This window comes from Pteropus medius, unplaced genomic scaffold, assembly GCF_902729225.1.
Source record: "Pteropus medius unplaced genomic scaffold, Ma_sr-lr_union100, whole genome shotgun sequence".
NCBI lineage: Eukaryota > Metazoa > Chordata > Mammalia > Chiroptera > Pteropodidae > Pteropus > Pteropus medius.
The window spans coordinates 19,972,266-20,044,354 of NW_024356249.1; positions in this window are offsets into that span (position 1 = coordinate 19,972,266).

A 72,089-nucleotide genomic window follows, 5' to 3' on the forward strand; every position below is an offset into this window, starting at 1 on the left:
AGGAGCCTAACTTCGATAAGCACCAGTTAGCAAACACAGATGGTCTAATCACTTTGACAGCCTCCCTACTACCTTCCCCCACCGCTTTTCCACTAGCTCACTCTAGTGCTTAAAAATTTTCCCACCTTTTGTTTCAACTGAATTGAAGTTGAGTTCAATCTCTCTTCCTAATTTCAGTAGTACTGAATAAAGTCTTGTCATTTTAAATAATGTTTCAAAGCAATTTTTCTTTTAGAAGAAAAGCAAGAAGATACAAGCTAGACTTTACTTATAGGATTGGCCAGCAGAAGGAATGGTGTAAGAGAGAGAGGTACATTTTTAAGGCTTTTGGCCTCAGTGATTGAAAGGAAGGAATTTCTACTGGCTGCAATGAAGAAAGCTATGGGCAAATCATGTCAGAGTATTTGTTTGAATTCTCCATTTCTGAATTCACCATGAGTCTTTGTACGGTTAAGGAAAACCATTTAAATCTTATCTTCTAAAATGGCAATTTCTCTTTATAGTCACATATTCACACAAACTATTCTTAACATTTGTAAAGTAAGAAATGTATTGCTTTGAGTGACTCTAAATGATTAATTTTATTAGATTTAGTGCCACGAATTTTACTTAATTAAAAAAACATATAAAATATATTTCTCCATTTTAAAGAATAATAAACAATTGTTCTCTCTTCCTTCAGGTTAAGAAATGAAACCCTATCAAAAACTTTGAGAATCTCATCGTGCCCTTTCCAATAATATTTCTCCTCCTTCTCCACAAAGGTAAGCAATACTTTCAATTTTGTGTTGATCCTTCCTTTGCTTTACTTTCTAAGTAGTTTTGGCAAAGTGGTAGCTGCTGTGGTATGCCACCCAAATCAAATGTTTAGGACAAAAGCATTCACTCTGCTTGCTGCCAGGAGTGTCAACTAATGACAGCTCACACCTGCGTCCTTCTCTAAGAAGTGCTGGGCCTGCCAAGGTGGGGATGGGGGAGGGAGGAACTACATACCACAAGACAGTATGTACAAGGAGCCAAGAAAGTATGGAACTAGATCGTAAGGATACTAAATAATGACAAGTGGAATATAAAGAAGAATAAAGAAAAGTTTATCAATACGAGAGCATTTATTTGTGCTATGAGAAATAATATCTTGAAATATCCTGACCAGGAACTCAGGAGAATGTGGGACTCTTTTCAAAACTTAGAACAAGTGGTGAGCTACACTAAGTGCACTAGAAATGTCAGAGTGCTATGACAGGTGATAGAGAAAGAGATCAAAAGGCATATGGAAAAGGTCGTGCCAGAAGGAATAGACTTGTATGACTGAAAAACCCGCCAGCCAACTGTGTTCCAAAGGAGAGTTTAAAGAACAACTTATTTACCAAAATCAATAAAAATGTGCCTGTGACAGGGGTAAAATAATTATTAAAAGTTTTGGTGGATGATCTCTAGAGGCCGAGGCTGATGGTAGAGATGATGTGACAGAACTGGTTTTCTATAATAATGGAGATGGTGGTCATACAACCACCAGAACAAAGCTGGGGGCAATTATTATAATATGTAGCCAGGTTGGATAGAGACCAAAATAATGTGACCTGCAAAGAGCAGAATGTTTCTAGGGACAAAGTTAATAAACAGCTAACAAAAATGATGTTCAATTTATATAATAGAGATAAATCAAAAATAGCTGATCAGGGAGCTGAAAACCTGCCTTAATAAAAAGGTGCAATCTCTTGCCAGTTTCTAGACTTGAGCCAGATCTCAAACCTGAAATTCACTGATGGAAGAAACTGAGTCCCATGAGAAAGGAATCTGCAACCTCATGGCAAATGAATACGAAAATGATTTCTTCCATTTCTTCCACAAGGGACCGATTGCCATTTACTCAGGCCATTGTATGCTGGAGAAGTGAGAAAACAACATATTTTGAGGACTACTGGATCTAGGGTCTGAGGAGACATTAATTTTTAAGGATCTGAAACATTATAATCGCTCCTCTGCTGGTTTGGGGGCATATGTAGATTGGATAATAAACAAGACTCTGGCCTATGTCCGACTCACAATGGATTTACTAGGTGTATGAACCCACTCCATGTTCATTTCCTAATTCTCCAAATGTATAACTTGATAGCTGTCATAAGCCTCACATTGGGTCCTGGGCTTGTCTGTGGCATTAAAGCCATCAGAGTAGAAAAGACCAAGTGGAAGTTTCTATATCCCATTTCCACTCCCTAGTCCAAAATAGTAAATTAAAAACATATTGCATTCTTGGGAGACTGGCAAAGATTTACTCCACCTATTAAGACCAAGGGGATGGTATTCATCATCATATCTCATTTAATCCACCACTCTGACTCCTATAATAACCAGCTGAATCGTGGCAAGTAACAAAGACTACTATAAACTCAAATGCAGCTGCTGTGCTTTGCATGGTATTTTGTAGCACCGCTGTAGCCGCTGTGCTGCCATATGTGGTATTTTTGCTAGAGTAAATTAACAACCTCAGATACATGGTATGCAGTCATTAATATGGTAAATGTGTTCTTTTCCATTCCAGGAAAGAAAACAAGAAGCAGTTTAAATCTATGCGAGATAAACAGAAATATCTATATTTGTCCTCTTGGGTTGCCATAACAAAATACCATAGATTGTGGCTTAAACAACAGAAATTTATTTTTTCATAGTTTCAGAGGCTGGGAGTTCAAATTCAAGGTGCCAGCAGGATTGGTTACTGGTGAGACCTTTCTTCCTGACCTGTATAGGTCTGTCTCCTCAGTGTCCTCTCATGGCCTTTCTTCTGTGGGTGCACATTCCTAGTACTTCTTCCTCTTCTTATATGGACACTAGTTCTAGTGGGTTAGAGTTCCACCCTTATGACCTCTTTTAACCTTAGTTACCTCCTTAAAGGCCCAATCTCCAAATACAGTCATATTGGGGGTTATGGTTTCATATATATTTTGAGGGGACACAATTTAGTCCATAACAATGTCCATTTGTAGTCTTTCTCCAAGGCTATGTTAACACTTGCATCCTTTCTTTTAAATTGTCCGAAGGGTTCTGAATTGCCTCTACAATCTACAGAACTTCACAATGGTTCACTACATCAAGGACATCATACTAACTAGATCTGGTGATCAAAACTGGTGAGTACATTGGAGGCCTCTGTAAGACACATGTTCTCCAAAGAGTGGGAGATAAATCTTACAGAAGGATTCACCACATTGATGAGATCTTTAGGGATCTGTGATAAGGGCACGGCAGGATATCCTCTCTAAAACAACAAATTATTGCATTTTGCAATTTTCATTACTAAGAAAGAAGCTCAATGTTTGATAGGTTTCTTTAGGTTCTGAAGGATAAAATTGCACACTTGAGTATATTATTCCAACCCATGTACTAGTGAGACAGAAGGTTGTCTGCTTTAAGTAGAGCATAGAGTAGAAAAGTGTTCTACATTGTATCCAGTATGTGGTTCAAGCAGTTCTGTTACTTGGACCATATGACTTCTGTGTTATCGGAGGAATCTGGTGGGAAAAATTGCCATTTGGACTTTATGGTAAGTTCCACAGATGCACAGAATAGAACCGCTAGAATCTGAAGCAATGGCATGCCATCTGCATCAGAAAACTATAAACCCTTTGGAAAAAAAAATCTCTGGAATGCTAGTGGGACCTAATAGAGATAGAACATTTGGCCGCAAGGTATCAAGTGATTATGAGCTGGAGTGCTCTCAGGACCAGCAGTAATCCTTTTCAAGTTGGAAATGACATATTAGACATTGTACACAAGCAGAGCCAAAGCAACAAGTAAGCTGAATGAGCATATGGCCCAGACACTCATATTACCATCACCTTTGCTCTACTGCTTCTTTCTCAGTTCACACCTATGACAGCAAAAGGGAGGATGATTTCTTGTCACCAGCTGATGGATGCAGCAAATAGCCATATATGGTTCATAAATTGTGTACAAAATGAAAATGGATTGCTGCTCAACTTTATCCCTACGCATAGTGGACTAAAAGTGTGAAGAGAAATCACCACCTAGCAGAGCTTGGGTTAAAGAATGGTTAATCCATTTTGTGTAGAAAAAGAAGTGACCTGAAATAGAAATATTCATGGACTTATGAATAAAGAAAGGCAAGTGACTTAGCTGATTGGTTAATAGTCTAGAAGGTGAGAAAATGGAAAATTTTGGACATAGTAGACTAGGAAAGAAGCCTGTGGATGGATCTATGGGAATGTGCACAAAGTTTAAAGATTTTGGTATCATATGTTAGTACCCATCAGATACTATCCATACATAAGAGGACTAAACAACCAAATAGACAAAATTACTTGTCAGTTGAAATTAACCAACCTCTGTCATCATCAGTATTCCTCAATGCTGGCACAATGAGCTCAAGAATAGACTAGCCATGGAGGTAGGTATGGAGGATAAGCCTGGGATCAACAGTATAGGATCACACCAAGACTAATCTAGTTTCTCGTGTTTCTAAATGTCCAACCTGTTAACAAAAACAAATTCCAGTATTAAGAACTTGATACAGCACCTTCCCTCAAGGAAATCAACAGGCCATTTGTGGCAAATGATTGCAATGGAGCAATTCCATCCTAGAAAGGACGCAGTTATTTAGACTGGAATTGACATATTTTGTGCAAATGGATTTATCTTTCCTATAATGTCAACTCCTATTATATCAGTCCTGTAAGGGTGTTTGATCCATTGACATTGGGATTCCACATAATATCTCCCTGGACTAAGGGATCTACTTAACTTGAAAGAATATATAATAGTAAACATGTAACCCCAAGATCCAATGTAAATATTTCTAGTAAAACTAATTAACAATATTTTAAAAAGAAACCTAGAAAAAGAATAATAATTTATCCATTAACCAGTTATGAGTTTATGTAAATTTTAGCCTAATATTGCTTTTCAGTATGTAGCATACACTCCTAACCCTGGAATATAAAAGTTTTAAAATAAAATTAAAAACTACAGAAAGGTGTTGCCAGATGCCAACTGATGTCCGTTGTTAGAAAAAAAGAGAATGCTTTCCCAAAATTCCAGTGACTTTTATAATAAATATGCTTAATAGACACATAAATACAAGCAAATACGTGGAAGAAGTTGCATATCTGTTGCAATTTTATAAATGTCTACTCGTATCTCTTTCTTCTTGTATTAGCCACAGGCAAATTTCTCTGAGCTCAGACTAAAACATTTACCATTCTATTGGCATCCCAGAAGATATCTATTCTGAGATACAAATCAGATCTTAGGAAATTCCTCCTGATTTATTTTTCAAATGTCAATTACTTGTAGCAAGCCACTTTTATTTAATTCTCAGTGAAATAGAAACAAATAAAACACTACATTTAACCAAAGAAGTGTTGGCACATGTATTTATAACAGCAGAAGGAATATTGAATGGAGACTGTACTTACAAATTGCATGCCTCTGCTTTTTGCCAAGCCATTTAGAACCAGTTGATTTATCAGTTAACAAAACATAATACACTAAAACTGATGTTTTAAAAATATTTTTAAAAAATAAACACAAGTTTTTGATGCATGAGACTATAAATGTATTATAAAAGAAATTGTGTTAGTAGCTTACAAATAGCTATTCATAACTATTCATTTGCTTTCCCTTATATAAAAATAATATGTAATAAAGTTCTAAAAAAGACTAGACACGTTATATAGCATATTTCCTAGATTTCTAGAAGACAGCAAAGTCAATGCATATTGGGACTGGTTCTTATATTTTAAACTTATTTCTTAGAAGAAAATAATTTTGAAAAACTTTAATTGGGTAAGTTAGTGCTAATGCCTAGTAAATTCATAATATCAAAGGATTGACAAAATCTATATCTACACATACATAAGAGAGGTTAAACTTTCATAAGTTTTCATTAAAGCAATGATATGTATTTGCAGCTAAGTCAGTTTTTTTCCAGTGACTTTAGCCATATTTGTTTTAAAACTTTCATTTTGTATATTAATTTTGAAGCAGTAATTTCTAGCTCCTTATTTGCCACTAATAGTATATCAAAATCCAATTCTGTATTTATTCTTAGCATTCACCATTTTTAATAAGGAAATACTATGGAGGAGTAATTAGAGTGTGGGCAGTGGAAGTCTGGGTGAGAATAGAGACCATGTGTATTGAAGTGAATTAATAGTGGAAAGCCTCATTCATAAAAAAGCATCATTAAAAAGATTTTGTTCATTCATTTAACTTATTTATTTAATACCTACAAGAAGGCAGGTATTGTGTTAGGCTTGGAGATACAGTGATGAACTAAAGCAAGCATAGACTTGGTTGTCATGTAGCTCAAGGCCTAATGGATCATTATTTGAATGATCACAGAAACAAATGCAAAATTACAAAGATAAGTGCTCTAAAAGACATGAACAGGATATTATTAAAGTATATAACAAAGCAATCTGACCTTGACTGTGGGGTCAGGGAACATTTTCATAAGGATATTAAGCTTGAGTTAAGATATGAATGTTAAGTAGGAATCCACAAGGAGAAATTTATTGGTTGGAAGAGAGGACCTTCCAAGAATAGAAAAAAGCACATGGAAAGCCCCTGCGATGTTCAGGACACTGATAGAAGGTTTTTAAAAGCTAGAACAGGATGGACAATAAGAATGTCTCAAGATAAGATTTAAGAGACAAGCAGAAACCACACCACACAGGGCTGATAGACCATATGAAGAATTTGGTCTTCATCCTAAAACCAATGAAGACTGACTACATCTTCATGTGAGAAGTTAGTGGATTAGCCATGTTGCTATAACAGCAACTAACCTTAACACATTGGTTCAAATAACACTGAAGTTTTTCTTCTCTCATCTATAATAGTCTAGGGTATACAGGTAGCTCTGTTCCAGAGAGCCATCTATTGATGCAAGCTGATCATTCTCACCATATTGCTTCCTTGGTTCCTACAGATTTCTATTTCTAATGAGTAGAAAGGGAGAAGGGAAAGTTAAGGGTTAAGGGGAAAGGCCTTTGTCTTTAATGAGATGCACACAATGCTATCACAGTCTACTGGCCTGAACTAAGTCACATGGGTAAAATATTAATTTTCTATAAAGATTGTTTTCCTTTTTAAACTGTTTAGTGGCTATTATAAAGGCATTTAACTAAGTACAGCTAGGAGCAGGGAGGATATAACAAGAATTTTTAAGATGTTCTGAAACACGGCTTTAAAATAGGTGACATAAATGTGAGTTAAAAAGAAAACAGCACTAGTCAGATGTTGACAAGTCTCAATAATTTACGGTAACCTTTCTGAAGAAAATCTTCATTGTCAAGCATGATATGACTACAGTTCAGATATCATCTTTTAAATACAACTTAGAAAAAGTCTGCATCTAAAAACTTCATATTGATGAAGTCTTGACATACAGTTATCAACAAGACAGCTACCAAACAGAATTTGGGGTGGGACTAGAAGAAAGAGTTTATATTTCTTATTTGTTTGACTGAAAAAAAAAAAAAATCTTGGTTCCAGTTAAAGCAGATGTGGGGGAAAAGATAATGAGTTTTGGCTACTCGCTAAATTCAATAAACAATTCCTAAGTCCTAGTGCTGAGTTGCTGGAAATACAAAGATAAAGAAGATACAATCTCTTGAAAGATAGTAGTGGAACTAATTGTGATGATGAGTAGTTATAATAAGCTTTATTCATGATTTGGTGGCTATACAAAATAAACAATAATAAACTGTATTGAAGAGGGCAATTTATATTGCAAGAAAGAGAATATGGTTAATTTGAATCTAAAATGTGAATTCCAACTTGTCCAATAGATAAAGAGAAAGCATTTCATCTAAAGAGAATTACATGTGCTTTGTTGGAAATATTAGAGGCCTAAAATATTCATTCATTTGGAAAATATTTATTGCATATCCATTGTGGACAAGAAATTCTTAGTTCTATGGAGGTGCAATATGAGTAATATGGTAAAAATTTTTCTATCTTCATCAAGTTTATTACATAGTAGGGAAAAACAGAATAGGCAAATAATCTAATAAAGTAATATCAGATGAGGAGAAGTGCTATGTAACAAAAGAAAACAAAGGACAGAGAGTACTGTATGCTGCATATAGAAGAAAAAATTATAGCATTATTAAGTAAGGCATTTAGGTAAAGTAAATATAATTGATAAAGTAATGTTTGACTAGATACCTGAAGGAAGGAAAGAAATATGCCAGACAGTCATACAGTTATGATGTGTGTGTGTGTGTGTGTGTGTGTGTGTGTATATGTGTGGTTTGGTGGAGTTCCTAGGAAGAGGTAACAGAAAGTGCAAAGTCTCTAAGGCAGGACTGGTTTTTGTTACATTCGGGAGTAACAAAAACAGTGTCATTGAAGTGGAATGAACAAAGATGAGAATGGTAAAAAATGAGTACAGAAGTCCAGCAGGAGTAATATCATGTGGGGCCTTACAGGTTATTTTTCAAACTTTTTCTTTTTCTCTGAGTGAAATGGGAAGCTATTGTGCCATAGGACTGACATAGTTTAGTTTAGAATTGAAAAGGATATTCCTGGCTTCTATGATGAGACTATATAGCAGAAAGACAATGGTAGAAGAAAAGAATCTAGGAGGCTACTAGAACAATCTAATATGACCTGTTGAATAAACTGCACATTAAGATGTATAAAAAAAAGTGGTAAGAGGTGAGTTTAGAAAAATAGGTCAAGACCAAATAATGATGGCTCTTGCATGCAAGCAAAAGACTTGGGTTTGGTTTCACACAATAAGGTAGGTATTCATGGATTTAAAAAATATATATTTTGAACAGCTGGTGCCAGAAACAAATTCAAGTTCTGGACTATCATCTATGCTCTCAGTATCTCTGTTTCTTTGTGTGAGCCTCATTTTCACATATATACTTTCTTCATTTACCAAGAAACATAGCTGCCAATAGACACTGACCTTACATCTCACACTTTTAAAATTAAAGTAACTGACCTCCAGTCTTCCAAATTAAAAAGAAATAATTTAGTATGAATCTGATTTGTCTTCCACCAAGGGATCTTTTAATGGGAAGCTTCTACTAAAAGCATGTGTTCTCTTCACACCTACCTCCCCTCTGGCCATCACCCGATTGCCCTCTATATTTGTGGGTCTGTTTTTAATTAGTTTCCTCTTTTTGTTCTTTAGATTCTGCATATAGTGAAATCATATGGTATTTATCTTTCTCTGTCCAATTTATTTCACTTAGCATAATATCATCTAAGTCCATCCATGTCATTGCAAATGGTAGGATTCATTATTTTTAATGGCTAAGTAATATTCCATTGTACATATGAACCATAATTTTTTTTATCTAATCATCTGTTGATGGGCATTTATGTTGCTTCCATATTTTGCCTATTTTAAATCATGCTGCCATAAACATAGAGGTACGTAGATCTTTACAAATTATTGTTTTGGTTTTCTTTGGATAAATACCCAGAAGTGTGATCACTGAGTCAAAAGGTGTATCCATTTTTAATTTTTTGAGGAACCTCCAGACTGTTTTCCATAGTGACTGTACCAATTTGCAATCCCACTAACTGTGTGAGAGTTTCCTCTTTTCCACATCCTCACCACTTGTTCTTTGATTTATTGATGATAGCCATTCTGACAGGTATGAGGTGATATCTCATTGTGCTTTTAATTTGCATTTCTCTAATGATTAGTGACATGAAGCATATTTTCATATGTCTATTGACCATCTATGGGTCCTCTTTGGAGAAATGCCTATTCAGGTCTTTTGCCCATTTTTTAATTGAATTGTTTGTCTCGTTATTAAGTTGTATGAGTTCTTTACAGATTTTTTGGATATTAACCTCTTAATGGTAACCACATACAGAAGATTCAGAACTGAATTATATAACATAACAGGAAGGACCAGAAAGAAAACTCACAAAACCCAAATTAAGAAAAAAAAAAAAAAAAACAGACACAAGGACAAGGAAGCAATAGAAAAAGTGAGCTACCAGAAAGCAAAAGATAAAATGGTCATAGGAAAACCTCATATTTCAATTATCACCCTAAATGAAAGAGACTGACTCACCAATAAAAAGGAACAAGGTTGCAGATTGGATCAAAAAACAAAACCCAAACATATACTGCCTCCAGGAGACACATCTCAGCTCCAAAGACAAATATAGACTCAAAGTAAAAGGGTGGAAAATGACATTTCAAGCAAATGACATTCAAAGGAAAGCAGAAGTAACAGTACTAATAATGGACGAAATAGACTTCAAAATATAAAAGGTAAAGAAAGATACTGAGGGAGACTTCATAATGATAAAGGGAATCATGCAACAAGAAGACATAACACTTATTAATATCTATGTTCCCAATCAGGGAGCCCCCAAATATATAAAGCAATTACTAACAGAACTAAAAGGAGTAGTTCTGATAGCACAACACTGTCGTATTTAGGGGACCAATATAACCCACTGTCAGATATGGACAGATCATTCAAACAGAAAATCAATAAGGAAATAACATTCTTAAATGACACATTAGATCGACTGGACATAATTGACATTTACAGAGCCTTTCATCCCCAAACAGCTGCTCATACGTTCTTTAGTGCACATGGAACACTCTCAAAGACTGACTACATCCTGGGACACAGAGATAGCCTCAACAAACATAAGAGGGTTGAAATCATACCAACCATATTCTCTGATCATAATGCTTTGAAGCAGGAGATCAACTGTAAAAAGAAAGCAGGAAGAAACACAAATACATGGAGATTAAACAACATGCTATGAAGAATGACTGAGTCAGAGATGAAATAAAAAGAGAGATCAAGAGATACATACATATGAATGATAGTACAACATATCAAAACTTTTGGGACATGGCAAAAGGGGTCATAAGAGGAAAGTTCATATCATTACAGGCCTACCTCCAAAAGCAAGAATGAGCCCAAATAAACAATCTAATGCTTCATCTTAAAACGGTAGAATAGGAAGAACAAATGAAGCCTAAATCAGCAGAGAAAAATAAATAATCAAAATTAGAGCAGAATTAAATGAAATTGAAAACGAAACAAAACAAAACAAAAAAATCAATAGAAAAAAATAAATGCAGCAAAGAGCTTGTTTTTTGAGAAGGTTAATAAAATCGACAAATCCATGGCTAGACTCACTAAAGAAAAAAGAGAAAGAACACAAATAAACAAAATTAGGGATGAAAGGGGAAATTACGAGAGACACCACGGAAATACAAAGGATCATACAAGAATACTATGAAAAAGTACATAACACCAAATCCAATAACCTAGAATAAATGGACCAGTTCTTAAAAAAATACAACTTTTATAGATTGAATCAAGAAGAACTGAAAAATCTAAATAGACTGAACAGCAACATGCAAATTGAAACAATTATCAAAAACCTACCAAAAAGTAAAAGTCCAGTACCAGATGGCTTCACCAGTAAATTCTATCAAACATTCAAAGAAGATTTAATACATATTCTCCTCAAACTCTTCCAAAAATTCGAAGAGGAAGCAAGACTTCCCAACTGATTTTATCAGGCCAATATTACTCTGATACCAAAACCTGGTAAAGATAACACAAAAAAAAGAAAACTACAGACCGATATCTCTCATGAACACAGATGGAAAAATCCTAAATAAGATACTAGCGAACCAAATACAGCAACAAATTAAAAAGATTATACACCACAGTCAAGTGGGCTTCATTCCAGGGGCACAGGGATGGTTTCAACATATGCAAATCGATTAATGTGATACACCCACGTAAACAAATTAAAAAATAAGAATCATATGATCATATCAATAGATGCAGAAAAAGCCTTCGACAAGATACAACATCCATTTATGATCAAAACACTTAACAAAATCGGTATAGAAGGAAAGAAATTTAACATAATAAAGGTCATATGTGACAAGCAGTCAGCCAACATTATACTTAATAATGAAAAACTAAGAACCTTCCTTTTAAGATCAGGAACAAGGCAAGACTGTCCACTATCACCACTGCTATTCAATAGGAGATACTAGTGAGTGCAGTCAGGCAAGAGGAAGGTATAATAGGCATCCAAATAGAAAATGAAGAAGTCAAATTGTAACTATTTGAGGATGACATGATTCTCTATATAGAAAACCCTAAAGACTCACAAGAACATGACTAGGAAGAATAAGCAAATACAGTAAAATTTCTAGATACAAAATCAATGTTCAAAAATCCATAGTATTTCTTTACTTTAATAATAAAGTGTCAAAAAAAGTGGAAAAAAATATCTCTTTTACAATTGTGACAAAAAGAATAAAATACCTAGGAATAAATATAATGAAACATGTGAAGGACCTAAATAATGGAAAGTATCAAACCTTATAGAAAGAAATTGAAGAAGATACAAAGAAATGGGAAGATATTCCATGTTCTTGCATTGGAAGAATCAATATAGTTAAAATGACCATATTATCTAAAGCGTTATACAGATTATACAGATTTAATGCAATCCCCATCAAAATCGCATTGGCATTTAAAAAAAAAATAGAACAAAAAATCATTAGATTTGTATGGAAGCACAAAAGACCCCGAATTGCTGAAGCCATCCAGAGAAAAAAGAATGAGGCTGGAGGCCTCACTCTGTCCGACTTCAAATTATACTACAAAGCGACAATAATCAAAACGGCATGGTATTGGCAAAAAAAAAAAAAATAGACACATGGACCAGTGGAACAGAATCAAGAGTCCCATGTATATATGGGCAAATAATTTTCAACAAAAGAAGCCAAAAACAGTGGAGAAAGGAAAGCCTATTCAATAAATGGTCCTGCGAAAACTAAACGGCCACCTGCAAAAGTATGAAACTAAACTGTTGTCTATCACCAGACACTGAAATTAACTCAAAATGAATTAAGGACCTGATTATAAGACCTGAAATAATATAATAAATTGCTTAGAAGTAAATATAGGAACTAAACTCATGGAACTTGGACTTAAAGATGATTTTATGAATCTGAGCTCAAAGGCAAGGGAAGTAAAAGCAAAAATAAAAAACTGCACAGCAAAAGAAATCGTCAACAAGATAAAGAGACAACCATCAGAAGGAAAATATATTTGCAAGCAATTCCTCCAATAAGGGCTTAATATCCAAATTATACAAAGAATTTATACAACTCAATACCAAAAGAAAAACAAACAATCCAATCAAAAATTGGGCAGAGTACCTGAACACACTTCTCCCAAGATGACATACAAATGGTCAACAAACATATGGAAAGATGCTCACATTGCTAACTATTAAAGAAATGCAAATCAAAATCACAATGAGATACCATCTCACACCTGTTAGAATAGCTGTTATCAACAGGACGAGTAATAACAAGTGTTGGATAGGATGTGGAGAAATAGGAACCCTCATACGCTGCTGGTGGGACTGCAAATTGGTACAGCCACTATGGAATAGTATGGAGGTTCCTCAAAAAACTAAGAATTGATCTACCATATGAGCCAGCAATTCCTCTACTGGGTATTTACCCCAAAGACTTGAAAACCCATATCTAAAAAGATATTTGCACACCAATGTTCATAGCAGCATTGTTCACAATGGCCAGGACATGGAAGCAAGCGAAGTGTCTTACAATAGATGATTGGATAAAGAAGCTGTGGTATATGTTACTCAGCCATAAGAAGAGATGAAATATTGCCATTTGTGACAACATGGATGGACCTCAAGGTAATCACGCTAAGTGAAATAAGCCAGACAGAAAAAGTCAAAAACCACATGACATCACTTGTATGTGGAATATAAACCTAAAAGCAACAGACGAACAGGACAAACAGAGACTCATGGACGTGGACAATAGACTAGTGGTGACTAAAGCGTGAGGATCATGGGGGAGAAGGGAAATAGATGGATAAAAGGGTTCGAATATGTGGTGACAGAAAGAAATCTAACTATGGGAGGTGTACACACAATGATATATATATATACCTTACTGTTAAATTGTACACTTGAAACTTACTGAATTTCATTAATCAATGTCACAAAAAAATTAATTAATTAAAAAAAGAAAAAAAAGAAATACTTCTAGAGACAAAAATGAGTGTTTCTTATGATAAAAAGGTCAATTTGTCAAGAATACATAACAATCATAAATGTATACACACCTTATAAAAGAGCAATAAGATGCATAAAAAAACTTATGTAATTTCAGGGGCAAATAAACAATTTAATGATTATAGTTAGTGATTTTGATACTCATTTCTCAGTAACTAATAGCATCACTAAAGAGAAAATTAGGAAGAATATAGAATTAAACAACACTATCAGCAACTTTAAAGAGCATTTCACCTCATGGTCCATAAAAGAAAAACATATATATACACTTTAGATTTCTACAAAATTTAAAATCTTTGTTTTCAAAGATGGTTACTAATAAAAGGAACAGACAAGCCAACAACCGAGAGGAAATATTTGCAAATCATATATATTTGATAAGTACTTGTATTCAGAATGTATGAAGAATTTTGTGACTTAATAATTAAAAAATACAAACAACCCAATAAACTGATAAAAAATGTGAATAGACACCAAAGATGATACATGAATGGGAAATAGGTAAATAAAAAGGTACTCAATATCATTATTCAATAGGCAAATGCAAATTAAAACACAGTGAAGTAACATTATATATCAACTAGCATGGCTGTCATCAAAAAGACAGACAATATTAAGTGTCACTGAAGATACGGAAAAACTGGAAACCTCATACATAGTTAGTGGGAAGGTTAAAATGGTACAAACTCTGGAAAGCGTTCAACAATTTCTTACAAAGTTAAACATGCATTTAACATAGGATCTTACCATCCCAAGAGCAATGAAAGCATGTCCACATAAAGACTCATATATATATGTGTTCATAGCAGCTTTATTCTTATAAATCAGACAATCAAAGTAAACATCAACTGGTGAACAGCAAAACAAATTCTTATATATCAATGCAATGTCATACTACTCAGCAATGAAAGGAACCAACTACTGATAAATGCAACAACATAGATGATCTCACTAACAATATGCTAAATTTTGAAAAAAAGCCAAAATTAAGTGACTACATATTTGTATGATTAAATTTATACAAAATTTCTTTAAAAAGGCAAAGTTATAGAATCAGAATCCAGAGCAGTGGTTTACTGGAAATAGAGGTATTAGTGGGGATTGACTACAATTGGTCATGTGAGGAAATGTTTTGGACAATTGAAGTATTCTAAAACTAGATTGTGGTTATGGCTGATGACTATAAATTTGTTAACATTTATTGAACTGTACACTGAAGATGAATTTTATAGTACATTAATTATATCTCAAAAAAGCTATTAAAGAAAAAGAGAAAAAGAAAAGCCTTTTGGTGAAAAATTATCTAATTCTATCAAATGTCTTTTTTTTGCCTTCTCTTTTAGATGTATTTCTGTGTTGGAGGGCAATGTGAAAAGAGTCAACCATCTCTTTCTCTTTACACCTCTCTCTCTCTTTTTTTAATTAAAAGGGCAGATCACAATAAAATAAGCTAAAATACAGACTAACACAAGTATTATATTTGTGAAGTGCAGTTTGAGCAGTATACATTCAGCCACCTTTTTATAGCCTCTATATCCATATTTCTTAATACTGAACAAATAAGGATCTGAAGAAGGTGAATTATTGTCAACAATCAATGAGGAAGTCATATGAAATTAAAAATAACTGCTCTTAACAAAAATAAGAAAACATACTGAGTTTTAAACAATATATTCCCATATATACCTATACCATAGGTAGAAATCAAATAGAACTATGAGTACAAGTCACAGTTAGTGACAAATTAAATTAATTCTGTTTGTTCTTATCTCTATTTGTCCAGGTATTTAAGACTTAACAGTATGTGTATTCATAATGAGTCCAAGACTGGCTAAAATTTTCTCACTTAAAAAAAGTTTCTATAACATGCTTATCATATTTACCTTTATGCAAAACAAGTGAGCACAAGTGTGAAAATGTGAGCCGAAACTGATAATCAAAAGATAATTCAGTTAGAATAGCGAAGGGATTTATATAAAGGAATAACAGAAAAGTAGACTATAAAAGTTTTGGAGCCAAGTAATAGAAAGCTTTGAATTTTAGGATTTTATTTAGATATAGCTTATTTTTAATATGGGATTTATAAAATGAAAGCAATATTTTATGATAAATAGTGGTGTTGTGTAAGAGAACCAAAGTGGGTGAAAAATGGAAGAATGAAGCATTAGGACGTTCTTTTTGTTACAATAAACGAAGCATGGAATAGTAACTAGGAAAGTGGCATTGGTGATGAAAAAAGCATTAAACGCAATTGTCAGTTTTTGTGAATTTCTTATGTACCAGGCACTGTGTTAAAGTTTTAAATTTGTTATTCTATCTTATCTTCTTAGAGGTCCCATTAGAAAAATGATAAAACCAGTGTGTTGATTTGCAATCTGTGGCTCAGATAAGTGCAAAATTTTCTCTATGTTCATTAATTGGAAATGGTAGAATAAAGGTATACATCGAAGGCTTTATTCCTAATCCATGGAACAAGAGCAAGAAGCAATTAAGTGTGCTGGACAAAAAATCCGCTTTAGAATTATAGTAAGGGTCATTTGTTGGCTCTAGAATTTAGGTTGCTAATTAGGGAATCAGAAGAAACCACATTGACAACAGTAGATCTAAGTAGCAGAATAAGAATTCTCAGGTGCTCTTTGACCATATCAAGTACTGACACCAGTGATGTTTGGGAGGACTACAGAGTGTATTCAATGTAATCGTGAAACCCATCTCATATTAATTATATATTTCCATTTATTTTTGTATATAATGCACAAAATTATAAAAAGATGAATCAAATACCTAGAAATTATTTTCTAATATGGAGGCATAGGTCAGGTTTTAGTTTTCATCACGTCATAAGAAAGGTTTTAATGACTGAGGATATTATGTTGAGATAAACCTTGAAAACTGGGCTGAGTCCCAAAGCACTGAACCATTCACTTCCCTTTAAATCAAGTTAGAATTTTGAAGTGGCATTAGATAAGTTCTAAACCTTGAAGATATTTAAAATTTTGTCAACCTTCGGCATAACATTCGTTGAAGCAAAGCAAACCAACGATAATTCTTCATCAATAATTATCTCAATAAATCAAATAATAAAATATCTTCTTATAATTAAACTAATAGAAAGGTCTATGTGATAAAAATTACTTTAAAGTATAAATTAAAATTACACCCATAAATTTTACTTCTTAAAAATAATTATTCTATCAATAGTAAGTCTGTGGTCTTTAAGACACTTCTGATTAATTCCAATTTTGTGGATTTAGAGGCATGTAGAAAATGTACATCCCAGGAACTCATCATTTAGCTTAGTCACATGATCAGGAGACTCTCATTTAATTAATAACCTCACTCCATAGTCATATAGCATTTTATAAATCTGATATCTTTAAATTTGGCAGACATGCTTTATCTGCAACAAAGAAAATAATTAGAATCAAGAATAAGATTTAATGTGTGATGTTTAATATGAGATAAAAGACACCATCACTTTTTTTCAGCAAAAGGGAAATGTGATTACCAAGCTTAAGTATGCTGTATATTAAGTGAAAATTCTGATCATAAAGAAAGGTACTATCTACTCAAAAGTATAATTTCTGTACTTTGAAAATCATCTCAGCAAGAATTATCATCCCCTATCAAATTGTAGCACTTGTCAAAATCAACTGTAAAGCATCTCAAGTGCTCTTTTGAATCAACAAAACAGATGTATAGCAATGAGAGGTTGCTGGGAGAAGGAAATAACCGAACCAGATGCCCATCAGTGACCTTAATCTCTTGAACTCACACTTAACACAGTAGACATGGCAGGTCTTTGCGATGTTACTCATAAGGGGGGAAATATAAGGCTGATTCTTAATAATATGTAAAAATATGTAAAAATTATTTTCTTTCTCCTTTGCTGCTAGACTTTTATCATTTCTTTATATCCTTAAACAGACCAGAGACATGTAGCAAGGAATTATTCTTTTTGGTCTATTAATTATTATAAGAAATTTTCTTATAATGTAATTTGAGAAATTAGAGAGTCAGCCTGTAGAAGACAAAAGGGAGTAATTATTTTATCACAGGTAAAATGTTATCTTAATCGAATTCTTTCTCTATTTTACTGATCATCATTTCTTCATTTTTACTTGACCGTATATTGTAGCATATAAGGAGTCAAACTGCGAGGCTTAAATCCCAGCCCTATATTTTATTCTGTGAGCTTGGGCAAGTTAGTTAACCTCTCTATATCATATATGTAAAATGGAAATAGTAACAGTACCTATTTCATAACGTTGTTCTGAGGATTCCATGAGATGCTGCTTAGTAAAGCATTAAAAATCTGCGTGGTACTTAGCACTCAAATTGTTTTCTTCATCTTATTAGTATTCGGAGGTTGTGATTATCTCTGTCAATTGACAGTGACCAAATAATATTTAATAATGTACTCTAGTATAGTATAAGGAACCACTATAAGCTTGAGTTTTAGAGGTTATGTTTATAATTTATATACATAATTTAATAGTTAACAATAAAAATGATCTTATTAGGCTTGCTAATCTAGATATCCAAGTATAGGCCAAACATTGTTTATTGACATACATATAAGTCACATGGCTGATTTTATGATATTTATGTTCTCATCATATGCACACTTAGTTTCTTTGTGACTTTAGAAACTAACAACTATGTATTATCATGAGATCAATATCGAGTGGAATGAGAGTGAAAGAGTTTTCTTGTGGCCACTACAGTTAACTCCAACTTTGAAGATAACGGTAGCCAAATATCTTTTTCTTTCATTCCTTTTCTCTGAGGATTTTAGTAGGAAGAGGTGAGGACAGAATAGGACATACATCCATACCTCCAGTCTATAATGGCACTACTCATAAAATAGATTTTGAAAAATCTGTCACTCAGAAGTAAGGAAGCAAACACAAATTATCATCACCTAAGGAATTGCATCCTATTGTTGTTATATATGACTTTCTTCTCTCTGCATTACACAAACCTAGTCAACATTTAAGGCCTAAGTACATATTTACTTTTTTATAATTTCTTTCCCAACTCCCATAGATAGATCTAGTTGTTCTCTCTGTAGTTCTATTATAGAGTTCTATTATGGTTCTATTATATCATTTACATTGCATTGCAATTTATCATGTCTCTTGTTTATAAGATTATTAGCTTCTACTTGAAAACAACTGTTATTACTAATATTTAGCATAGGGCCTGGTACATATTAGATATTCAATAAATGTATACTGTGTAAATAGATGAGCATATTTTCTGATTTTCTTACCATCCCCAAGATGGAATATCACTAATAAACTATGTTATAGACTGAAAGTTTGTGTCCCCCCATAATTCATATGTTGAAGTCAAAACTCCAAGCATGATTGTATTTGGAGTAAGGGCGTAATCAAGGTGGAGCCCTGATCCAATACAATTAGTGTCTTTATGAAAAGAGACACAAGAACACACTCGTGGGCTCATGGCCTCTCTCTCTCTCTCTCTCTCTCTCTCTTGCTCTCTCTCTCTCTCTCTCTCTCTCTCTCTCTCTCTCTCTCTCTTTCTGGCCCCCTCCCTCAGCCTCCCTGAAGGCATAAACATGAAAGACAGGTCATGTGAGCACATAGTAATAAGGTGGCCATCTGCAACCCAGAGGGAGAGGCTTCACCAGACACCCTTGATCTTAGACTTGATTTTCATCTAACCTCTGATCTTAGACTTCTAGTCTCCAGAACTATGAAAAAATAAATTTCTGTTTTTTCAAGCAACCAAGTCTATGGCATTTTGTTATGGCATCCCAAGCGAATTAATATACACTACTACATGTAACCTCGTTTGTTTTTATAGTAATTATTAAAGTCTTTTATCTGATAAACATCTCGAGACTGGCTCCTTGTTTATTTCAGTACTAGGATTGGCCAATGACTTGCTGAATAAACATTTATTGAATAAATAAATGAATGGATGAAGCTTCTTTATTAATTGAACTTATGTGACTATTGCTGAAATAATTCACTGAAAAAATATAGAACTGAATTAACTACATTTAACACAAATCTTAAATACCATTAAGTTTATCACTAACAGTTAAAAAAACAAATAAAAAAACAAACAGATATTAAACTGAGCAAACGATGTAAACAGACAAATCACAAATGTAAATATAAAAATAATGAGAATAATAAACCATTTGATTTCATTAAAACAAATAAATCCAAATTATAAGATACTCGTTTTCAATAAGTTAGCAATTTTGAAAAGAACATTAATTTTCAACATTTGTTGAGACTATAATTTCCTATAAGTTTTAGACAATAATGTAGTGATATACATTTAGATGCTTAGCTATTTATAACACTTTGCCTAGTGTTTCCAATTCTAGATTCTGTCCTAAGAAAATAATCTTGAAAGCAGAAAAAGTTTCATGTGCAAACATTTGTTTTCCTGTTAATGTATATAATTTTAGAAAAGAGCATCACAAAGCCTGTGCTTAAAATGTGCATAACTATCACTCATTTAATTACAGAAATCAGGATGGCTTGAATTGATTACTTTTTTTGCAGTAGCTACTTGCTGCACAGGAAGCTAGAACATCTTTTCTGTACCACACCCATAGATTGTGGGATGACTTTTGCTGCCCTCTCTGTAGTTAAACCTGCGTCTTGAGAAGACTCCAGGACAGAAGTTCCAAAATTTCAAAATATACAAGTTGAAGCTCCTAAGACCTTTCTTAACATGCTCCATTCAGGTGGTAGCATGGGTAGGCCTGTGAACAAATGCAGCTCTGCAAGCATCCAGCCAGGGTTAGCAATGCCAGTTGACCCTTCTTGCTATCATGTTTAATTTCTAAGAATGCTGCTTTTTTGGAGCATAACAATCGCTTAAAGGAATGGCATCCCTTGCCTTTCTCTTAGATATGGGATGGGGTGGAAAATATCCTAGAATGCGAGACTTTCTGCCAACTTTCCTCTTTAACAAAATTATGCCTTCTCTTTCACAGTCTGGATGGAACAGTGGGGATGACAGCAGAAAGATCAATTTGTTACCTCTTAGAAAGCTCAAGAATGGGTAGTCTGACAGTTTTTTGGCTGTTTTGCTTAGAATATGGAAATACTTACTACTTGTTGTCCTCCATATGGGGCTTTAGCCAAAATTCCAAGACCCAGGAAAGGTCCCATTCAACATATTATGACACATTGTCTTTGAAAGATTCAGAGAAGCACAAAGAAGAAAATTAAAATCACCTGTCCTTTCCCCACAGCTAACATTTCTGTGTCAATGCCTATTATCCTTCTTAGCTACTCATAAATATAAATGTTAACTTATATGGTCAGAATAATATTTTATAGATCCTTTTAATCCTCACTTTTCTACTTAATTATATTCAAATATAATTCATTGTTTTCAGAAAAGATAATTTTCAGTGGTGCATAGTTTGTATTATTTTACAAAATTTTCAGTCACAAGAATACTTGGATTATTTCCAGTATTTCCTTCTATATGTAATGATTTGGTAAATATCTTTGCTCATCAATTAATTCATTGAATATATTTGGAGTGCCACTATGTTCCAGGTGTACATCGGGAATAAATTTAGTATGGCTTTCTTAGAACAAAAGGGGAAAAGGAAACTTTCAAGGTGATGTATATGTTCACTATTCTGACTGTGATTATGGTTTAGTAGGTGTACATATAAATATGTATGTCTAAATTTAACAAATTTTATGTTTAATATATGTAATTTATTGTATTTCATTTATATCTCTATAAAGCTATTAAATAAAAAGCAAAAAAAAAAAAAACCTAAAGGAAAAGGACAATTTTCTTAAGTATATTTAAACATTATGAGCATTTAAAAGTCAAAGTGCAGGGTAATATGGGAGCATATTACAGGAGCCTCTTAGTTTTGGAGAGGATGTCAGAGAATAATTCTCTGATATCTGAGATGAGAATGAAGCATGGATGAGAATTAGGCAATAAAATGAGCAAAACAAGGGAGGGGGTGGTGGAGGAGAAATTCCTGACAAAAGGGAGAGAAAATTCCATGATACTTACCTATGAAAAAAAAAAAGAAAACTTTAATGACATTAGATAAGAGAACCATGACAGAAATGAAGACAGAGAATGAGACAGAGACAATAATCTAAAGGAACAATATCTTGAATTATATTATATCCTAAGGACAAAGAGTATTAAGCAAGTAAGTAATAATATATGATTTATGTGTATGTGTGCATCTATGTTTTTAAATAGCACTGTGGCCATTATGTGGAGATTGGCTTATTTGGGAGTTGAATGTAATTAAATTAATGCTGCTACATTGCACACTATTATAAGGGGTCTATGCCATAAAACCGTTGCATAGTTTTGTCATGTCCCAGATTGCAACTTGAACTAGAGTGATATTGACCACAATAGTATTTAAGAGCAGAACTGATTAGGCTTAGTGACTGATGTATATGGGAGGAGAGGAAGGGAGATAAGTTATTATGACTCCCAAGTTTTAGGTTAGAAACAAGTGGGTTTTTTCCTGAGATTGTTCAAAGTGGAAATCAAGCAAACTTGAAGGAAAGAAATTAGTTGGCTGTTAAATCTGATATGTCTGCATGACATTGAAGTAGAGTACTCACATAATCATATGCATATACTTAGAACTAAGTAAGGATGGGCTGGAGCTTTTGCTTTCAAGAGATAGAGTAGATATGATGCCTTAGTAAATGAGAATGCTGTGGTTTTACACTGTATTGAGAAACTCTAACATTTACTATTTTGATAGAAAGAAAAGAGTAAGCAAAGGGATCTGAGAAAAATGAGCCAAATATCTAGTAAGAAAATCAGTGTTATCTAAAGAGCAGAGAGTTTGCTACTGATAAGTTAAATAGGAGGAAGACTGGAAATTGTCCGCTATTTGACCTGGTACATGGGTTTGTATTATTTTCTTATTATTACTGTAATAAATTATCACAAACTTGGTAGCTCAAAGCAACAAATTTTTATTCTCTTACAGTTCTGAAGACCAGAGTCAAAAATCAATTTCACTGGGTTAAAGCAAAAGTGTTAGTGGAGCTGATTCTCTCTGAAGGTAAATGTTCCCTAGCCTTTTCTGGTACCTAGAGACCAGCTACAGTTCTTGGCTCATGACACTTCCCCAAATCACTCCAACTTTTTCCTTATGTCATCTTATATCCTGCTACTCTCCAATAGTAGTTTCTCTCACTTCATTTTTTGTGTAAGGACACTTGTAATTACATCATTTGGCCCACTTGGATAATCCAGAGTATACTTCTGATCTTAAAATAGTTTTGAGATTGGATTAAACATGGTGGAGTGAAAGACATTCCTAGATCTCTCCCCTTGAAACAACAATAAGATGAATATCTAAAACTCAACAAAAAACACCCAAACTGCACACCAGCACATCTGACCATGGGATCTGTGCATAAGAGATACTACAGGTCAGAACCCTGGGAGAAACAAAAAAGCTGCCTCTCGCAGCAGTCCGGAGCTACTTAGTAGGAGGAGGGGGCTGGGGGAGAAGGAGCAGTGAGTTCCCTAAACAGCTTTGCCTGGGAGAGCTGTGAGCACCACGTGGCCAGCACAGTGCCCAGTCATCAGTGCATGAGGCAGAGAAATAGGGAAGGCAGAAAAGCGGGAATGGCAGAAAACAACAGTTGATTTTTACTGTCCCTAGTTATAAAACTGAGGCTGAGCCACAGGCGCCATCCCCCAAACCAGAGGACCTCTCCCCCCATACCCTTTGAGATGGATCACTGCCGAGCCCCAGGGGAATCTGACCAAACTACCAAAACTGTCACTAACATAGACAGGAACTGAGATTGCGTGTAGCAAGAGTGATTAAACATCTATAAGGAAAAAAAAGACATTATTAAGACTTTATATAAAGCATAGATCCAAGAGGCTTAGACGCTATCTACTGGAAACCAAAAGAAAAGCACCTTCTTTGCAGCAGGCTAGGGACTATTATACAATACATCTTCTTTCTGAAGGGGAAAAAAAAAAAAAAAAAAGAAGAACACATTTCCATTAATGCCCAGGTGGAGAAATAGTCCATTAAACACCATGAACAACCAACATGACAAGGCAGCTCAGAAAGAAAGAGAAAAATCTCCAGAAAACAAGCATACAGACATAGAAACATGTGACTTAAATGACAGAGAATTCAGGATGTTATTTCTGAAAAAGCTCAATGAGATCTGAAATGAATCATATCAACAATTTCAGGAATTGAAAAAACAACTAGGTGAGCAGAATGAATTCTTTAGAAATGAGTTTGAAACCCTCAAAAAGAACTGAATAGACCTTCTGAAAATAAAGAACACACTGTAAGAGTTGAAAAATGAAATAACAAGCTTTGGAAATAGAGTCGACCAAATGAAGAAAAGGATCAGTGATATCGAAGACAGAAATCTAGTAACAAATCAGAAGGAAGAAGACAGAAACCGAAGGATGAAAAATAATGAAAGAGAAATACAAGAACTAACTGACACCATCAGGAGAGGAAACATAAGAATAATGGGAGTTCTCAAAGGGAGGAAAAGGAGCAGGGATTAGAAAACATTTTCAGACAAATAGTCGATGAGAATTCCCCAAATCTAAGGAATGAGCTGGAGCTTGGAATTCAAGAAGTCAACAGAACACCCAATTATCTTAACCTGAAAAGGCCTTCACCAAGACACATTGTATTAAATTATCAAAAATCAAAGACAAAGACAGAATTCTCAGGGCAGCCAGGGAAAAGAAGACGATAACCTATAAAGCAAAACCCATTAGATTCTCATCGCACTTCTCAGCGCAAACCTTACAAGCCGGAAAGGAGCAGAGTCAAATATTCAAACTATTAAATGTGTGTGTGTTTGTGTGTGTGTGTATATATATACACATATATGTGTGTGTGTGTATATATATGTATATATACACACGCACACAGTCATCCATTTATATATATGTGTGTATATATATGTGTGTGTATATATATATACGGTCATCCATTTATATATATGTGTATGTGTGTGTATATATATATATAACTATCCTTTACATATTCATAATGGTAACCACATACAGAAGATTCAGAACTGAAGTATATAACACAAAACAAGAAGCGCTAGAGGGAAAACCCACAAAAGCCAACCAAAATAAAAACAGAAACGCAAGGACAAGGAAGCAATGGAGACACTGAGCTACCAGAAAGCACAAGATAAAATGGCTACAAGAACCTCATATTTCAATACTCACCCTAAATGTAAATGGACTGACTCACCAATAAAAAGGAACAAGGTTGCAGATTGGATCAAAAAACAAAACCCAAACATATACTGCCTCCAGGAGACACATCTCAGCTCCAAAGACAAATATAGACTCAAAGTAAAAGGGTGGAAAATGACATTTCAAGCAAATGACATTCAAAGGAAAGCAGAAGTAACAGTACTAATAATGGACGAAATAGACTTCAAAATATAAAAGGTAAAGAAAGATACTGAGGGAGACTTCATAATGATAAAGGGAATCATGCAACAAGAAGACATAACACTTATTAATATCTATGTTCCCAATCAGGGAGCCCCCAAATATATAAAGCAATTACTAACAGAACTAAAAGGAGTAGTTCTGATAGCACAACACTGTCGTATTTAGGGGACCAATATAACCCACTGTCAGATATGGACAGATCATTCAAACAGAAAATCAATAAGGAAATAACATTCTTAAATGACACATTAGATCGACTGGACATAATTGACATTTACAGAGCCTTTCATCCCCAAACAGCTGCTCATACGTTCTTTAGTGCACATGGAACACTCTCAAAGACTGACTACATCCTGGGACACAGAGATAGCCTCAACAAACATAAGAGGGTTGAAATCATACCAACCATATTCTCTGATCATAATGCTTTGAAGCAGGAGATCAACTGTAAAAAGAAAGCAGGAAGAAACACAAATACATGGAGATTAAACAACATGCTATGAAGAATGACTGAGTCAGAGATGAAATAAAAAGAGAGATCAAGAGATACATACATATGAATGATAATGATAGTACAACATATCAAAACTTTTGGGACATGGCAAAGGGATCATAAGAGGAAAGTTCATATCATTACAGGCCTAACTCCAAAAACAAGAATGGGCCCAAATAAACAATCTAATGCTTCATCTTAAATAACTAGAAAAAGAAGAACAAATGAAGACTAATCAGCAGGAGAAAAAAATAATCAAAATTAGAGCAGAATTAAATGAAACTGAAAACAAAACAAAACAAAAAAAAGAAAGAAAAAATAAATGCAGCAAAGAGCTTGTTTTTTGAGAAGGTTAATAAAATTGACAAAACCCTGGCTAGACCCCCTAAAGAAAAAGGAGAAAGGACACAAACAAACAAAATCAGGGATGAAAGAGGGGGAATTACAACTGACATCGCAGAAATACAAAGGATCATACAAGAATACTATGAAAAAAAATATAACACCAAATCCAATAACCTAGAAAAATTGGACTAGTACTTAGAAAAATACAACCTTCTTAGACCGAATCAAGAAGACGTGGAAAATCTAAATAGACTGATCAGCAGCATAGAAATTGAAACAATCATCAAAAACCTACCAAAAAGTAAAAGTCCAGTACCAGATGGCTTCACCAGTGAATTCTATCAAACATTCAAAAAGATTTAATACATATTCTCGTCAAACTCTTCCAAAAAACAGAAGAGGAGGCAATACTGCCAACTCATTTTGTGAGGCCAATATTAGTCTGATACCAAAACCTGGTAAAGATAATACAAATAAAGAAAACTACAAACCGATATCTCTCATGAACACAGATGCAAACATCCTAGATAAGATACTAGCAAACCAAATACAACAACATATTAAAAAGATTTTACACAACAATCAAGTGGATTTCATCCCAGGGGCACAGGGATGGTTCACCATACTCAAATCGATTAATGTGATACACCACATAAACAAGTTAAAAAACAAGAATCATATGATCATATCAATAGATGCAGAACAAACCTTCGACAAGATTCAGCACTCATTTATGATCAAAAACCTAACAAAATTGGAAAAGAAGGAAAGTACCTTAACATAATAAAGGTCATATATGACGAGCCCTCAGCCAACATTATACTTAATGGTGAAAAACTAAAAACCTTCCCTCTAAGATCAGGAACAGGAACACTATCACCACTGCTATTCAATATAACATCGGATGTTCTAGCGAAGGCAATTAGACAAGAGAATGATATAAAAGGCATCCAAATAGAAAATGAAGAAGTCAAACTGTCACTATTTTCAGATGGCATGATTCTCTATATAGAAAACCCTAAAGACTCACAAGGACACTAGTAGAAAGAATAAGCAAATACAGTAAAGTTTCTGGATACAAAATCAATATTCAAAAATCCATAGCGTTCCTATAGTTTAATAATGAAGTGTCAGAAAAAGAAGTGAAAAATATAATTTCTTTTGCAGTTGCAACAAAAAGAATAAAATACCTAGGAATAAATTTAACGAAACATGTGAAGGACCTATATAATGAAAAATGTAAGACTCTATTAAAAGAAATCAAAGAAGATACAAAGAAACAGAAAGATATTCCATGTTCTTGGATTGGGAGAATCAACATAGTTAAAATATTACCCAAAGCATGATACAGATTTCATGCAATCCCCATTAAAATCTCATCAGCATTTTTTAAAGAAATGGAAGAGAAAATCATCAGATTTGTATGGAAGTACAAAAGCCATCCTATGAAAAAAGAATGAGGCTGGAGGAATCACTCTGCCCGACTTCAAATTATACTACAAAGTGACAGTAATCAAAATGGCATGGTAATAGTAGAAAAACAGACACACGGACCAGTGGAACAGAATTGAGAGTCCAGAAGAAAACCCATATTTATATGGGCAAATAATTTTTGACAAAAAAAACCAAAAACATATAGTGGAGTATGGAAAGCCTCTTCAATAAATGGTGCTGGGAAAACTGGAAAGCTACCTGCAAAAGAATGAAACTAGACTGTTGTCTATCACCACACACCAAAATTAACTGAAAATGGATTAAGGACCTGAATATAAGGCCTGAAACAATAAAATGCATAGAAGGAAACATAGAAACTAAACTGAAGAACTTTGAATTTACCTTTGACTTAAAGAGGATTTTATGAATCTGACTTCAAAGGCAAGGGAAGTAAGAGCAAAAATCAATGAATGGGACTACGTCAAACTAAAAAGTTTTTGCTCAGTAAAAGAAACATTCAACAAGGTCAAGAGACAACCTTCCGAAAGGGGAAATATATTTGCAAGCAACATCTCAGATAAGAGCCTAATATCCAAAATATACAAAGAACTCATACGACTCAATAACAATAAAAAAAGAAAGAAAGAAAGTATCCAATAAAAAACTGGGCAGCGGCCCTGAACAGACGCTTCTCCCTAGAGGACATACAAATGGCCCACAAGTATATTAAAAGATGCTCAACATCGCTAGCTCTTAGGGAAATGCAAATCAAAACCACAATGAGATACCATTTCACACCTGTTAGAATGGCTATAATCAACAACAGAACAAGTAATAACAAATGTTGGAGAGGATGCAGAGAAAAAGGAACTCTCATACACTGCTGGTGGGACTGCAAATTGGTACAGTCATATGATCCAGCAATCCCTCTACTGGGTATTTACCCTAAAGATTTGAAATCTCATATCTGAAAAGATATTTGCACACCGATGTTCATAGCAGCATTATCCACAGTGGCCAGGACATTGAAGCAAGTGAAGTGTCCTATGATAGATGATTGGCTAAAGTAGCTGTGGTACTTATATACAACGAAATATTACTCAGCTATAAGGAGAGATGAAATACTGTCATTTACGACAACATAATGACCTCGAAATAATCATACTAAGTGAGGTAAGCCAGACAAAGAAGATTGAAAATCACATGATATCATTTATATGAAGGATATAACCTAATAGCAACAAATGAACAGGAAAAACAAGCAGAGACTCATGGACATGGACAATGGACTAGTGGTTACCAGAGGGAAAGGGAAAAAAGGAAGCGGGGGGGAAAGTTTAAAAAATAAAAATAAAATATAAGCTTGGAAGAAAAAATATATAAACAAACAAACAAACAAACAAATAAATAAATAAAGTAAGTTAGTAAGTAAGTAAGTTTATTTAATCACATTTGCAAAGTCCCTTTTGCCATCTAAGGTAACATATTCACTAACTCCCAGGATTAGGACATGCACATCTTGGGGAGGGAGTGTATTATTCAGTCTATCACAGACGTTATTGTAGAAATATTAAATAATATATTTTAAGTTAAAGAAGGTTGAGGTAAGAGGTGACACCATGAAGAAAGCAGGTAAAAATAATTTTATTAGAATTTTGTAGTAAGTGGGGAAAAATTAGAGAAATTGAAAGACAGAAGAGAAATGTGTCTGTGGAAGCACTTCGATTATAGTGGGAAATACTGAACATCTTTAAATGCTGATGGGGAAAATTTAAAGGTAGGAGAGGATGAAGATAGTAGAACAAGAAGAGATAACAAGTGTTGAAGTTTTCTGAGAATGCCAAGCGGCTGCCATGAGAAGCCAGGAAGGACTGAAGATCTCTATTTACTCAGAAACATTTTTGAAATGATTTGAGGATGAATACTATAAATACAGAAGACTTATTTCCTCTTTTTTCCAGTTTATTCTTAATTTTTAAAATACATTACATACTATTTCTTTAATTCTAGTTTATATTCTATTAAAATTATTATATAGTTTTCCTAACTTTCTCTTAAGGAAAATATTAAAAGTCCCATACTATGCTTTCTAGAAATCTAAAATGAACAACAAATTTGCTGTTGAAGAAAGCTGTAGTTTTTTAGATCTGCATAATTGCTTTCTTTCATACTTTGAATTTCAATTTTTTCCCTAACTTTGCATTGGTTTGAATTTTCTGTCAGATTTCACTAAACTGTACTATCAAGTAAACTACACTGAATGTATTATTGTTCTCAAAGGTTTACCCTTAACATTTCACATCATTATTATTTTTCCCTCTTGTCATTTTCATTTCTGTATATCTTGAGTACAACAGATCATGGCTTCCACTGGGAGCTCCAAGTAGAGGATTTCCAAAGTTTGCTATAATTGGTGTCTGCAATATCTGCTCACTGAACATTATGTAAATCATGGCAGAACCAAGAACCTAAAGGGGTGATGTGTGTGTGTGTATGAATGAATGTTTGTATTGAAAGTGTGTGAGTGAATGCGAATGTGTGAATCATCTCTGTGTATATGTTGATGTGGAGAGGCTAACTGAAAGATTTTAGTAAAAATTTTCAAATCAGGATTTTCCTTACTAGGTTTAGTGTATGGATAAATTTTTCAGTTTGTAATACAATTTTAGGTATTTATTGGGCTTTTATTGTTTAAAAGACAGTACTAGCAGTGGTAGAGGAAAATAGTTCTGTTTTAGGGAAGCAAAAAATCTACTGGGAGAATGGTGATAAACAGAAGGGGGAAAAACTTAGTAACTAGAAATATAAGGACATGCGATAGTGGCCTAGGGCCTTATGTGACAGTGGGTGGTCAGGCACAGCTTCCCTGGGGAGGCTGTATTTTCAGCTAAGTTCTGAATATCAGAGTTATCCAACTAGGATGCTGAACTGAAGGTTTTATGCCATTAAGGATATTAGACAATATTATGGAATTTCAAAGAGTAAAGCAATCTAATTAGGTATGAGGGTCCAGAAAGTTTTCAGATAACGCATTTCAGAAATGGAACACAGGTGGGAAGGTACAGAAGGTGAAGAGATAAACGGAGCTGATGGTGTCCATTTAGAAGAACAGAAGGGCAAGTCCAGGAAACAGAAAGTAGCCCGTCTCAGTTGAAGCTTAGAGTGGAATTTTGTGAAATAAAGTGGAAAAGGTGTTTGAGATCAAATTGTGATAGATATTAAATGATTTGTGGGGAATCAGTATTTAAAAGTTTACAGTACAGCAGCATTAAAAGTGAAGAACAAAAGAATGACACAATTGAAATTACAATAATAATGAGAACTGTCATTTGTTGAAAAGTTGCTGTGTGTCAAGTACTTTATATAAATTATCTCTTTTTCTATACTTCTCAGAAAACTGTAGAAGTATATTATTACAGGTGAATTAATCTGATGCTCAGCAATGTAAGTAATCTGCCTGTAAATCACAATGCTAGGAATAATTTGAACTGAGATTAGAGTGATGCCTTAACTCAGGCAGGCCAACTAAGAATGTAGTACAATGGTTGAAGTGTAGGAGTAAGTGGACGTGAATTAGAATAGTGGTCAAGGGCCCAGAAAAGAGAATATGAGGTCAGAGACATTTTTGGATGCAAAGTCTACAAGCTTTAGGGATACCTGCTTCTGATTTCAAATCTTTTAAAATAAGCTTCTATAGTACAAATAAGAAACTGAGTTGTGTCCAATTCTGTTGGAAAATTAAGTGGATTTGGGTCTGATTTTTTCCTGAGAAATCTCAAGATTGAGAAGTCAAGATTGGTAATCAATAAGAGATGGCTATGTTTTCCGAATTTGTTATGGGATCTAGACAGAAGTCATGTGAGAAAGCAAGACAAGATGGTTTTGGATCGGAACCTCTGGGCAGGTGTCTGGATTTCATCAGAGACAACCTAGAGGGAAGGTTATATTTTGGGGCCAGTGGGAAGAGGTAACCCTCTGACACAGAGAGGTGTATTATCGCTGGCCATGATTTTGTAGACAACAGAAGCCCAACCTGGACACAGCTCTTTAAAGCATCTCAAAATGGCTACTAAGAGAAAAATCAAGCTTTAATAATTTGCTAGCACCAGAGAGCCAGACAAATAAAGAGAATATTTTTGGTAACTTCTTGCCATTTTTCCCTCCAACCAAGAGTTTAGGGTCTGCCCTTTTCATCCAGAGTGAGGGCTCGCTCCACTGAACAAATTTACAGGACAATGAGAGCTAAAATAAAGGGAAAGTAAGGTCTGCAACCTTTTTTTTTCGGATAATTTGTGAAGTTTAAGATTTTTGACAGTTTGGTTCACTAGCCATGTTTCTCCTTTAAAGTATCAAATAACACAATTATTTTTTCAATAATAGTCAACTTAAAAAATAAAATAAACATGGCTCCTATGACCTGAGTTAGATTACACAGGAAATCAAGAAGACCAGCTATTTTTTAACAATCTTCTTATAATAATCAAAACTTACAATAAACATAACTATAAATTTGAATGGTAAATCCTTGTCTAAAGGATTCTAATCTAAAATAACTAAAAAATATTATTCTGGTTTATACTTTCTTTTTGAGGAACACGTTGTTTCTGCATGTATATTAAAGTTAAATTTCATTCAAAGTACAGCAAAAATAACAAATTGCTATTAATAAGAGTTATGCGACAATATAAATCATCAGGCAGTGTTGTGTAATGAAAAAGGCACCAAGATTTTACGGCAAAAGAGCATTGTTTAGCTCCAAATTTACCTTTTACTAATCGTGACATTGGAAGAACAATGTAACCTCAGAGTCTCAGGTTTCAAATATATTAAAATATAGACAGCTGTAACATATAGTATAAAACGAGACAGAGAAGAATTGGAGCATAGAGGCAGCCTGGGGAGCAAATCAATGACGGGGGAGTGGGCCAGGGAACCCCCTTGGCTTCCCGTTGGTCGGCGGCATTTCGCGAGGGCCTCACCAGCCCTGCCCTCCCGGCCAAGATGGCCTTCGCCAGTGCCTCAACTGTTGGGGCTGGGGTTGTGTGTGGGGAGGGCTTGCTTTGCTAGGGCACCCATGCTTTTGACCCCAAAATCTATCAGGTTGATCCCGCCGCGTTTCTGGATTCTGCTGGGCCTGGTGGAGCAGTCCAAAGCAATCCTTGCAGGGGGCCGTGTAGGACAACTTGAGAGCCTCTTCCTCAGCAATGTAGATTGGAACACCCTCAGGCTGCTGGAAGAGGGGTAGAACCTCTGAGGGGAGGGGTGGAGCTAGTGAGAAGCAGGTGATTACTTATCACTTCCAGAAGATAGGATGACTCACCTCTTTGGCTTTTTTTTTTCCTCTCTTATTTTGAGGGTCTTTACAAAATACGTGTTTAGATTCCCACAAATAACTTACAGATTCTCCCTTCTGTTTAGACACTGCCCTCCTCTTTTACCTCTCTTGACACACTGATTTTCTTGTCACTGACAACTTAAAAAATAAACAACAACAAAAACACGAGGTGGTATATGTGAGGCAAAATGGAGTTTTTGTCTCTTGGCCTTCCATTCCTCTCACCACACTCCCACCCCACACACTCTCATTCGAAGGGAGGGTATATTTGGTAAGATACTGAAAGAATTTATCAGCATACAAGCACCAAAGATGTTCTAAAATAGGCAGTCAATATGCTTGAGAGAAAAATCTCAAGAAAAATCGATGTTAATAGGATGAGCTGGGAAAATCTTTCAAATGTTAGAAAGGTGCTCCAAACTTTATATATTATCAGTAAGAAAAATACACAGTGATTTCCCAAACTCAAACACACCCTTTCTGCTCTTCTCCACCTACCCCATGCAAAGCAATGTGGAACTAATAATTATTTCTTCAACAGTGCAAATTACCTCTGCCTTTTATTCCCCCACTATCTTAAACACAGGGTGTCTTTTCATGTTATAGCCAGAAGGGTTAGCTTGTTAAAACTTGTGCCACCGTTCTCCAAAGTGCCATTCAGGGATCTACTCATGTGACTCTCATTAATGACAAAGACCTGTGTCTAAAGGAGTGTGCGAAACCCAAGAGAGTACAAAGATTTAAAGTGTTATTGAGGCCAAACCATCTTATCTATAGGTGAGCCTTCTGGGTTATGGTAGATTCACCAGATGAAATAAAGTGTAGAATTTTCTGGGTACTTGAGCTTCTTGTGCAATCACTAAATGCCTAAATGCAAAGCTTTAGATTACCTCCATACTGAATACAAATTACCCAATAAAACAAATAAAAGTTCTCCAAGGCTATATTATACATCACATAAATTGTTTAGCTCCATTCAAAAAACAGTATTATGCCAGTACAGTAGCAAAGTTAAATATCTACATTTACAAAAAATATTAGTAATTGCTTAAAATCAAATTGCAAATTAATTTCCACATTTTTTCGAAAGCTATTTCATAAAATTAAAAGCACACTTCAAAGAGCCAAATATAGCTCACTTTCTTAGTATAACTTTTTATGTGTATGTAGCTTTTATTAATGTAGTTTTACAGGGGTGAGGATTCTAAAGAAAACATTTCTATTAACTTAGATATTATAGTAATATGAGGGACTGCTTATTCAGACCCTTGATTAAAACAATACTTCCAGGTTTGAGGATTTTTATAGTCTACTGGAGAAGTGAACAAAATTCCTGTAATTTAGTTATGCAACATTACTCAGTTTAACTGGCACTTTATGTTCTCTCATGTTCAAACACAAATGGGGAAGGAACATTCCTCATCCATTGGAGGACGCGGACTGTATTTTGTTAGGATAGTCATCTTGTTATGTCCCATTCAGCTCAGCCCCATTAAGCTTTTGGGCCTAGAATTGCTGCCTGCTGCCAGGATTAATATCTCAGTATTTTTTCCCCTTAGTTTATGGTTACTTTTCAAGAATTAAATGATCATTCAGAAAGTTGATTTCAGTTTATGAGCTGTTAAACCTATGGTAGATATGATAAAGCAAAAGGGAAAGCATAAAAATTATTAGTAACTTTGCTTTGCAGACATGTGCTGGTCATATATATATGTATATATATATGTATATTTTAATATATATATATTAGTAACTTTATATATATTTTAATATATATATATTAGTAACTTTGCTTTGCAGACATGTGCTGGTCATATATATATATGTATATATATATATGTATATACATATATATATGTATATATACATATATATATGTATATATACATATATATACATGTCATATATATATATACATATACACATATATATGACATGTATATATATGTATATATACATATATATGTGTATATACATATATATATACATATATATACATATGTATATATATATGACATGTATATATATGTATATATACATATATATATGTATATACATATATATATATACATATATATATGACATGTGCTGGTCATATATATATATGTATATACATATATGTATGTATGACCAGCACATGTCTGCAAAGCAAAGTTACTAATATATATATTAAAATATATATAATATATATTTATATAATTATATATATTATATAATATATAATATATAAAATATATATATTAATATATATATATATATATTTTAGTGTGAAGATGCATATTTTTTCTAAGCCTTCCTCTATGTGACTCCAGGTCTTACATCAATACTTATGTCTCCCCCAGGTAGTAAAATATGCTTATCCAGTACCCATCAACATTTTCTTCTTTAATAAGGCAATTTTCCACATATGTTAATTTTCTCTTTCTCTCATTGTATTTATTCTACAAGTAAGATAAAGCACTATATGCCATGGTAATAAATTCTAGATAAATGAACAAATGGAATGGAATTAAAAGGGTGTTTTGTTTGTTTGTTTGTTTGTTTGTTTGTTTTTGGTGCTCAAGATTCGCTATGTTATTGTTGATAAATCATGTCAGATCTACAGCTCTGGAAATTAAGTCTGTAGTCTACAGAATAGGTCAACAATTGCTGAGAGCACAAGTCATCATCTGCACTAACTAACATTTGCTGAACTAGATTTTAAGTATTTCAGCTAGTTGAGACAAATCCCTTTAGTTATTGAGTTAACTCTTTACAATCAGAGTATTGTTACAGTAAATGGAAATTTATGAACGAATGAATATTTGAATTATAATAGATGCCCAAAGTGTTTCATTTGTTTGTTTTACTACTGGTCATGCATTTTGCCAGTTTCTAACTTCTGGTGGGCTTGGCAAACCCTGCTATTGGTATTTTCTTAGGAAACTGCTTACTCTGGCAGTACTAGATTGCTGTGTCATTCATAGATACAAATAAATGCTAAAACAAACAAACAAAAAACTCTTATTTTCTGCACCTGCTTCCTGAAGCAAAGAGAATAAAAGTGAAGCATACAACATTTTTTCAATGTATAAATTAACCATGTGTTTATTTTGTGTAAAGAAGTTGCATAATTAAAGAGTCTTTAATTTTCTTCTACACATGGTTTATACTTGGTTTCCTTAAGGACTTGCACCCACTTTCTCTTATTAAAAATTCAGATTAATTCGATTCAGAGCTTGCAAAGAAGAGTTTGAGGATATTTAAAACAGTAAAAAAGTAAGCATTTAATTACGGATTCTGTTAAAATCTAAAGGCTTCATTAATCATCATATTTTTTTTAACTCACCCCCAGATTCCAGCTCACAGGTTTGTAACACTGTCCCCATACCACACTCTCATCTCAGCAAATGCCTGTTCCTGGGCCAAATGACATTTTTCCTTTTTTTTTTTTTCTACTACTCTAACTTATTCATATAATTCATGATATGGAAACCAGTTGCTCCCATGTTTATCTTCTACCTGACTGAAAGTTCACAGAAGGAAGAATCTTAATTGGAGGCATCTTTGTAAACTCATCCCTGTCACCTTGCACAGGATTTGACACACTGGACACTTAGTCAATATGCACAGACTAAATACGTGCATCTTATGATAACATCTGTCCCTTTCACTCATAACTACCATCATATTTCATCTTGTGCTTCCTTGCTGGGCAAACTATAAAACTTTGGATTGTTTTGAGGAATAACATAAGTTTTCTCAGAACTAATATTGTCAGGTCTTGGGTACACTGGGCCAAAATCCCCTAAGTAAGCAAATAGTTTTCAGGGAAGCAGGCTACCATCCAGCCCTCATTGGCAGAGTCTAAGCATCTCTAATAAGGGCTGCTGCTCTTCTGAGCCAAGAGCGTTGTCTGTCTGTTTCTATTTGGCAGCAAAGTCCCTAATCTTCATCATTCTCAAACCCCTGTTTGTTTTTCTTTTTTTTTCTCACATTCTTACCATAAGCCAAATAAAGTAGTTCCATTTCCTATCCATTTTAATATCATATTTTTACAGAATACTCATGGATATCATATTTTTCTGCATCTTCCCCACTAGCTAAACCATTTGTTTTTTTTCTGTTTTCAATCTGTAGAGAAAAATTCTGCTCCACTGACTTTTAATTTTGGTTGAGTAGCTTTCTCCATCACAGAGAACTGATAGTATAGGGCAACACATGAATATGTATGTACATAAATGATTATACTCTAATTTTGATAAACATAAGATGTGAAATGTATCAAAAGACCAAGGAATACAGTGGAGACAGAGATGATCATTGCCTAGAGGTGTTAAGGACTGACTCCAGAGTTTATTGGACAAACTACAGGGCAAAGGGCATTTCTGAAAAGTCTGCAGCATGTATGAAGACCCAGAAGCAAGAAAGAACATGGTATGGGTGACTGCAAGAAGTTCTATATCTCTGACACAAGTGGTATAACTTTGGAAGTTATAGGAGATGGGGTTGCAGAGTGGAAAGAGGTTCAATAATTTGAAGGATAGTACTATCTATTGATATCTGTTTTAGAAAGTTAAATTTGCTATCAAGGTAGAATCTAAATTAAAAGAGATGAACATCATCAGTAAATCTAGAGGTGTTCTGAATTGAACACCAAGGTACTTAAAGAGAAAATAGTAGAATTGCAGGGTTTAGGGATTAACCATTTATTTTTAATTCTGAAAAAAAGGAGGACATTTACAAAGTTACACATTGAGAGGAAGGGTAAAAACTCAAGGGAATAACTGTGCACAGTAATGGAGATGTTAGATATTTGACAATCGAATGCTGACTTAAATGTGCATAACGGAATTTTCCGATTGTATGTGTAAAGTAAAAGGATTACAGAATTACACACCCATATACATGAATAGTTCTGATGTGCTCTGTGCCATGCTACATGAAAAAGTGAAAAATAGAGAAGAAGAAAAGCCCCTGATTTTCAGGAGTTGGGGACTAACAGATATAAATCTGAAACAGGTTTCAAGTAAGTTCTGAAATGCAGATTTTAATGTTGTGGACTTCAGAAATAAGTTGATCAATGTCTTCATAAAAAATGCCAGATGTGTAAAGTTTGGAGGAAGTGAGGATATAACATTCAAACCTAAAGGGATCATGGGAGTGAAACTAAAGAGAAAGGATGGAGACTAACTTATAGTGGAATAGGAAACTTACAGGACCATAAATGGTTTAAAATTAACAGAGCATGTTAAGGCATAAAAAGGAAAAGTTTGCATAAGTACAGTGGGAACAGATTACAGAGACGGCCTCAGCATTAAAAGAGAGGAGATTAAATGATAAGGAGAGTAACATAATGACAGTGTTGCAGGAAGATTGGTCTGGGTAAGATATGCATGATAGATTCACAGAAGGCCAAGAGTAACCTCCAAAAGGAGTTATCAATCACCCAATTGCCTTGGCAACACAAAACCACTAAATCTTTCCTTTTTTTCTCTTCTTGAATCTAGACACGACTTCTGTTATAACTTTTTAAAAGATACATTTTGATTCATTGCTCATAGCTAGAATGAAACAAATATCCCATCTCTGTGGAGAATGTAATGTCAGGAGTTTTATGTTATTAACTATGAAGATCCTACACATAAAAATTCTTGCTAGTAGTTTCTCACAAATTAACTTGAAATGTTTTACTGTCTTGCATTTTTGCTAAACCTATAAACATATTGGAAAAAAGAAAAGAAAATCAGGAACTATACAATATTAAACACCTTGTAAGCACAGAATATGTATTTTCTGAAAAATATAACCCATAAAAAATAAATCTATGAACAATTAAAGAAACCTCATTATGAAGGTTGAAACCTATTTTTTTCTTCCTGAGCATTTAGCTAAATTGCAGGCAGATGTAGTAAATCCTGCTACCCTACTGTTCTAATGCATATTGTAACTACAAACAACTGAGACTGATTTCAACAGCCACACAAAAATGTCAGGACTGCCTTTGAGTTTTACCTTTGTAACACTTGGTTTTCATATAACAGTTTTTCAAGCTTCGTTTAGTTGGTACTAAAGAGCCCACCGTTGCTATAATATGTATGGAAAAATGATTCTAGTCCAGCACGCTGAATTCGTTGAGTAAATATGTATAGTGTAAAGGAGCAACATATTAGATCTGGTCCTAGTTTGAGGCCTGGCAAAAAAATAAAATACTCCATGAACTCTTAGTTTTAAAAAGTGAAGTTAATTCTGAAAATCCATGCTCTGTAGTGGCATTGCCATGATTGGCTGCTGTTGGAAAGCTGACAAACAGTTCTGATAACATTATGTTTATGTGTACCAAATCTGTGAATTTAGGAAGGAAAAAGATGGAATGCGTTTAAAGAGGGAATTAATGCCAATTATACCCCGAAGTCTTAAGGCTATATGTGGAACACATTAATAAAGTTCTGAATAGTAAAGAGCTGGGAAACTGCCATTTAACTGGAAAATTTACTGTATTTCAGAAGTAGCAAACTGGCAGCAGGTGGTCTGAATCTGGCTTGAGCATGTGTTTTGTTTGGCTGTGGTGTTTTAAAAACAAAACAAACTTGTCTGTCTTTATTTAGGTTATATATTCTCTGCCTCTCTACTTTTCCCATCACACTCTGTTTTCTTATACTCATCACAGTCAATTCATTTTTGCATCTGATGTTATTTGATTTTTCAACACCTAAAATAATTTTTCGAACTTTTGTAACAGTATAGTATTGTAATAGAAAGACTTTGGAGGCAAAGGACTTGAGATAAAATTTGAATGAAGTGATTTATTAACTGTGCAATGGCATCGCCCTGAACTTCATTATTCTCATCTTTAAAAGAGGAGACTAAAATTAATACTACCTGCTGTGCTTACCATATAGGCTAAACACAGGTTAAATGTAACAAGATGAAGTATGAGGATATTTTTTACCCTAAGTGCTGAATAGTTAGCTATTATTTTGTTACAAAATAAAGAACTTTGTTTCTTGAATTCTTTATTTATACATACATTTCACAACAATTTAACTGACTTTGGGAAACTTAAGCCCGGGCCCTTTGAAATTTCTGCTCTGTACATGTCGGTAGATCTCGAACTTGATCCACAATAGAATTAATGGTGGAGCTTTAAAAAATACTGATGACTGAATCACATCTTCAATAATTCTAAGTTAATTGATCTGGGAGTGGGCTGGGCTTTGTACTTAAAGTTCATTTGTTTGTTTTGTACTCTTTCAGTTGATTTTAATGAGTAGTTGAAACTACAGAACCATCCTTACACTAATTCAGTAGAAGCATCAATGAATTGTAAAATTTAGCCAAAATTGATTTAGTCATTCTCAGACTATCTTGTAATAAACTAATACAGAGGATATTGTTGGTTAAGTTTTCTATCTTTTAATTCAATGGTTCACAAAGTGTGGCAGTATTAGTATCATCTGGTATGATAAACTGACTAATGCCCACCCCTCCTCAAAGATGTCCTAATCTCCAGAATTTGTGAATGTTGTTTTACATCACAAAAGGGACTTTGAAGGTATGATTGAGTTAAAAACCTTAAAATGAGAAAGGTAACCCAGGTTATACATGTGGCCCAGTGTAACGACAAGGGCCCTTATAAGAGGAGGTGGTAGAGTTCCAGTCAGAAGAATGCTGTGAGGCCTGAAGCAGAAGTCAGAGGGAAGATGCCACCACTAGAAGTGTTGCTGGATTTGAAGGTGGAGAAAGGGATCATTAGCCAAGGAATATACTTGGCTTCTAGGAGCTGGGAAATGGTAAGAAAATGAATTTCCCTGAAGCAACTCTGCCAACACTATGATTTTTGCCTTTTAAGATACAATTTCAGGCTTTTGACCTCCAAAACTGCAAGATAACAAATTCGTGTTGTTTTAACCTACTAAGTTTTTGTAATTTGTTATAGTAACAATAGGAAACTATAAATCTGGAAATTCACTAAAAATGAAAATTGTCAAGGCCTCCTTCAGACCCATAGTATCAGAATCTCTAGGAGGTAAGCCCAGCAATTCATGCTTGCCTGAGCTCTCTTGGTGATTTTGATACACAGTAAAATTTGAGAACCACTGCTTCAGATTATGGTGTTTTAGTAAGTTTCTTTTTATCTAAAATGTATGGTTTGAATGGCTTCGGATTGGGAGAGTATGTACAAACACTCAATTCATCCTCATTACAGAAAGTTTTTTATCATGAAATAGATTAAAAATAATCCTTTGAAGAAGGAATTTAAAGTGAAGACAGTGATGAAAAAATTCTCAATGTCTAGCATGATTACTGGGCTTGTAAAAATGTGTATTTTAAGAGAGTTTCGATCTTTAGTATAGAAATTACACACTTCAAATTAATACATTCTTATTTGGTGAGCACACAATTGTTAATATTACTAGACATCCCCTCTTGTTATAGGAGGTTTTGAGGAAGAGGCAAAGTCAACCTAAGAATCCAAATTATATCTCCTTTTCAGTCAGTGCTGTTCTCACAAGAAGTTTAATTTGAACCTGAAGCGAAACAGCTAGCATATATTCGCATGCATTGCATTCTATGCATTGTTAGATGTTGGGGAGGGGCGGGGATTTACATTTTAACAAAATGTTTGTAATTTCAAAATATTTTAATTGACTATCACCCAATGAGTGAACGAAGCCCCCCCCCCCCCGCCGTAAGCAACCAGGGAAGTAGGGAAAATTCTTTGCTGCTTTGATTCTCAAATGAAAACTTCAAGCGGCCCACATCTATTCCCTTAGGTCTATCTAATCCCATTGTGTCTGTTTAAAATGTCGATAAGAGTGCACATGGTTTTGAAGACTAGGCGCCTCTCTGTGGGGAATAACATAGAGATTACTGATTTATATCTCCAAGGTTTCTGATGTATTGAAAGCTAAAAGTTTCCACTTTGACACTGACTGGTGACTAGTTTAGCTACTATAATATTACCAATCCAGCAGCCCTTGAAACTGTCTGTTGATGAACCTTTCATTTGACCCAACTGGGTACTCTACATTTGTCACTTGAACCTAAGAACAATCTTCTAAAAACATTGAAGTCACTTCTTCTGTTATTTATAGCACAGTCGGTAATTTCTTCGTCAAAGTACTTAACTGCATTTTATCATACTTTTAAAAATGTGGTATGAGGATCTAAAGTTCAAGGAAGTATAACAATCAGTTGAAAAATACTCACCAGACAAGTAATCATACACTCTTGTGTCACCTGACATGCAGTGAACAAGCTGATGAATGAGTCAGGATTTAAATGGTAATTATCATTCATCATTATAATAGACTTATTAATTCATAAATTCTTGGTAAGCCAATTTTCTATAAAAAGGTTAATAAAAGTGGAAAAGAAAAAAAATAGCCCCAATGTGATAAAAAATGTAAGAGCTAAAATATCTTTCCTACCACACATCTCTCCTAATTATCCAGTAGTTTTATATTAAAATGTTTCTTAATACAGAACTATATTTTTTAGAACTTCAAAAGAACTAAAAGTACAATTCCTTTTATTATTCGCCCCCTCAAACTTTCCCATGTGAACCAGTATACATAGAAGAATGAAACTAAGATAGTATTTGAATACTCTAAATTAATATAATCTCAAATAAACTGAGATGGTTTTAAACAGTGATTCTTACTATTATTAAAAGCCAAAGTTGTTTATCTAAGTCTTGCATTCCATACGCTAGTAGCTTACATGTATTCAGATTTACATGGATAAAAATGTCAAAGTAAGCCGACCATGAATACGATTGTCTTCTTTAGTTTTAAGTATCAATCAGACATGTTGAAATCAATTTTAATATCATTAAAAACACTTTAATTATACTTTGCAACCCTAAATGTGCTACAAAAGAAAATGCAACCCTGAGAAGCAAATGTAGAAGAAAAAATAGAATCAGTTTTAAAAGCAGCTAAAATATAACAACTGCTAAAAAGTCAAAGAAAATTTTTTGAAATTTCTTAAACCAGTTTGAATAGTCATGTAAAATTGCCATTTGATTATATTGAGGAAAATAGGATAAATATTTTAAAAATTGTTATACTCTTATTTATATTCAGGGAAATAGGACAGATATCTATTTGCATAACTTTTTTATAGTTGGTATACAATAATATATTTGTTTCACTTGTACAACATAGTGATTAGAGATCTATGTAACTCATGAAGTGGTCACCCCACTAAATCTAGTACTCTTCTTCCCTCTAATGTACTTTTTACAACATTATTAACTATTTTCCTTATGCTACATTTATATCTCCATGTCCGTGTAACTATCTTCTTAATCCTTTTACCCTTTTTTTGCTGTCCCCCCAACCCCTCTCCTATCTAGTAGCCCTCAAAATATTCTCTATATCTAAGAGTCTGTTTCTATTTTCTTTTTGTTGTTGTTGTTTATTTTGTTCTTTAGATCCTGCATGTACGTAAAACCATGTAGTATTTGTCTTTCTCTATCTGACTTACTTCATTTAGCGTAATACCTTCCAGGTTCATCAAGACAATATCTTTTTCCATCCCCTTCCTTTTAGTCTGTGTGTGTCTTTTAATCTGAAGTGAGTCTCTTATAGGTAGCATATATAAGGGATTTGTTTTCTTATCCATTCAGCCACTCTATCTTTTGGTTGGAGCACTTAATTCTTGTTCATTTGAGGTACTTGTTGATAGGAATATAGTTATTACCATTCTTTATTCATGTTTTTGATACATGGTTTTTCTTCTTAAAGAAGTCCTTCCAACACCTCCTGTAATACTGGCTTGGTGTTGATACATTCCTTTACCTTATTCTTGTCTGGGAATCTCTTTATCTATCCTTTGATTCTAAATGATAGCTTTGCTGGATAATGTATTCTTGGTTATAGATCCTGGGCTTGTATCACATGGAATATCTTGTGCCAAGCCCTTCTGTCCTGCATAGTTTCTTTTGAGAAATCAGCTGACAGTCTTATGGGTGTTCTCTTGTAGGTAACTGCTTTCCTCTTGCTGCTTTTAAGATTTCTCTTTGTATTTAACCGTTGACATTTTAATTATGATGTGTCTTGGTGCAGGCCTCTTTGGATTCCTCTTTCTTGGGACTCTCTGAGCTTCCTGCGGTTGTAGGTCTATTCCTTCACCAAGTGAGTGAAATTTTCCATCATTATTTCTTCAAGTAGCTATTTAACATCTTGTTTCCCTTCGAGCACCCCTATGCCATGGATATTTTTACATTTAATAGTGTCCCATAGGCTTCTTAAATTATTATATTCTTGGCTTTTTTTTTACCGTTTTTAAAATTTTAATTAGTTTCAAGTATACAGTACATTGGTTAGACATTTATATGGTTTATAAAACGATCCCTCTAATCGTTCCTCTCTTCTCTGGTTTTCCACCTAGCCAATATATTAATGCTAACTACATTCCCTATGGCGTTCTCCTTATTCCTGTGACCATCTATCTACTACTAATTTGTACTTCTTTAACCCTTCATCCTATTCTCTCAGCCCCTTACCCCTCCTCTGTCCATCACCAAATTGTCCACTATATTTGTGAGTCTGTTTTTGATTAGTTTGTTCTTTTTGTTTCTTAGATTCTGCATATACATGAAATCATATGATATTTATCTTTCTCTGTAAGACTGATTTCACTCAGCATAATAACCTCCAGGTCTACTCATGTTGTTGCAATGGTAGGATTTTTTTTTAATGTCTGAGTAATATTTCATTGTATATCTGAACCATAACTTCTTTATCCAATCATCTGTTGATGGGCATTTAGGTTGCTTCCATATCTCACCTATTGTAAATTGTGCTGTCTTGGCTTCTTTTTTCTTGCCATTCTGATTGGGTGTTCTTGGCTTCCCTATCCTCTATATTAGTGGTTTGATCCTCTTCTTTATCCACTCTGTTTATTCTGTCTAATATACTCTTCATCTCAGATAATGTGTTCTTCATTTCTGACAGGTTTCTTTTTATAATTTCTATTTTCATTTTGATGTTTTCACCTCTTTTTTAATGTTCTCACTGAATTCATCTACACTTGTGTTTAGAACTCTGCATCTGTTAGATTGCTTGACTCCATTATTCCTGGCTCTCTGTTCTGTTCTCTCATATGGTTTCTGGTTCCTTGTATTCCCATTTGGCCATCTGTTTCTATGTACTAAGCAAGGCTCCTAAGTCTCCTGGTCTTATTAGCATGACTTCGTGTAGTAGGTGTCCAGTGGCACAGTCCTGAGTAGGGTTGAGCTGCAGGCCAATTTTAGCCCCAGCGTGTGCCTCTCCAGGGCCACCTGTTAAGATTCAGCAAGCAATCCACAAATGCTGTGCTTATAGTTGCCTCAAGAAACCACACCAGAAACAGGCCAGGGGCCACCAGTGTGTGTCTTGGCACTGCTCAGCAAGGAGCACCTGACTTGTCAAGGACACACCTGGATGTGGCTTGGGTGGGGCTGCAAGTTGGGGGAGTTTTAAGAAAACCTCTAGGCTGAGCGACCTACGTTATCCAGTTTGATGAAGTCTCTGCTATGGCCGTACTCCATCTGCATACCTGGAGCAGGTAGGGCTTAACAGAGGAACAATGGATACCACCAGCACTTCTGTCCGGGAGAAATCCTCATCTCGGGCCCTCACTCTGACAACTCAGTGTCCCCCTGTAGGTTCCTGATGTCCCCCAAGCAGCCGACCCAGCTCTGGTGCTCAGAGCGAGCAGGTCTGTCACCTCGAAAGTCTGCTCACAGACACGGCCCCTATAAGAGGCGTCTGCAGTTGCCTGTTGCTACTGCCACTGTCCCACTCAGCCACTTGGGACCAGGCAGCCTTGTGTTTTTGTCCCCTCCTACCTTCTACCATTTGCAGGTTGATTTATTATTTCTCTCTCTAGTTGTAGTGTTTCTGTTCATCTAGATCCCAGGCTACCTTCCTTGCTATTTGCTCCGTGTTTCTATCACAACTCTGATTTGGTTGCAAGACGCATGAACAAAGCTTCTATCATCTATGCTATTTTTTCCCAGAACCTGCATAACTTTTGTTCTCAGTTTGGAACAAACTACAAAATTCCAAGGTTAACTATTTTTACTTTTTGTTTTCCTGGAGATAGCATAAAATGGACTATAAACCAGGTAAAACTGAATTAAGTAAAATAAAATCAAAATCCTTAGTCAACTACAAAGTCAGTATATGGGATTTTACTTAAGAAATTTGGATCTAATTTTTTAGAAAAAAATTTGGTCATAAGTAAAAATAGTGCATTTCCCATAAAGTTGGGCGTAGGCAGAGTGTGAAAAAGAAAGATCACATTGGTTACTATGAAACTGTTAGGACAGAAATTATGTAAGATCATATACATAGATACAGATATATATCACATATATGCTATAATGGTATTTTAAATAACAAGATAATTACTCTATAAATTTAAATGTTTTCTTTATATTCAAGTAAATATTATTAATATAGCTCAAGTCCAAATATCTAGTCCACTGACAGACCACCTGCTGTTAACATTAGTTTCGTTTAAATAATGGTTCTATAATCAGGATCATATTACCTGACAAATGTTTGACACATATTGCTTTCATGGTTTCATATCACATATCTTGTAAGGAAAGAAGGGAACATATAACAAAAATAAGAGCCAAAAACTACATGGAAGAATAAGACCCTTTTCCCTCTCTCCATTCTTCCTTCCATTTATTTTCTTTTCTGTTTGTCTCTGTCAGAATATGTGTGTTAGGTGAGTGCCCTGATCTTGCCTGGAGGCTCATGCTTACGCTTCTAAAACTGAATAATGGAATGGCACATCAGGAATAATTTTCTTTTGTAATCAGACTTCTGAATTCTGAGGAGATATGTTATAACCTTGAAGCAGTATCATATTAGAAAAATATAACAGGACCTACATACCTTTCCCAACTACCCCTTATTCTCCCTTAGTGGTCAAGAGCAGAATTTCCTGAGGAAGGCACTCTCTGTCAAGCAGAAAACCCAATGCCAAACCAGAATAAATGAATATATAGATTAATTAATTAAAAATAAATAAATCTCAGACTCAACCTTGCTGTTTTATCACAAACTGTCTTCCAGTCTTAAACACCAGGCTGTGAAAGTTCTTAATCCCTCTTTAGGTGATTTTTCCCAAAAGTTTCTTCAATAACACTGGGCCTGTCTTTAAATGTTATGTGCCTGGTTAGAGATAGAAAAGCCGTTGAGCTGTCAACATAGATGTTATTGCTCAGACTCTAGAGGACTAAGCTGTGTTCTACAATAAACTCGAGATGTATGAAAATTAGAACATTGCTTACAAACCATTGCAGTATGAATTTCTTAATATATTCAAATCAACACATATATGATTATCAACAAAATGACTTCTATCATGAGTGTTATTTTGCTTCTATGAGCATTCTAAATACATTTGGGACCATTCTCATGTAGAAAGTTTATAGGTGTGGTATAGAAAGTTCATTGTTTATGCTGGTGTTAGAATTATTGACCTGTTACTTATTCTCATATTTTTCATATACTCTTTTGCAAACATAAATGAAAAGTTCATGTACTCTCAAAATTGTTAAAATTTTTCTTTCTCCATAAAACTCCCTATTTTGGTGTTTTAATTTTTTTTTAAGTGGTACTTTGTTATTTATTTGCTCAGCTTAGTCCCTGAAAAGATCTGAAAGATCTGATTGCTGATTTCTGTGCACATGTGTGTGTGGAAAGTAACAGAAGTGCTGATCAAGAAAGGGAAGTGCATTTGCACTGTAAGCACAATTCTCAGGATTCTGGCTTCCATCTAGAGACCGAAGCAATCAATCATGACTGACATGATGAAATGCAAAGAGTAAAGATGGCATGGCATGATCACCTACAGAAACTGTTATATTTATCCCATCTGTAACTCATTCACTGTTGCTCCAATTTTTCTAACATTCTCCCTCTCACCTGGAAGATTCAAATGGGTTTATTTTTATGACCTTGTGGTTTCACTCTATTCAATATTTTGGGGGGAAATACCAATTCTCCTGCTGATTTCTTTCATTAAATATATTTTTAAAAATATGCATGTTCTGAAAACTGAGAATTCTATATTTATCTAACTAGTGTACTTAGTGCATAAAATACCTAATCTCCCAGCACTTAACAGCCAGGTGCCCCATCATGTTCTTTGAAAATGAGAGTATGCTTATTGTGATAACAATGAAACACAGTTTTTAGACTAGATTTCCTATCATCTGCCAGCATAGCACACAGAATCCAAGACTAGACTGCTGGGATACTCATCCTCCAAGCTCCCTCACTCTAAGTAGTTTCTCTTTTGCTGTCTTTTGGGGTGCTCATGAAAGAGTAGAACCAGAATGCCCACTCTCCTACCTGGATTTTGACTATTTACCTGTGGGAAACCATTACCAAAGGAAGTTTGGAGTCCTAGAAGAAAGTAGGCCTTAAGATGGAGAAGAGTAAACAAATATTCTTGCTTTTTCATTCACAGTGATGTCCCTTGCACCTTAAGTTTGCTAGCATAGGTTACACGGCCTTTATATCTAATAACACTCTGCATGTACTTTATTTAATTATTTTTTGCAAACAGTATTTAAGCAATTCCATGTAAGGGAACATTTCTTTTATTTCTTTTTGCCTTTGCAGCACATAACATTTCTGTTTTTCTTTCTCTGTATATGTGCAGACTTACACAGGTGCACACTCTTGCATGACATACTCAGTGCAGGAAATTTTGGCATGTAAAAATTTGACACTAAAAAGCGTAGCATGCACAATTAAACACACATACCATAAAATTTTTTTATAATGTATAATTTTGACATTTAAAATTTTACATTAAAACCTCCAGGTTAGAAGATCAGCTCCCTGCAGACAAGAATTTGTCTTTCATGTTCACTGCTATATCCTCAATGCTTGTCATTTACTAGGCACACATTAAGTATTTTTTGAATAAATTAGAAAGATACCTTTAACCATGAAACATCATCAAATAAGAAAAAGATAACGTAATACAAAAACTATTACATAATTTGTTATTAGTAATTCATAAAGATTAAATAATATTGAGTCAAAGGGGATACAAGCTTTTATGTGGGTTCCTGACAACCTGACCTTGGCAGTTTTTTAAAGAGGGAGTTGCTTTAAAGTTGAGACAGAGGAGTCAACATAGAGTTTCTGTTTGCAAGGAGATAGTCTTCTTGTAGATTTGCTATGAAGCTGGCACACACAGGCATAGTTATACCAGGTATATAAATATTTGAATGTTTTCATACCGACTGATAAGTAACTGCTGAGCACTCAAGTATCCCCTGTAGCCCAGGTGTTTTAGTCTCCTTAAGAAGTCTTTTGGACTTTCTTCCAATCCCACGAGGAAAGAGTTAATGCCCAGAATAGCAGGGGACCTCTAGCACTGTGACCAGAGATCATTCTGATTAGTCAGTGCCTTTGCTGTCCTGGTTACTAAATATTTTGAATAACATCTCTGTCTTCCTGTTACAGTTCTGACAGGAAGCCAGTCCTTTCCCTTCCCAAAGGGGAGGAAGGTGAAAAGTTTTATGAGAAGTGAAAAGTTGTCCTACCCTATGTGCAGAAGGTCATTCAAAGGTTTGTAAAAAATAGAGGAAAGAATGTATAATTTTAATAGATTTCAACAAAACAAAGGGAAGTGAGATGGGTAGCACTTAAGAGAGAGCCATACAGATTTAGAGCAGAAATCAGAGAACAGATATAAGAGAATAATGCCTTGTCTTGGGCTACATTAGTTAGGCACAGTTGTGTGAAGAACATAACGGCTTGATTGCCTAATGACAGGAAGAAACTGGAGGGGTGAGGTCAGAGACTGGAGAAATGAATCTAACTACAGTGGTTTGCCTCTGTGGGTATCCAGGCAGGCTAAGGCAGTTGTCTAAGTGTGTATTCACCTATGAGACATAGTTATGATATGCATCAATCTAATGGATAAGCAGGGGTAGCAAATATCCAAGCAATAAGAAAATATTGAAGTAAGACAATGAGTAGCATAGCAGTTCTAGTGGCCTCATCTGGAATAGGAGTTGATGCCAAAATCTGAGAAACAAAGAAAGCTGGAGAAAAAAGTTCTCAGTGTCAGGATTGTATGTGTTTCATGATTCATTGAGCTAGCTAGAATTCGTTGAACACCTTACGGATTTAAAATTGATATGTGAAACAATCACTTGAGATCAGTCTCCTTTAAAAAATAAAACAAAACAAAACTATTTTCCACTGATTTCTTCTATCTCTGAATTTTACCTCTATAACTTTGTCTTCCATTTTCACATTTACTCTTTTTAGGTTTTTTGTTTATTTCTTCTATTGCTGAGATTTTGGCTCTAGCAACATATAATATATATCATATGTATATATAAGTGTTTGCATATATATACTCTGGTTTTCTCCAGCCCCTTTGTCACACACAGCCTCTAGCAGTCCTGATAAGTTTCTTGTTTGAAGTGAGGAGACTTACTCTAGCTTCAACCTTCATGAACACAGTCTTCACTCTGGCCAAGAAGCTGGCAACTGGGAGCACTGTTCCTCCCATTGCTTAAAGGTGCAGGAATTTTTATACAAACCAGTCAAGCTGAAGACAAGGACAGAGTGTTAGTCCCAGTGCAGAACTGAAGTATGAGACAGAAAAACTGAGGCAGAAGCCTCAATTTTCATTGTCTTGACCAATTTGGAAAGCATGTAATTGATGCTGTAGCTCAGGGCTTATTATTTGACACTAGTTTTATGAATGATAAGATCATTTCTAGGTCACACTGACTGGTAATACTGTGCATTCTGGCCAGTTTTCTATGTGGGTCAGTTGAGACTGCAGCTAGGGCTCATCAGTGACCTTGTCTGTAGCATGGAGGAGAATGCAAAGTCACCTGACTTCTCAGGTGAGAAATGCACACCATACATATACAACAGCATAGTGCATGAGGGTAAAACAGTATACAATATTCAAGAAAAGAAGAATGACATATATAGTAAGAAAGACAACACTTGAGAATAAATACCATTAGACATAATACAGACAGAGTCAGTAAACCTCCTGCCACACATATAAAAACAAGAAAATCATTGAGAACAGGACTAAAACATTGGCTTGGACAAATTCTGGCAAGAGAATAATTACCAACTCCCTACTGAGGGGGAATTGGTAATAAATACTAAACTCATATACCTGCAGTGTAAGTTTAACTCATAATTCACACATAATTTAATCTAGTTAATATAAGTTTATCCACAAATTGATTAAATTATTCTTAAAGAATTTTCTTAGATTTAAAAGCCCAATTAAAGCAACCCATCCAGGTGTTGAGAGAAGCTTCCAATTATTTTATCAATAGACTAATGCCTCAGAAAAAATCTGAGTTGTTCTTAATTAGGTTTTTTACATCCATTCCTTCTTCGGAAAAAATAGTGGCGGAGACAATAAGAGGCCTACATGATTGGTACTCTAGGAAATTTTAGTAACAAATATATGAGGAGGCCAATTTTTTAGAAGTACTAATTAATAGTTAATACCAAATTTGATACATAGACACCAGAGTAAGTTTTCATGTCTCTACCTATGAGTTTTTTATTTTTAACCTTAATTTTTGGATAGCAAAGGATGTTTTTAGTAGCAGTATTATTCATTTATGAAATATGGATTTAATTAATAAATTATATTTATACTCAGTCTGTTAAATTCCTGCTTTTAAACAATTGAGTTTACTGAGCAAGCTAATTTAAAGCCTTACTAAAAAGAAAAAAGACGACATTCTCTAGAACCAAAGATACATGTGGATAAAATTTAAGCAAGCCTTTTCTCTATGGAATAAAAACATATAACTGAGTATATATTTTAAACACATACACACAATGGAAGAAATCAAACTAAATGTGTATGTTTAACCTCTTCAACTTTCTGAATATTGAATGTGGTAAGATTGAGTATGACAGTCAAGTAGCTGAGTTGAAAGTTTTTTCTTTGTATATGTTATTTTTACCCTTCTCTCTTCAGAATCTAAATGGAAACAGATGAATTCTTCAGAAGTACTTAGCTATTATTTTTTTAAAAATCTTTCAATTTCACAAAGATGTGTCAGATAATTGGTTATACTGATAATAATTAAAAAATAAGGCTGGGAAAATTAATCCATGTTTGCTATTAATTAACTATACCTGCTTCTCATTTTTGTTTCACATATGATTATTTTTGGAATAATAACCATACATCCAAAGAAACAAGGGCAAAAGATAAGAATGAATTATATTTTCTATTGTATATTTAATATATTTCCTTTTTATGTAACAATACAGTTTACCAAGTTTTTCTCTAAAATCAGGGACTAGTAGAGATGCAACAATTATCATCTTTTATTTATGCCAAATAGTCAAGAAAATTAAATTTAATCCTAATTAGCTTGATTCTCAAAAAATATTTTGTGAGAATTAATGTTTGCTGTGTATATATATATATATATATATATATTTAATACTACACATATACACACACAAAATTTGGGGGAGAAATACTCATAGGTAATAGTTGTCAATATATTTTAAACTGTTATATTGCATCTACCAGAGGACACTTAAATGCTAATATGATTTATTTCTAAATGCAAGAAATGACAACTATAATTTGTGAGGATTGACAACCAGAACTAGGCCATGGCATTTAATCCAATGAGTAATCCGAATAGTTGACAGCTGTTCTTCAAGATTCAAATTTCCTATGGGCATGACACTATGTCAAAAAACTGTTGATGAACTATGGCCCTATAGAAATCATTTTATGATCACTAAAATTTATGACATGCCAATGCTTACCATAATATGCTTTATAAGCTGTATAACTTTCATTACAAAAAAAAATGCAAAAATATCTGAAGCTATAATTAGATGATTATTTTTTTTATCACTAGACGTATCAATCACTGAAAACCAAACATCTTCCTCAGAGTTACTAGAGACATTAAATCAATTTGTAAAATGCCAACAAGACATTGCAAAATACATTCCCTACACTGTCAAAGAGCATTCTCTAGAATAATCACAATGGAGAATGTTACAGTTTACTAAGTATGCCACCATCCTAGCAAGCAGTGAGTCATCATCTATAAAAATTGCTTGAATCTGGAAGCTTGCCAACTATGGCAGGGAAATAACCAGAGCAGTAAAATGGAGAGAATCTGAGTCATAACCTTAAGTTGGCTCATCTATCATCCAGTGGTCTACATCATCAACTAAGAGATATTGAGAGAATAAAAAAAAGAAAAAAGAAAAAAGGACAACAAGAAGAGGAATCAAGTAACCAAAGCCAACTCTTTAAAAACCTCAAATAACTGATTTTTTCTCCCTCATCTCATTCCCACTGTCCTTCTGATACCGTCCTTACTCTGATCCCCTTCTTAAAATCAAGCAATGTGCTTTACTCTAAACTTTTCTCTACCCTTTGCTCTTGCATTAAAACTAATGTCTTTTCTATCCTATATTCTATAAAACTGTGTTCTTTGGAGATAGTTTTTTTTAATCAACTTTAAAATATTTTAAAATAATTTTAATGTTATGTGATACGTACTAATGACACAAAAATGAAAGTAAAACAAATTTCTTTCATCAAGGAGTTGCCTGTCTAGATGAAAATATTTCTACTAATGGGCTAAAAATATATCATTTGTAATATCTGTCTAGTTTTGCATTTTAATATAGTACTTCTGTAAAGATTTAATAACATTAAAAAAGCAGTTTTAACAAAAATAATTTTAGATACTCCATGAAGAGCGAGAAGGTAGTTTATGTGTGGATTAGAAGATGAAAATGACAGGTCTTTAAATAATAGTCATATATGTTGGCTCTTTCAGTATTATTTTCATGAAAATGGAGGACCATCACTAAGTAAATATAATACCTGTTAAATATTAAAATTCTTTAATAACTGTGGAATAGTAATATATGGTTATACTGTAAGATGTGCAATAGTAAAGTCAGTCTTGTATGTTGAGAAATGAGTCTCAACTATAGAGTAAGCTCATTCCCATCACTAGTCACCTCATTAAGGGCCAAGTGAAGAAACATCCAAAGATAGATAGAAATAGTTCTCAAACAGAGGTGACTTTGCCCTCCAGGGGACATTTGACAATGTCTGGAGACATTTTTGATTTCACAACTTGGAGAGGTGCTACAGGCATCTAGTGCATAGAGAAGGGGTGTGAGAAAACATTCTACAATGCACAGGACAGCCCCCACAACAAAGAATTAAATGTCAATAGTGTGGAGGCTGAGAAAACTATTGTGGCATCTTTTCCTAAAAGTATCTTTTCTTTCCTAAGATTTCTCCTGGAATGGGCTAGAAGCAAGATCATCATGATCAGATTAAAAATGTGATATTCTCATAACCCTATCTAAAAGCATTCAATACATTTCTCAAACTTGAGTGAACATTTAAATATTTGAGATACTTCTTTAAAATACGTGTTCCTGAGTGTGCTCCCAGGAATTCTTATTCAGTAAGTTTAAAATAAGAGTCAGGAATCTTAATTTTTTAGGTATTTATAATGTGAATAATTGAAGGACCATTCAGTATGAAACACTGCTTTGCTGGATAAAACCTAAGCTCTTTAACATTCATACCAGTCTTTGCCATGTCCAAGCCATGATCCAATATCCACATTTTCTTTTGATTCATATATTGGCCCTTTCCTCTCACTTTGTGTTCCAACAATATAGATCTACTTGAAGTTCACTGAAACTGTATGAATTTCACAAATTCCCCACTATTCATACATTTTTTGTGTCTGGATCCCCATTTTGTTCTTTGTCCTACTGGTGAATAACCAGTAAGTAGTGTGCTGGTAGACATTTAGCGTCTATTCAAAAACAAACGAAGAAAAAATTCCCAGATTTGTAGTATTTATCAATTTATATGGTATAAACACTCTTATCATGGGCAACTTCAAACTACAATATGATATTTCTGAATGAATTGGAAAGAAATACGCACAAGTGGCTGTTGAGAACTGATATGAGTAGCTTTGACACATTGCAAGTAATCACTATCTTTTATCCTTTCTTGAAGCCTTTTTCAATTAACTTCAGACTATTTTTGCACATTTAAAATTGCAATTATTATGTTTTCTCATTCATATCTCTTAACATGTGCATTACCTGAGTAGACTGAATTCTTTGAGACAAAAACCTGTGTTAATAAAAAACATATTCAGTTAAATTACCTTGTAACTCAAAATATTTGTATATTTATGGTGATTTTTTGGTATGTTCTCCTTTTGATATATCGGATTATTTAATAAAGTGTTAAAATGTTTACATTATTTTCTAAGTTTCAGTTTCAGTCATGTTAAAGTATATCAAGCCAAAGTTTTTATTTTTAATACTTAAGCCAAAATATTAAAGAGGAAAAGTATATCTTCTGGGAGCCAGCCTAAGCTCTAATAAAAGTGAGATATGTGACCCTGGGAGGTTAACCTTGGGCTACTTTTCACTAATAGGAATTCTCTTCCAAAGAATTTAGTTTCTTGGTTATTTCAGTCTGAGGAAGTTGTATTTATTTATATAGCACTTTATCTATAGTCAACTATAGAACTATTTCTAATTTTAAATTATCAGGGACTTCTTAACCTGGACCAATATTTCTCAGAAAAGATTCTTTTACAGGTTCACTCCTAAGTAATTACTTTCCTGAATTGGAATGTATTTTTGAGGGCAGAAATGTTTGGTAATTGCTTTGGTGCTCAGAGAAGATAAAGACTTTTATGTTGCCATAAGAAAGAGCAATTTTTAAAAACATGGGTACATTATTTCATTTCACCAGAAAAGATATGTAGTTATCTTTCTGAACCTTGAGAAAAACCACTATGTGTATATATTATCCCAGTCATTTGTCCTCTCTCGTCGTAGATATAAGACAGTATATTTGTTTTACTCAAAGACTTATTCTGAAGAGTTTTACACAAGTGAATGTTCTCTATCGATCTCTTTCATTCTTTCTCCATATGTGTGTGTGGTGTGCATGTTTATGTGTATAGTCATAGATTCAAAAAGATCTAACAAATCATAATACCATATAAACAAAGGAATTGATCTTCCATAAACATGAAGATAAATTGAACAAATCATAACATGCTAAGATATTGTATGTTCTTTCAATATTTTATAGAATTCTAAGTTGCAATGTAAAAAGTAATGTCTCTTCTGGGAGGTAATGGTGATTATAAACAAAAGGCACGAGAGAGTTGTTTTTTGTTTTTTTTTTTAATCCTTGGTTAGAAAATGCATTTATTTGGTATGCATACCAATTTTTTGCTTATTTGTCTTTCAGCGGTTTATGGAAACATGCAAGACCTTAAGTACATCTTCTAGATGTACTTCAGCAGAAGCAGTATTTTTTTCTTTTAATCTGTCAGCCAACTCAAACTATTTCCAACTCAAAAGCAAAGCCAAATAATGTTTAACTTTTCTGGCTTAAATTACTCATTTAAAAAAGTAAGTTTAAATTGGCAGTTAAAACAATTCTATAAGTGCTAGGGCAGAAATTTCAGATCAGTGATATTTAAACTTAGATTATCAAATACTTGATAAAATTGAAGATTATTTAAGAAGATTATTTTTGTTTTGTTCATTTGTCATTCAGGGTTATTTATTTATTTGCCATTGAATAATGACTTGCTTTCAAGCTTGCATCTCAAAGAGCTAGGAACAATTTCAAAAGACTAATATTATACTAGGCAAGCATCCCAAAAGTTGATAGGACACAACTGTACAGTAGAACTTGGTGATGTAAATGGCATATGTTTCTTAGAAATAGACTTTATAACTTTCTTAAATTTGACTTCCTTTGAATGATGGGCCTTTTTGCTTATGAGTGAAATAATTATGTATGGTACTATACCACAGCATTCTATTAAAAATATATTGCATTAGGGTCATGATGTTGTAATTTAGAATTTTAAAGGTAAAACAGTGAGCTTTTAAATTTAATATCTCAGGGAATTTGGATCCCTTCCACCCAAAACTTGGCTTGCAACTTGTCTCCACAGATGATTTTAATGGTTTAAATTAGTAATGGCTTTTCAAATTGTGAAGTAGCCAATAATTTAGCTTTGACCAAAGTTTAAACAATTAATTCTAACTAGCTCCGATTATTTAAAAAGTCAGGTTTTAGAGGAAAAGAAGTAAATGTGGTTAGTTAATATTTTATTGTCCAGAGGTTTATATATTTAAAAACAAAATTCCAGAGATTTTAGTCCGAGGGGGAACTCCTTATTTCTGTGAATAGTTTTTCAATATATTGTTATGTGTAAATGAAATGGAGAGAAATACGTTCAAGACATAAACTCCATTCTATCCTCTTTCATACATATGTAAATATGTATATACATATTCATATATATATATGAATATACACAATATTATGTGCACACACACATACACAATATTCCTGTTGCCTAGCTAAGTTTAATAGTCTGTAGCTGAATTTTGAAGTCAGATATCATTTGCAAACTAGAAAAGAAGAAGAAGCTCAAATGATGGCATAGATTTCTTGACTTCATCCCATTGTGAAGTTTAGATTTTTTTTCTTCTTCCTTGATCCAGACTCTGCAAAAACCTTCAGTGGCAGGTTGCCAGTTTCAGTTAAATGTAACAGTATTAGTTTTATCTGATAGTTTTCAGATTGCTATTAAACACTTCAGCAGACAAAGGGACATAATGCCCATCTCATATTGCCTGGATCAACAACTGTACTCGAAGGCTGTTAACAGAGAAGCTGAAAGAGGCTGCATGGAGGATGCCAAATCTTAAATACCTCCTCATGGTTAACTATATGGTTTGCACTTGTGCCTTCTATGAACAGTTATGCTGTGATCTATTATGCCTCTTTATTTATAAAATGATTCAGATTAACATTAGTATCAATACAAGCACAGATGATGGCTTTGGAAGGGCACAGGTAATAACACTTTCCAAGTACTTTCTTTTCTTGCTTAGGTATTCTCACTTGAATAAATGTAGCAAGAAAAATGAAATATTATGTGATTTACCTGGAATTAAACATAAGTATGTGTCTCCTACCAATCCCCCCAAGTATGTGTTTTAAGAAATGGAGTTTCAAGTAATTCAAGGTCTCTTGGCTTTTCTGGACATTTTCCATAACAAAGTTGGTTTGACTCCATAACAAGGGTCTATCCATCTAGAAATCTTTAAGTTTAATAAACATCAGACTTAAATTAAGTTAACACTATCTTATTTGAAAATAATGAACAGGAAGTTCAGTCGCCTGCTACTGCCATTGTGATCTAAACTAGTCACAATCTTTAACTTCAGGTTTTGAATCTGTCAAATGGGAAGAGGTTGCTAAGTAATTTTCCAAATTCTCTCCCTGCCACAAAACTAATGGCACTATAACAGTACTTTAAAGACCATGGTCAGGACGGAATTGAAAATTAAAAGAAAAAGAAGTACTAATGTTTGTTTAGAGACATTTAAATAGAGATTTTCGCAACTAAATTTAATAATGGAAGTGGAAAATAGAACAAAAGAAAGAAGTATAATGTTGATGTTTCTACGTAACTTGTCCTCACATTCATGACTTCCACAATCACCCAAAACACATACAAGTATGATAGAGGGAAAACAGCCATTTCATATACTAATTTAAAGAATTCTGAAGCTTATCAATTAATAAGTGCAAACTACTGGGAAGGAAGTTGGATTTTGGCCCTTGCAGATGTTCTATGTTTCTCCTTTGGTGGTACCAATAAGTCAGTTCGTGGAGATGGAAACAGAAAGCAATATGTCAACATAGCCTGAGAAATGGGGCACAATGAAGAGGAGGCTGGATTGAACTGGGATTGAACCGGTGCCCTTGTTGAGTATACATGGTATATAGAGCTCTATTTTACTCATTCACATTTTAAAAGCAGTAGCAGAATAAACTCCAGAGTAAATGAAACAAATAATGAAATCCTATTAGGAATTTTGAATTGGGTCTGGTGTAATCTTATTGATGCAGAAGCACCTAATACTGATTAACTAAGTAAGTGGAGAAAATAGAAATGTGGTGGAGAGTGCTTTGAAAAATGTATAATTTTCCTTGTTCTTAATATAAAAAAAGTGTCAGTCAATTTTGTTTTGTACACAACACATAAAAAGTTACTTTGATTTATTTAAGGTATCATTTTTTTATGCTCATTTATTAATTTATGTATTCAAATAGTAATTGAGCACAAACTATGTGCCAGGCACCAAGCCTGTACTGAGATATATGATTAATGAAACCCAGTCTCTATATCCTAGGAGCTTTCTGTAGAGTTAAATAATGCTAGATTGTATGTTCTTTGTTGCAATGTCAAGTTTCAGCAGCTTATGACATAATTATAATCTGACAGAAAAACTAAGTGTTCTATAATCAAGCAACTTCTTTCAGTGCACATGCATTCTATGGTGCTTGGCTACTATGTGAAATACTCATGAATGCTCTTTAGTAGCATTTTTAAAAGATGAAAAGTGCCTATACACTAAAAAAATAATTCCAATTCATTCTAGATACTATTTCATGTAGAATTAGAATATGAAGATATTAACCAAGAGAATGAAAAATGAGTGAACCTGCATGCAACTATGTATTCTATTTTTCAGACTCAACAGCTTAGCTGTAACATTTGTAGATTAGCTAAATAACATCTCAAGGGGAACTGGAGATAGAACCTTGATGTCTACTGATTGTACATGTGTGAGTTTGTGCTCTCAAAGGATGGTCCTTAAAAACTCTCTGCTGGAAGCTATTGTGCATATTGTAAAAGGACCATTGCTAAGTGCCAATTGAGCTGGTACTGTATACTTGTCATTTAAAAAGGAAATTTTATACCACTTGATTATGTTAAATAGAAATGTTTGAAATTTATACAGAATTACATCAAAATGGCACAGTAGCTACATGTCTAAAGAGCTGCAACTATTCTATTCTATAACTAATGTCAATCTTTCTGATAGATATAATGTAAGACTGTCTTAGAATGTATTACATGAGAAGTATAGAAAGTTTTAGAATAGTGAAGCCATAAATACATATTGTAATAGAACCTAAACCAATGTTTGCATTGAAATGTACCTACATACATGTATGTTCATATGTGTATGTATATGTATATATGTATATTTGATGTTACAAAGAACATGAATGAAACTGAATTTTTAAGTCTGTAGAGGTCTAAATGAAACAAGTAAATTTTTTTTGTGTGAGTACTTAATAGAGTGAAAATATCATGTTTGGTGCTATAGAATATAGAATTCTTGTGGGTTAACAATATATTGTATTCTTTTTAATAAATTCTGAAAATGTCCTTTCTTCAAAGACTTCTAATTTTGCCTCCAAAATGGGGAGGAGAAAATTCTTACAATATTGTAAGTGAATCTCTATCAATTATATTTTCAGTGAATATGTGTTCTATGTCCCTTATTAGTGAAGTATACATGTCATAAATACAAAAATAAGCCACCTTAAGTCATAATAGTATGAAAATAGAACTGGGAAAGACATAAACTAAGGCTTGTGACTTTATCTCCCCTTGCTTCAAAAATGGAAATATTCTGCGTAGAAATTTTTTAAAAAGGGTAGCTTTGAGCCAGAAAGTTTGAGAAAATTTTGAAAGATAGAATAGAGGTAACAGAAAATATAAGGAGGGAGGAAAAAGCATAGCTCAAAGCTCCAGGGATAGGTGCAGACTTTCAAAGACACCAAGATAAATGCTAGAGTCAGCAAAAGGATTTTATGCCATGTGAATTATACCTCAACAAAACTGTTTAATTTTTTTTTTTTTCTGAGAAGAAAAAGGAGCATTAGAGCATGGAGCCAGCAGGATCACATACTCCCTTTCCATCCCACAAGGAAGTTACTGTTGCAGAGAAGTTCTAGTTTCATAAGCGTTCTTTTAAAAATAAAAACAAAAAATGTGAACTGGGAAGGGTGTTTTGGGTCGGCATCATGGTGGAAAAGAAAAGTGAGCAGATTTTCACTTAGATCTTTAATAGCACCAGGAAAATTTGAAAGGGGAAAGGAAGAAGAATGTATCTGCTCAAGAAGCAAAAGAATTAAAATGTTCTGTTTTCATAAGGAATAGTGCTCAGTAATGTTGGCTTTGGGAGGGATCTCTACCTGCTAACCTACCCAACCCTCGCTAACCCCAGGCAAAGTCTATCAATTGGCCTGGTTGTCCAATAACACAGATACTGCTGTTGTTACCCCTCCTTCCCGCCTTGTCCCCTACTCCCACACTAGGAAGACCTTTTTAAAAAACTACTTATCTTTGGGGGAAGGCATGCCTACTAAATTTACTACTTAACCTGGCCTTTTATTTACAAATATGAACCTATAACCATGTATCATTGGACATTTGATGAAAAAACAATAATTGAAAAGGGAGGGATAAATAAAAAATAGAAATAATCCTGAGAAATAGTATTCTTAGATTTGAGAAAGTGTCTCACAGCTGCTGTAAAAAAAGTGCTAATCAGAGAACAAAATGATTCCCTGGAAATTTAAAATATGATTGTCAAGATTAAAAATAAATCCTCAAATTACTAACAAACCAATTTAATAGAAATATTTCTAAACAAGTGTTTTGAGAAAGAAGCTAAAATTTCAGAATTTTGAACAAATGACAAAGAAATGGAAAACTGAGACAAAAGTGAAAAGGTATGGGAGTTTGATCCAGAAGGTCCAAAATTTATCGTACAAAGTTTTAGAAGCAGAAGACAGAGAAAATGAAGAGGTATAGAACAGCAGGTGAAAGTAAGTAAGTAAATAAATAAATGTTTATTTATTTATTTATCATCATATCACACAAGTACTAGAATGACAAAATTGAATTTGATAATAGTATTGAAAAGGATGTGGGAAGAAGGTAATCTCATAAATTGCTCAGAGAGAGTATAATCTGTGCAACTTCTTTGAGGATAAATTAATTGACTTTAATCCAGCATTTTAATTTTAAGAATGTGTCATAGATAATTTACTCAAGTGAGCAAGGATTTTATTTCAGTATTCACTTCAGCATGATTTTAATAAGTAAAATGTAAAACATATATTTGTCTATAGTGACAATACACCTATATAGTCATTTAAAAAAGGATACAATTTTAATATGTTAATATGGAGAGATATATAAAAAAATATTAAACATCAAAAAATAAGAAAAAATGTATATATTAAAAATAGAACATAGATATAGGTACAGATTCTTTTATGTGCTTAAATATTTTCTATAGAAAACTAAATAGCAAAATTTAAATTTAAATTTTGCTTTTAATTAGATATCTTAATTAATCACAGTATTATTAAAGGTGAGAAAAATGATTATCATACAATAAAAATAACTTTAAAAACTCTGGTTCATTTGATTAATTAATTCTATGTATAAGTAATTTTTAATAAAGATGGTAACTCAAAAATAAAGCATTAAAATGGATCAAAAGAGGAAATTCATACATTCTTTTTCAAAACAGACAGAGTATATTCCTGGCTTATTCATAACTCTGCATTATATAGTGAACATATGAAATATTTCAATGTATTTTCTGATTTCACCATGTGTGAATTGAGGAAGACTCACATAGTTAAAGAGTAGAGAAACATTTTTAAGCTTATTAAGGAAAAAAATTTAAATGGATAATAATGTCTCATATTTATCTAAAAATAAACAGTCTGTTTATTTTATACATTAAGGCTATTAGTAACTTTCTCCTGTCCCTTCAACTACAAACTTTTGGTCACTTTATTCTTAATCATCAGAAAATTGTATAGATTTGAAATTCAAATGTGTACCTTTTCTAGTTGGTTTTCACTCAAGAACAAAAAATCGATAAAAGAGAAAATTGAGTCTAGAAGATGAAATATATGCATAAATATGTATTTAATAGAAGAATTGTTATAGAGTAACGATGAAATCATAGTGGAGGAGTTGGTATAATGATTAGAACCTGAGTCCTCTAAAATATAATTAGTATTTTGGACATTTTATTAGTTCCCAAGCTGTGTGCCTTAAAGAACTTGTGTCTCAAAAATGTTAATGTGTGTTACTACTGTAAAGGTTTCTGTACTTCTACTTCCAGCATTCTGGCTGATTAGATGTTCTAATAGAATCTTTCACTATAGAGTAGTTATATTACAAGGTACTCTTTGAAGTACTGTTAGTTTCCTTAGATGGAGGGAATGTCTTTAAGACCTCTGTACTGTCCCTCTCACACATATACACACATTACCAGTGGACTGGAACCAATGGAGGGGAGATGGGCCAAAAAAGTGAGAAGTCAAGATGTCAATAGCAGCATTGCTATTATGACTCTGCTGAGGCTCCTCTAGTAAGGTGCAAAAAAATGGGACTGAGATTCCCTTGCAGAATCAAGATGAGGACTAAAGTGATTTCAGGTTGGGATACCTCCTAGTCATCCATAAAAGAAAATATTTTTTAGATGAAAGTTTTCCCAATTTAAACTCAATGGGTCAGATAAAGATCAAGTAAAACTTTTACAAATGAATCACCAAGCATATAAGGAGGCCAGCCATGATAAAAGAGAGTTAAAAGAAACAGTGAACAAAGATTTAGATATCAAGGAATACTGATATTGGAATTACCAGACAATTCACGTAACTGCATATGAAATGTTTAAAGAAATAAAAAATGTATTAACTAAGATGAGTATAAAACAAAACTGAATGGAAAAAAAAATGCAGATGTGGGAAAAAAATGCAGATGTGGGGAAAAAAATGCAGATGTGGGGAAAAAAGACCTCAGTGAATAGTTTAAATAGTAGATAAGACAGAGAAATGCAGATCAAAACCAAAATGAGATTTTATCTAACATCCTTAAGTTGACTATTACCAATATATATATATATATATATATATATATATATATATATATATATATAGTTTTAAGCAGTGGAAATGTGGAAGAATAGGAACCCTTGCACATTGTTGGTGGGAACGTAAATTGGTGCAGCCACTATGGAAAACATTATGGAGGTTCCTCAAAACATTAAAAATAGCACTACCAACTGCTCCAGCAATCTCATTTATGGGTACTGTATACATACAAAAAAGTAGAAATCAGTAACTCAAAGAGATATCTGCATCCCAATGTTCATTGCAGCATTTGGAAACAAATCTTCACTGACAGATGAATGGATAAAGAAATTATATATATGTGATTCGGCTGTAAAAAAAAAGGTAATCCTGCAACACACAGCATGGATGAAACTGGAGAACATTATGTTAAGTGAAATAAATAGCAGTAACCTTACTATATTAAAAAAAGAAAGATATTTGGAGGTGATGTTATCTTGGTTATTGTGATGGTATCACAGATATATCCATATGTCTAAACTCATCAAGATGTGTGCAATTTTTTATATATCAATTATACTTTAATAAAGTTATTTAAAAAGACATATAAAAGACACAAATAAGAAAAGAATTAGTGAACTGGAATTAGTATTCAAAAAATGACCAAAATGTAGTATAAAGATGCAAAGGGTTAGAAAAATATAGAGAGAAAATGAAGCCTCAACAGGCGTCTTTGGATTTAGAAACAGCGTGTTTCCTGGAAATTTACCTACAGTCTTTATATCGTCACCAAATAAGTTACCAAATCTGAGAGGAGTCCCTTGTAAAAGAAGTGTGGAAAGAATTCAGGCAACAATAAAATAAGCCTTGTCCTGGAGCTCTTCAATCCCTCATGAAATTTAGGTGTTTTAGGACAATCTCACAGCTTATTGGAGACTTTGGCATTTAGATCAGTTATCCTTGGTGTTTGAGCTAAGTAGCAACCACTACTTTGTCATTAATCCCTAATGGAGAGAGATAGTTTCTCATTAAATGAAAAGATAAGAGACTTTCTGAACTGACAAGCTCTTTCTCCGCATTAAACCCTGATTAGAAGAGATAAATTCCCCCAAATTTTACATTGTGAAATGGAAGCGGTACAGCCAATATCTTAGCTAATTTTATGAACAACCTCTCTATTGCTTTACACAATCTTCTGGCTCAGTGTGAGTCTACAAGACTTGCTGTGATTTACTATGGAAAGAGGATCTCTGCAACATAAGAAATTTTCAGGAAATCCCATAGCCTTATGCCATAATAATAAAATATTGCTCATATTTTATAGCAATTGGTACTCTCATGGTAGTCTAACTGCAAACAGTTGTCTTGGACATAGACTGCATCATCCCAATATTAATAAAAAATATACTTTTGCACAAGTTCATGGGCCATCTCAAGTGGCCTAGCTATTTAAAGCCATACCAATACAAAACAATTTTTATGGAAAGATACAAGTTAGTCACAAAACCAAGTGTATCTGTTATGTAAATATATGTCCATATGAAAAGACCACCTTTAGGAAAAAAGTGAGACTGAAATAGTTAAGCAAGCACAAGCAGCTATTTCTATTATAGCCTATTTGATCCATGTTCAAACCCACAGTTGTAAGGGAGCCACCATAAATGGATGTCCAAAACCCACAGTTGTAAGGGGACCACCATAAATGGGTCCAAATTAAAAAAATATATATATTGTGACATGCATAGAACCCACTGTTGATTGAAACAAAAAAATTATTGCTTGCCAACTATGGCAGTTTGTCAAATGAGAATCTCTAACAGGGCTGATTGGTCCAGCTGTCTTCAGCTACTTATGAGTTACACATGACTCACTTCTGTATTGGCTGAACTCCACCCAAAACATGGGGAAGTGGGACATGGAAGAGTCCCAGGAGACTTTGAGGAAGTACAGTACAGCTGTCTCTCTTTTTCTGAACAGCATTCTTCTGAATGGAAAAATGTATTCTTTTTCTCTTATTAGTATTATTTTTAATACCTTTTTTTTCCTTCAAAGAATACTTGAACACAAATAAGTTTGAACATTGACTTTGCTTAAAGATGTTACTTTTTTTCTATTCTTGAAGGTTGCTTATAATGACAAAATAAGACTCTTTTTTGACTCTTGAGTTCTGGTGGAAGTCAGCCTGCTGAAAAATGGCAGGTACTCTGGCTCATTCCCACCCACTTCTGAAAACAATAGCCTTTATATTCTAAAGTTGAACATTTTCATATCTAGATACATCGTGGTACATAAAGAACCCTTTGTACATTTAGGTACTTACACTTACACATATGCACATGGAGAGAGGTACAAGAATATTTATAGGAAAGTTGTTCAAGTTAGCAAGAGACTGGAAACAACTCAAATATATACCAGTAGGAGACTGGATAAATTGAAATATATTTATGATGAAATTTTACACAGCAGAGTAAAGGAATGCTCCACACATACAGGTTACATGCAATCATATGGATGAATCTTAGGAATGTAGTCTTGAAAAATTAAAAGTCACTAGTCCCAGAATACTACATATCATTTTATTTTCATAAATCTCAAAGACAATATAACTAGCCAACATATTATTAATTCATCTATCATATAGGATAAAAAGCACTTAAAAATAAAATAATGACAAACACAGAATTTAGTATAGAGATTAGTTACTTCTGGAGTGAGGTAAAGGGGAGCATAGAGAAGTGTATATAGATGCATGTGAAGTTATTGCTAAAATTTTCATTTTTTGATTGTATGGTAAGTTCGTAGGTATTGGATATACTATCCTTGCTATCTCCTACCTTGTATATGTCAAGGTAATGAAAGAAATAGGTGAAGCCTTATTTAAATAGTTTTTAAAAAAATATGTGTGGGGGAAACTGAATTAAATAATAAATAAGTATATTTAAAACTGAATTTCTCAGTTTTCAGTAGAATATTATTCAGTATGGCTTTCCAAATAGGGCAATATTTTTTAATCAAATTCTTTAGGGGAAAATATATTTCTAATTAGGAATGCTCCTATCTTTCCAAATTCCTCTACCACTGACCTGCCATTTTATTTAAAAGTGTACCATTAGTTATCCCCTTAATGCATTAAGTATCCATTAGTCCACTGACAAATTATAAATATCTTTTATAAGATATAAAAGTGAGATAACATGTTAATCAACAACCTTTTAGTATAAAAGAATTTATCTGGTAAGAGTTTGCCTGTAGAGGACTAAGAAATATTTCCTCTGAAAATGTGTGTTATCTACATATGATAAGGTCTGAGAAAGATCTGAATAGAGATCAACCGTGAAGCACTGGATATCTTTCTTTCATGTTCCCTCAGGACAGAGCAGTCCTGATAAAAGTGGTTTTCTTGAGAATTTAGCCAAGGATATAGTAAACATCTCAGGATACACAATGCCTCCTTATATGTCCACTGAAAAAAAAGTATCTCTGAGGAAATGGGCAACAATACAGGTAAGTTTAATTTTGAAAAGTGAAGGAGAGAGCTAGGTCCAGGGAATGTAGAAATGGGTAGGACTCATGGACTTTGGTGATTGCAAGTATATGGGAGTTTAGTGTGAGATCAGGGAATTGCTTGAGAGAAGAGGAGTAATGAGGAAGAGAGCAGAGAGTGGATTTATATGGCTTACTCAGTAGCTGTCATTATCTCCTTTTCATACTTAGTCTTTGCTTTTTGATTCTTTCCGAACTTGAACCAACCATATGCCCAGTTAGGCTGTTCCTGGGTTCACCTTTAGCTTTAGTGCACAGTCATTACATATGCCAATGATTTCTTACCTTAAGCACCAGCATTTCTCTCCAGCCTGAGGTCATGTTCACCTGAAGTATATTCCAAGCCAGTGTTTTGTCTTTAAAATCTCAAAGAGCCACACTCGACCACTGAAGGAAGAAAGATGGCATAGTCTCCTAGCTATCTCCTACCTTGAAGGTGTGTTTACCTTATCTCTTAAGGATTCTCAGGGGACTGAACTCCAGTTGCTCACAGAGGTAACTTACCTCTGAATGTATCCTCTTTATGGCCCTCTTTCCTTACCTTCTCATTCTGTCATTCTCACCCTGTGCTTCTAGGGATCATCTCCCAATTAAACCACTTGTACCTCTACATTTATCTCAGGGACAACTTTTAGAGGACAGAAAATTGGCATTATGTAGTAAAACATTTTTAAACACCTTTTCTCTTTATAATGTGTTAAGTAGCATTGCCTTTGGATACAGAGCATGCCAAAGTAAATGTTAGATGCTATAGCATTTTAAGTATGATATGTTATTGTGGTACTCATCCTACAATATATTTACATAAAGTTCTTTAATCAATTTTGTTTCTCTCACTCCTACCACCAGGGCCAAGGTTCACTATATTGCACGAGATAAAATTATTTCTTCTGCAGGCAGGTTACTTATCATTAAGCCTCAACTATCTAGCTTAGTATAGAAAAATCTAGAAACCAATCCCTGAGTGATTAGTATGAAGCTATGGTACATGGTGGAGAGGGTAAAACTATGAAAATGAGAAGGAAGAGAAGGATCATGCCTTTCTAATCAGGAGCTGATGCTTTCCAGCATTGTCACTTTTTTCACATGTCAGCAGTGGATTTCTTTAATCGTCCATCATCTTTGAAGAGTTCAACAGTAATTCTATCTTGTATTTTGAGAATTTTGAGCACTAGTGCCTCACATTAGAACCAGACTTATAACCAGTTATACTCTACCAAGTCAGTCTGATCCATAACTAAATATATGTCTAGGGTACCAGAAGGTTTGATAATAAGGTATCAGTATAGACTCTGGGATATTTTCTTTCAGTAAATGCAAAATGGTACAATGGTACTTAGGACATTAATATAACAAGCAACTATAATATGTCCTATGAAAACTGTTTTACCAGTGGCACAACCTGGGAACATGATTATTCAAATATACATTTATGTTTATAAAGGATCTAGGAGCACCTGGCCTGCCATTTCCGAGATAATTGCTCTGGGCAATTTCAGAAGACAAATCGGAAAGTAATCAGAATTATCCCAGGCTCTCTTAAACCTGGTAGGGAATCCATGTTGAATACACTGAATGTTCATAGAGGTGATAAAGAAATTAGAGGACAATGCCTTCCTCTGACCTCTCAGCAATCAGGGCCACTCATACTTGCAAGGGTCAGTAGCACTGAACTGGAGAGGAATACAAAATATTTTCTCTGAAAATGTGTGGTATCTACATATGATAAGGTTTGAGGAAGATTGGAATAGAGATCAACTCTGAAGCACTGGGTATCTTTTGATTTCCCCTCAGGACAGAGCAGTCCTGATAAATGTATGTATGTGTGTTTTTTTATTTTTTATTTTTGAGAATTTAGCCAAGGACATAATAAACATCTCAGGACACACCGTGCCTCCTTAAATGTGCAGTGAAAAAAAGAAACTTGTAAGCACCTCTATATGGTTCAGGGTAACACCATACCAAGAAAGAATAAGTTGTAACTGGGAGATTGTATAACTGAGTGGTTATTCTAATGTGAGATGGCTCTAAAGTCTTAAACGAAAATAGTTAAAGTTGACAGGTTAGACACAATTCTTATCTAATATTGCTAGAGAAATAGTTTCAATGTTAATTTAAACTCTGAGGCTAACTATGGGCAAAATTTTCCATTTGTGAGTATTTTTCTTCCTTTATGTTTCGTGATGTACTGAAGCCAGCCTATACTGGTTACAGAGAGCCCATTGTGCTCGTCTCTTCCAAACTTTATACCGACTTCACACTGGGAGTGTGAAATTGGCATAGTGGGTATATTTATACCACAGAAACAGGAAATGGGCAAATGGTACAAATCAATCTTTCTTCTGCCCCAACCTGTTGTTTAACATATGTAAGTATATGCCCACTTAAATTGAAATAACAAATGAAAACAAGCGGAGAGATCCCCAACTTCTTGCCTTTGGCCAGGGAATTTATCTCACTCGAATACTTTGGTCATGATGAGCATGGGCCCTGGGGCAACATTTGAATATTTATGAGTTAGGGTGTTTCATCTGGTAAATGTCTAATTTTCAAACTGTGGACAAGTGACCCAATCTCTGTGAGACTTAGACTTCTCATATGCAAAAATGGTTGTGATACAGGACCTATCATCTATCTCACAGGCTTGTGGTAAGATTTTAAATGAATAATGAATAATGTATGTGAAAAATTATAATGTACATATAATTATACACTCTATAGTGCAGATATATCTGGTATATTTGTATATAATATTACAGTAATAATAGTTAATAATTGACATTTAGTGTTTAATATGTACACTGTACTCTGCATGTTTTAGACTCTGTATGTCTACGTGCTCTGCATGTTTTAGTCATTTTATCCTCATCAACCACATAAGGTAGGCGCTATTATTATTGCCATTTTACACAGATGAAAATTAAAGTTCAATGGGATTAAATAACTTGCCCAAGATTACACAATTAGTAGGCGGCAGAGCTGAGGTAACAAACCTATGCAGTCTAGCTTCTGACTCTGACCTCTTAACAACTATAGATATTAAAAGCCTAAGTTCTCAGAGGGATCTGAGAGTGTATAAAAAGGTAAAGTACAAATATGTATATTTTTAAAGTACAAATATTTTCTATAGAAATATTATTTTCTCTAAGAGTGTGAACCTTAATTTCTGCATTGGCACCTTATTATGTAAGCCCCAAAATGTCATAGTAAAAAGAAAAAATTTAAACATACAATGGACAATTTCTGCTTCCTTAAGATTTTATATCATATTAAAAATAAAAAGTATTGAAATTACAATAATGCCTGAAAACACCTAAGACTTAAATTTTCATGGATCTTTAAAAACAAGAAAAAAGATTATTTTCTTCTATTGTAAAGCAATATGATCACATTATCAAATATTGGAATTGGGGTCCCAAAAAATCTCCTTCCTAAAATCAGTCTTACTCTGTTGTTGGTGATTTTTTTTTCAGCATTTTTTCTTTTGAAAGTCAGAGTTGAAAAGCATAGTTTTGATCTCAGTGTATATGCAATTTTATATTATTTTTCCTCTTAAAATCTGAACATAAACATTTTTTATGTTGCTAAAATTATACATAAAATTATTTAATGGTTGAATTGTAACATTTGAAGTAACTATACCATATATAAAAGTACGTAATACTCTTTTCTCTACTTTTGGACATTTACATGTATCTGTTTATCTTTTTTTATTATAAATGCCAACATAGTCACCTCTTGTATATATAACTATTGTAATTTTTGGATATTTTAATTTTTAGAGTTTTAGAAATAAATCAGTTTAAATGAGATAAAAAATATTTATTGATTTTGGCATTTATTGCCCCAAATTCTGCCTCTCTTTCTCTCTTTCTATTTATTTTCAATGTCATTAGTAGAGTGGCAGAAAATAGATGATAGAGGTAGGCAGTAGTTCTTGTATGTCATACAAAGATACTTTGTTTGGTGATGAAGCCTTTGAGTTTGGGTTAAATGGCAGCATTTGCTTTCTAGGATGATTGCTCTGAATAGAGATGGAAAGTGGTCAGAGGAAGTCTGTATTGGTGGCTGGGAGTCCACAAAAGACAGTTTTACAATAGTTCATAAAAGACATAACTATGTTCTGAATTAAGTCACTAGTAATAAGGAGCAAAAGAAAAAAAAAACATGTTTGTAAAATAATTGGAAAGCGAAAACAACAAGAATGATGACTAATTGAAGAGAGTATAAGGAAACAGTTTTGAGGGGAGAAAGTGTCTCGATATAGTTTTCACTATGTTGAATTTGAAAGGCTTATTTTATATTCAAGCAGGTATGTTCTGTAAGGAGTTTGATATATGAATATATACATACATATAAGCATTTAAAACTTTGGGAGAAATTTTTGTAAAGTTTTTATTAAACCAGGAAAGTGGATGAGATGTCATTAAAAATAGTGTTAAAAAAGAGGATAAGAAGCAGAAATCAGAAAGGCACAGAGAAGTTCAAAAGCAAACAAACAAAAACAACCAACTAAATAAACCAAAG